Here is a 70,731-nt window from a genome sequence, read left to right on the forward strand (position 1 = left end):
ATCCTCTCAATAGATGCAGAAAAAGCACTTGACAAAGTATAGCATCCTTTCTTGATCAAAACTCTTCAGAGCATAGGCATTGAGGGTACATACCTCAATATAATAAAAGCCATCTATGAAAAACCCACAGTGAATATCATTCTCAATGGGGAAAAACTGAGAGCTTTCCCCCTAAGGTCAGGAACGCGGCAGGGATGTCCACTATCACCACTGCTATTCAACATAGTATTGGAAGTCCTAGCCACAGCAATCAGACAACAAAAAGAAATCAAAGGCATCCAAATTGGCAAAGAAGAAGTCAAACTCTCACTCTTTGCAGATGATATGATACTTTATGTGGAAAACCCAAAAGACTCCACCCCAAAACTGCTAGAACTCATACAGGAATTCAGTAAAATGGCAGGATATAAAATCAATGCACAGAAATCAGTGGCATTCCTATACACCAACAACAAGACATAAGAAAGAGAAATTAAGGAGTCGATCCCATTTACAATTGCACCCAAAACCATAAGATACCTAGGATTAAATCTAACCAAAGAGACAAAGGATCTGTACTCAGAAAACTATAAAATACTCATGAAAGAAATTGAGGAAGACAGAAAGAAATGGAAAAACGTTCCATGCTCATGGATTGGAAGAACAAATATTGTGAAGATGTCAATGCTACCTAGAGCAATCTACACATTCAATGCAATCCCCATCAAAATACCATCCACTTTTTTCAAAGAAATGGAACAAATAATCCTAAAATTTGTATGGAACCAGAAAAGACCCCGCATAGCCAGAGGAATGTTGAAAAAGAAAAGCAAATCCAGCGGCATCACAATTCCGGACTTCCAGCTCTATTACAAAGCTGTTATCATCAAGACAGCATGGTACTGGCACAAAAACAGACACATAGATCAATGGAACAGAATAGAGAGCCCAGAAATGGACCCTCAACTCTATGGTCAACTCATCTTTGACAAAGCAGGAAAGAATATCCATTGGAACAAAGACAGTCTCTTCAACAAATGGTGTTGGGAAAATTGGATAGCCACATGCAGAAGAATGAAACTGGACCATTTCCTTACACCACACACAAAAATAGACTCCAAATGGTTGAAAGACCTCAATGTGAGACAGGAGTCCATCCACATCCTAAAGGAGAAAACAGGCAGCAACCTCTTTGACCTCAGCCGAAGCAACTTCTTCCTAGAAACATCGCCAAAGGCAAGGGAAGCAAGGGCAAAAATGAACTATTGGGACTTCATCAAGATAAAAAGCTTTTGCAAAGCAAAGGAAACAGTCAACAAAACCAAAAGACAACCGACAGAATGGGAGAAGATATTTGCAAATGACATATCAGATAAAGGGCTAGTATCCAAAATCTATAAAGAACTCATCAAACTCAACACCCAAAGAACAAAGAATCCAATCAAAAAATGGGCAGAAGACATGAACAGACATTTTTCCAAAGAAGACATCCAAATGGCCAACAGACACATGAAAAAGTGCTCAATATCGCTCGGCATCAGGGAAATCCAAATCAAAACCTCAATGAGATACCACCTCACACCAGTCAGAATGGCTAAAATTAACAAGTCAGGAATGGACAGATGTTGGTGGGGATGCGGAGAAAGGGAAACCCTCCTACACTGTTGGTGGGAATGCAAGCTGGTGCAGCCACTCTGGAAAACAGTATGGAGGTTCCTCAAAGAGTTGAAAATAGAGCTACCATATGATCCAGCAATTGCACTACTGGGTATTTACCCCAAAGATACAAAAGTAGGGATCCGAAAGGGTACGTGCACCCCGATGTTTATAGCAGCAATGTCCACAATAGCCAAACTGTGGAAAGAGCCAAGATGTCCATCGAGAGATGAATGGCTAAAGAAGAAGTGGTATATATATACAATGGAATAATATGCAGCCATCAAAAGGAATGAGATCTTGCCATTTGCAACGACATGGATGGAACTGGAGGGTATTATGTTGAGTGAAATAAGGCAAACAGAGAAAGACATGTATCATATGATCTCACTGATATGAGGAATTCTTAATCGCAGGAAACAAACTGAGGGTTGCTGGAGTGGGGGGTGGGGTGGGAGGGATGGGGTGACTGTGTGATAGACAGTGGGGAGGGTATGTACTCTGGTAAGCGCTGTGAATTGTGCAAGACTGTTGAATCTCAGATCTGTACCTGTGAAACATATAATGCAATATATGTTAAGAAAAAAAAAAAAGAAGAAGGTCGCAGGAGTGGTAGAATGAAGGTGGGGAAATTGGAGGGGTAGACGAGCCATGAGAGACAATGGACTCTGAAAAACAAACTGAGGTTTCTAGAGGAGAGGGGGTGGGAGGATGGGTTAGCCTGGTGGTGGGTATTGAGGAGGGTACATTCTGCATGGAGCACTGGGTGTTATGCACAAACAATGAATCATGGAACACTACATCTAAAACTAATGATGTAATGTATGGGGATTAACATAAGAATAAAAAAATAAAATAAAATAAATATATATAAAAAAAAAAGAAAAGAATATTTGGAAAGCATCTCAAAAAGGAGAAAACAATTGGCTAGTTACATGTATTTCCAAGCCTTCATTTCTTTGCTAATGCCTGTGGATATTTGTGTTCGGAAACCAAAAAGTTAATATGGGTGATAGGAGCTGGGCCCAGTCTGTGAGCTCAACTTAAGAAAAGCACAGTAAAGAATCATGAAACTAGCTACCAGGGCCCTGATATGGAAATGGGGAAGGCGGCTGGTCGTGTTAATAGAGATCATTTCATAACTTGGATTTTATGACATTGAACTTGCAAGGAGCATGGTTCCCCTCTTTCTCCTTCACCCCCTCCCTTTCCCCTTTGAAGCTTCCCTGAAAACCCCAGTGCTGAGATTTTGGCTAAGCCCCTATTTCAGGAGGGGTCTCACAAATATATTCTGAGGAGCTCTATTCCTTCAGGCTGGGAAGTCACATAAAACATTCTGGGTTTTGTGGAAATCAAGAATTTCTGAAATGTGTGTCAATGTTTCTACGTGTATGCTTGTATTGTAACTTTCAAGTATATTTTTGCTCCCTACTGATCTGGGACAATGAGTGACTGGGCTGGATCTGGAGAGGTCTCTCCAGGACATGATGACACAGGACAGGCTGACCCTGGTGCTGATTCACCTTGGACAGTGTTGTTTCATTCAAAAGCTACTAATGTGGGCTCACCGCTGGCAATGGTTGCAGGCACAACATTTACTCACCCTACCAAAGACTCTTGCACAAACCATGACCATGACCTGTGAACGTCAATCCCATGAATGGAACCATGTTTTTAATCCCCTGTTCTATCAGAGCAGGAACCAGAGCAAAGACATTGGTCACAAACAAAATACCCTAACTACAATTCACACATTTCTAAATATTGCAGTTCCTTAGAAAACTATTTCCCAACTTTATGTATTTCTGATGTCCAGTCACAAAGATTCTTCTATAGTGGTGGGGGGGAGTATGGCCTGGTCTCTACATTTGTAAAATGAAACCAAGGCCATTTTCCTGTGGATCAAGAGAGAACATGACAGACATAGTGAGAAAAAACAGGACACCAGGCCATCCTCGGGTGAAGCCACATGGCCCAAGAACAATGGCTCAACCCTTCAGAACCTGAGTGCTCTAAAGCAAGGGTAGGTAATAGGTCAGCTCTGTTAACCACACAAACTCATTCTTGTTTGTTTGTTTTTTTTAATTTTATTATGTTATGTTAGTCACCATACAATACATCATTGGTTTTTGATGTGGTGATCCATGATCCATTGTTTTCGTATAACCCCCAGTGCTCCATGCAGTACGTGCCCTCCTTAATACCCATCACCAGGCTAACCAATCCCCCCTCCCCCTCCCCTCTAAAACCCTGTTTGTTTCTCAGAGTCCATAGTCTCTCATGGTTCATCTCTCCCTCCAATTCCAGCCCCCCATTTTCCCCTTCCTTCTCCTAATGTTCTCGATGCTATTCTTATGTTCTACAACCATAAACCATATGATAATTGACTTTCTCTGCTTGACTTATTTCACTTAGCATAATCTCCTCCAGTCCCATCCATGTTGATGTAAAAGTTTGGTATTCATCCTTTCTGATAGCTGAGTAATTTTCCATTGTATATATGGACCACATCTTCTTTATCCATTCTTCTGTTGAAGGGCATCTCAGCTCTTTCCACAGTTTGGCTATTGCGGACCTTGCTGCTATGAACATTGGGGTGCATATGGCCCTTCTTTTCACTAAATCTGTGTCTTTGGGGTAAATACCCAGTAGTGCAATTGCTGGGTCATAGAGTAGCTCTATTTTTAACTTTTTGAGGAACCTCCACACTGTTTTCCAAAGTGGCTGTACCAACTTGCATTCCCACCAACAGTGTAAGAGGGTTCCCCTTTCTCCACAACCTCTCCAACATTTGTTGTTTCTTTCCTGTCCATTTTTGCCATTCTAACTGGTGTAAGGTGGTATCTCAATGTGGTTTTGATTTGGATTTCCCTGATGGCTAATGATGATGAACATTTTTTCATGTATCTGTTAGCCATTTGTATGTCTTCTGTAAGATAGTGTATGCCCCTATCAATGTGTGGGAGATGTTACAAAATCTACATTCAGACTGGTCAAAAAATCAAAGCTGAACCAGGCCACTACTTTTGTGCTGTGTCCAATGGAACTATCCCCAGTTGTCTTGGGAAATCCTATCACATCATTGCTTATGATCACTCGATGGAAATGGATTGTTCAGGAAACAGGCAGACTTTCAACTAGAAACCACTCAAATCAGAGTCTTTAGAAACCCAGGAGGAAGAAAGGTGCTTCAGCCCCTCCATTTTGAAAGATTCCTCCAAGTGGCATTGCCATAGCCTCTCTGTCCCAGTCATGCCCCCAGGTGCTCCCACACCCTCCCTCACTCTGCCCCTCCAGGGCTACTCCCCACAAGGATCACAGAAGACAGAGCTGCTCATCAGGCTGGGTGTCTGTCACCATAGTGCTTATCCCAGGGGTAGGGATTGGTGTTGACAGCCGTGGAGGCCAGGTTGAGCTAGGAAAGGGGATACAGACATCATCAGGGAGCAGGTGGAACATGGTGACTGGAGCTACCATTTTCTGAGCTATCCTCAGAGGCCCTGGGATGACCTTCTATGTGTCAAGGGTCTCACGTGCAGATGCCTTGATGGGTGCTCACGGAGGGCAGGGCCTTTTATCAGCTTCACTCACCCACCTCCAATCTCTGTGACTAGATATAGCCCCTCTTCAGAAGGACCACCCCATTGTGAGCCTGGCCCTAGAGCTGGAAGAGAGAAGAAGCAAGAGCTGTTCCCTGGCAAAATAGTCTGCATTCCTTTTGAGTGAGGTGAATGAGGGGCATGGAGAGATTGGAGGATGAATGAATAAATGAATGGATATATGGATGGATACATGGATGGGTGGATACATGTATGGATGAATGGATGGATGGACGAATGGATGAATGACTAAATGAATAAATACACCAACCAACCAGTGGGGACCCCGCAAGAACCACTAGGGCAGCCTCCCATGAGCTGGGGAGTCTGATTGACTCAATGCTTTGCACTACAGTCAAGGTAAGAGCAATAATGATGAATTCATCACCCCTTGTCAGAGGCAGCACCATTTATAAAAGATAAAAGATGTGGGAGAGTGCAAAACAGACAGGGACCCAGAAAGTGCTCTGAGATACCTTTAATTTCCCTGGTACTGAATAGGCCTGGGACTACAGACTAACTGTTGCTCTCTGGAGGGAAAGGAACTTTTTTTTTTTAAAGATTTTATTTATTTGTTTGTCAGAGAGAGAGAGAGAGATAATACAAGCAGGAGGAGCGTCAGTGGGAGAAACCCGCTCTGCACTGAGCAAGAACCTCGATGCGGGACTCAGTCCCAGGACCGTGGGTTCATGACCTGAGCCAAAGGCAGATGCTTAACAGACTGAGCTACCCAGGTGTCCCAGGAACTTCTGCTTGAGGAGCAAGGGACTCCTTCTCTGCCTATTTCGGCACGCAGGTACTGTTCAGGAGGGAGAACTGGGAAAACCATGGTCTGACATCCACAATAAAGGTGCAGTCCACCTGAAAAAAAAAAGTAATTATGAGATTAGAACAGTTTAACACATGGAGAGCACTTAGCATGAAGGACTGAGTAAGAGTTCAAGGTGCATGAAAACTACAAATGACGAAAAACAGAAAGAAACAGTGGCCTAGGGTAGGATCCGAGGAGCTCAAGACTCCACCAAAATGATGGACAGGGGTTGCTGAATCTGCACATGTGGGTCAGGGGCTCCTGAGAGGGTCCTGGTGAGACCATGGCTTGCCACTCAGGGGTCCTGCCAGTACCCATGACACTGCCTGGATGCCCCCTGCCCCCATGAGTTCTGAGGGAGCCAGCAGACTGCCCAGGAGATGGTCCAACGGGACACTGAACACTCAGTAGCAGCTGCAAACCTACCCAGAGGGGAGGCTGCCCCTCAGGCTGGGATAGGGGGTGGGGCTGAAACAAGCCCCACTGAGGGTGTCATCCTGACTCAGGCTCATGCCCAGGGTCTGAGTCCCCTGAACAATATCAGCTCATAGATGATGACACAAGAAGGCCATTACACAGGCCAGCTGTGAGCACAGGGCTCTGCTGGCCTAGAAAATCCATATTCTCCCTCAGTGGGGAGCCCTGGGACCTGAAAGGAGAGGGGCCAGGACTCTCTTTCTGGCCCACGATCATCCCTGACAATGTCCCTAAGCCTTCTCCCATCAGTCCTCCTTTACATGAATGTTCATCATATTCTCAAACCTTTTTCTCTTCTGGGCCTTCTTGCAAGGGGCAATTTTCCAGATCTTCATCCTGTTTTGTACAAATGGTTTGGCCCAATTCCAACTCCATTAAATATATTAAGGTAAACTCCTGTCAAGAACAAATTGTAGAAACTGCAATGAAATACTTTGCATTAGTAAGAAAAACAGAGAACCAAAAAGAAAACAGGCAAAAGCTGTGAATATACATACATAAATGAATAAGGACATACATATGTACAATGTCTCTTATTTTTCTTATTTTTAAATTGATTTATTATTTCATCTTTTCCTCTTAATTCTCCATTTTTCTACAAAAAGATGTCCATATGTACACCTAAGGCATGTATTAGAATCTTCCCTGAGGCACTCCTCCTGGTGGCCTGCACCTGCTAGTCACATCCACAGTGCTATGAATGCACAGGAGGTAACAGGCTCACAGGAGCAGAGGCTGCACAGCAAGGAGCCTGCACGGGCTCCAGCACCACTGATAGCACCACTGATCTCTCAATCGTACGCTTGCGTGGCATCAGCCAGACACAAGGGGAGCACACCAGGGAGTCCTCCTCGGAGAGTAGGATAACAGGTGTGCTAGTCCACTGATTAGCCATCGTAGATGGCAGTCCCTTTCAGGGCAGCATCTAGACAGGGATGTGGGGGGTCCTGGGAGCTGGGAATGCTTGCCTCTTTATGTGGGAGCTGGCTGCACAGAAGGGCTCTTCTTGTTGAGGTTCACTGAGGTGGATATTTGCGAAGCAGATGCTTTCCCATGTGTCAGTTAGGCTTCTATCAGAAGTTATTAAAAGTTACCATTTCATCTTGTTAAATAGAAAGAAGTGCGTGAAAACTCAAGAAGAGCTCAAACTTAGAAATGCAGCCAGAAAACCCTGAGGGGAGGAACCTGCCTCTCACTGGACTGAACTGGAATTATCTAGAAGGCTGACTTCTTTTGGGGGGCTCAGTTCTTACAACTGACACATGATATCCACTCATGCCTCAACAATCACCAACAACAGACACACACACACACACATACACACACACTCATGCACCCCCAGCCTCACTTGCATGGTCCCCAGACCCTGAGCTAGGATGGGGCACGGGGGCTGGAGCAGCAACTGTAGGCTCTATGCCCAAGGGGTTCCCACATCCTCCAGGTGCCCAGGGTTGGCTGCTGTCTAAGGAAGAGGCAGAGGGTCAGGAAATGGGAAAGACTGAGAGAAGCCAGTGGGCACTGTGAGGGAAGGGGGCCACTCTCAGTGTGATGCAGAGGTGAGACTCTCCCCATCAGGGCCCTGCAGACGTGGTGCCTGGCTCAGGACTGTTCATGCAGGGACCAGAATCTGGGCACGCACAGAATGAGTTCAGGACAGTAGTCTGTATTCCATTCAAAGAAAGCACGAAGTGGTAAGAATAAACAGTAGTGGGAAAGGTTTGCCCAACAGAGGCTAAGGACACATTTCTATCAGGCCCAACATTTTCTCTACTCTAAAGGCTCTATAACCCATGACCTTCTTCTGCATGGGCTATTTCAGGAATCCTAAATGTGATGTGTCCTGCCCAGATCTGTTTGTGTCTCCTCCAGCCTTGCTCTGTTGTCTCAGTTGATGGAGTCACTGCACACCCACATGTTCTGGGAAAACACCAGGGGTCCATATTTGACCCCCTCTTTCTCTACACCGTCACACCAGTGCACCCCACATCGACCTCCAACAGATGCAGAAGCCAGCACTTCTTTTACTTCCCAGTGACCAGAGGACCATCCCCTGCATCCTGGTCTCAGCCTGCCATGGCCTGTGGAGCTCTGAGTGACTTTTTTCAACGGATCCCCAGATCTTCAAGGATAACATCTCAAATCTTTGCCTGGGGCCCTGAGGTGCCCCCAGCCCTACCTCCCCCTGCACTCCTGCCTCTCTGCACCTCCTTCCCAGCAACCCCAGTCCACAGAATTTCAGGCTGTCTGCAAGTATATTTGTTGCTTGTCCCCATCCAGGTCCTCCCCCAGGGCTGCCTGCCCTTTTCATCCCCAACTTCCATGTGACTGGATCTTTCCAGGAGCACCCTTCATTGAGATGCCTTCCCTGACTGCCCCCCATGCCCCTAGCCTCTCCTCTGCCCTGGGCTCCCCACACCCACTGCTTTTCCCCAGACTTCCACTATTCCACTCATGAACTTGGAGGCCATTGGCCTGTCCTCACCAGCGCCACAGCCCCATGAGAACATGTCCCAATCTGTCTTCTCTGCTACCTACAGTGTTTCATGCAGGAGCCTCACCGCTCAGCCTCTGTGATGCCTTTCCTTCTTGGGTTGGTTCTCCCCAGCTACCGCGTCTCTTAGTCTTTCTGGTTTCTTGTCTCCCTGCTGCTCTGGCTTCTCCTAGCCACCTCATTGGCAGCTTTTCTTCCCTCTCTCACTCGGCAGCTGGATCTCTGCATTCAGTGCTTGCTTTCTGCTCACCTTTTTTCCTTCCCTCTGTTATGCAGGGAACTTGCTCATGAAGGAAACAAATCAGAAACTCGGAACACTTCTAATGAAACCTTGTAACTTTTTAAACAATATTTACCAAATTAAAACATCCATTGCTCTTTCCTGCAGATCAAGGACTCGCCCCTCCCAGGTGTGGCCTCAGGGCAAACATGGAGCCACATGGAGGGAGGACACTCAACTCACCTTGCGCTGGCTTCGCCGCACCCACAGCAGCTTATACGCATACTCATCTGGGTAAACTTGGTTGAAATGAAACACCGCAAACTCAACACACAAGGTGAAGTAATTTGTTCTCCTATCAATGTCCACGAAGTTGGAACTGCAGACATGAGGCACCAGCACAATGAGCCCCAGAAGCAGAGGTGCCTTCAGGAGCATGCTGTCTGGCGTGAGCCCTGGAGGCCAGCAGCAAACGGGTGGCAGCCAGCGTGGGGCCACCCTCCGAAGCTCTGCATCCCACACAGCCTTACCCCAAGGAGTCCCTGGGCTGCTGGCCAGTGCTCTGTCCAGCTCCTCCCCTTCACCCTGCCTTGTCCCTGCCTTGTCCCTCCCATCATCACTAACAGAAAGCAGAGCAGGGGCTCACCATTTCCACCGCTTTGTTCCATAAGTCTTGGACCCAGGAACATGCATGCAATATGCTCTGTTTCCAGGGCTACCTCCACCTGCCCCAGTCCAGCCCTAATAGGCTCTGAATGGGGGTTTTGAACCCACCTCCCTTGCTCTCACAGCACTGTATTCTACAACTGCCAAGTCACAGGAACTCTTAGGAACACTGGTGGGCTCTAGGAAGTTGAGGTAAAAACCAGGTCTACCTCTGACCATGGCTGCAGCCATCAGGAGGGTACAAGGAAGGGTTACCTTTGGGCCTGGGTTACCATCCCTTCCACCACCTCTGGCACCTGCTGACCTGCTTGCCATGAGGTCTAGCTGTGTTTGGCAGTGGGGAGAGGGATTTCTAATGTCCTGGGCGGGTGGAGAGAAATCCAGGACGAAGCAGGTACTAGCCCAGGGCAGGGCTCTGCTGGAATGGATGTGGATGGCAGCCATGGGCATGAGAGGGATCGGGGACTGGGAAAGACAGGCCTTGCCCAGCCCTAGCCAACGTGCATTTCCACACAGCTCTGCCACTTTGAGGTCCCATGGCCTTTGCCAAGTCATTGTTGTTAGGCTTTCCTTGGGGGAACCACAGTACGTGGGAGTGTCCTACCTGGCCTCATACAAGGCATTGGGAGTGAGTGGACCAGGAAAGTATGACATGCTGTCCATGCATGTGAGGACACTCTGCAAGGGAAGGATTTTCCCACCTTGGGCATGGAGTCAACAGACACCTGCACATTGATGATGATCCCAGAAAGGGTACAGGGCCAGGGCCACAGCTGTTCAGACTGGGGCTATCCCAGAAAGAGATGGGAGTGTGGCCAGAATGGCAGACACCTTTGTGACCACCTTCACTGCTGCACATCAGTAGATAGCTGGCGGCATGGGTGTCTAAGGATAATCATGGTGAGGACTCCACACCCTGCCTAGAAGTGCATCTGATCCTGAGTGTTGTCTCTCCCGAGGAGATCAGGTCCCCGCATGGCTGGCTCTTCCTCCCCATTTCCAGCAGCAGGATGACTACAGTGTCCAGTGTCATCTTTCGAGACCAGGAAGACACTACTGACAGGGGCTGTGACTGCCTCACTTCTAGATTTCTCTCACCAGGAGTCAGAGATTTCATGGGGCCTGCCAATGGACCAGCTGTTGCATTTCTTGGCCCTCTCTATCAGTCTGTTTGTTCTTTCCTTTGTTTATGCTTTTTTGTCATAATTTCCTCCCATTCTTGAGAGAGACTGTGATCACTGGTCAACCTTGTGCCCATCCTCTGCGTGTGCCTGTCCAGACTGTCACTTCCCTTGAGGCTGAACCTCAGCAGCACCACATATACTTGTCACATCATAAATTTTAATCATTTCCTTTGATCATATACCCTAATCAGAATTGAGACTACTTGTGTTATTTTAAGGTGCGTTGCTGACTCGACAACCATTTTTCTTCTTAATTTCAATCTAAACGTCATTGCAGCCAGAGACCTTATTCCTTATGATATCAGTACTTTCAAATGCATTGTCACTTTATGGGTCAGAATATGTTCAGTTTGGATTAATATTCTATCAGCTCAAAAAAATACATGTTCCGGGGCACCTGGGGGGCTCAGTCATTAAGTGTCTGCCTTCAGCTCAGGTCATGATCCCAGGGTCCTGGGATGAAGCCCCACGTCGGGCTCCTTGCTCAGCCAGGAGCCTGCTTCTCCCTCTGCCTGCCGCTCCCCCTGCTTGTGCTCTCTCACTCTCTCTCTCTGTCAAATAAATAAATAAAATCTTAAAAACATAAAATAAATAAATAAAATTATATAAAAAAAGAAGAATACATGTTCCATAGTTGGTGGTGAATATTCTATATAATTGTTATTAATTTGTCAAATTAACAATTAAGTGGAGCACAGGGTGATGCATGGTAAATCTCAGTTCAACAAAGGACCATGGGAGAAACTGAAATAGAGGAGCAATCATTCACAGGTCCTGGGGGAAGTACTCAGCAAGCTGAAGGGGCCGCACGGGGAGGTCAAGGCACAATGCAGATGGAGCCACAGGATCTGCTTACTGGGTGGAGTACTTCAGGGTTCTTGGGATAAAACCAGACTGACCAACTCAACCCCAAAGGGCAGAGTTCTGGTAAACCCCACGAGGGTCTTATCTAAGGGGCCACAAAGGGGAGGTCCTGGGAGGCAGAAGAGACTATTGCTCACAAGGGCTGCAGGGGAAGTCACATCAGGAGCTTCCATTTACTTAAGACTCTGGAGGATGCTATCTAGGGCACATGCTTGTGTTTATATGAGAGGCTAGTGTCAGTTTTAAGACTCTGCAGGCCTCCTGGCCACACAAAGTCGTTGCCAAGGTAGCAGTACCGTGGGGTAGCTTAGCTAAACTCCCAACAATAATCAAAAATCAAATTTGTTCAACGGATTCTTAAGTTTTTGTATATATGTTCTGATTTTTACCTGGTGGGTTCTGTCAGTTACTGGATTGGGATTTGATCATTTTCCCTCTAGTCCTGTTTGGTCTGGCTTTACTAATGTGGAGACCACAAGAAGAGGTAGCCCAAGGATAGAACTGTTGTAACTTCCATATTCAAGCAAAGCTGTGACTTTCAGTTCCCCAAAAGCTATGTTTCTAATCCCATATTTGTTGAGAGCTGCAAGAGGCCACAGTCAGAGTTATGAACCTATATTCACACCTTGGTGCCCAAAGGGAAGCTCATTAGAATCATCAGTGCAGGGCTTAAAATAACCCAGTGGCTGGGTCCACTGAACACATGATATTAACACAGTTACATGTACAATGCCCCAGGTGCATGTAAGGTGTATCTGAGCTCAAAGCACAGCATAATTGAAAACAAGATGCCAGGCCTTCCCAATGTGAAATGGGAGTGAAGATAAAGGTGTTCACCTATGAGGGGCACCAGTGAGCAGTAACAACTGGACTTCAGTGAGGGTCTGGCTGTCCTCAGCCACCATGGGCCTCTGAACAATGAACAGCTAGACCACTCTGAACCTGAGTGATCTCAAGCCAAGAGCAGGTAATAGGCTGGCTTTGCTGACCACACATCTACCTTGTTAGTTTATATTTGCCCCTATCAAACTGTGGGGAGATGTCATAAATTCTATGCTCAGGCTGGTCAAAGGACCAAACCTGGCTCAGGCCACCATCTTTATTCTGTGCCCAATGAAGCTGTCCAGAATATGTGGAAAATCTATCTTATCAGTGTTTATAGCCCCATCATGGAAACACATCAGCAAGAAAAAGACAGACTTTGAACCACACTCAGAATAGACCCCCTAGGAGCCCAAAAGGAAGGAAGGTAACCCCTAACCCCTCCATGCTGAAGGATTCTTCCAAGCATCATTGCCACAGCCTCTCTGTCTCAGTCATGCCCCCAGGTGCTCCCACACCTCACTCTGTCTGTCCTTCACTCTGTCCCTCCAGGGCTACTCCCCACAAGGATCCCAAAAGACAGAGCTGCTCATCAGGCTGGGTGTCTGTCACGACAGTGCCTATCCCAGGGGTAGGGATTGGTGTTGACAGCCATGGAGGCCAGGCAGGGCTAGGAAGGGGGATATAGGCATCATCAGGAAGTAGGTGGAACATGGTGACTGGAGCTACCATTTTCTGAGCTATCTTCAGAGGCCCTGGGATGACCTTCTATGTGTCAAGGGGCTCATGTGCAGATGCCTTGATGGGTGCTCACGGAGGGCAGAGACTTTTATCAGCTTCACTCACCCACCTCCAATCTCTCTGACTAATATGGTCCCTCTTCAGAAGGACCACCCCATTGTGAGCCTGGCCCTAGAGCTGGAAGAGAGAAGAAGCAAGAGCTGTTCCCTGGCAAAATAGTCTGCATTCCTTTTGAGTGAGATGGATGAGGGGCATGGGGAGATTGGAGGATGAATGACTAAATGAATAAATACACCAACCAACCAGTGGGGACCCTGCAAGAACCACTAGGGCAGCCTCCCAGGAGCTGAGGAGTCTGATTGACTCAACGCTCTGCACCTACAGTCAAGGTAAGAGCAATAATGATGATGAATTCACCACCCCTTGTCAGAGGCAGCACCATTTATAAAAGATAAAAGATGTGGGAGAGGGCAAAACAGACATGGACCCAGAAAGTGCTCTGAGATACCTTTAATTCCCCTGGTACTAAATAGACCTGGGACTACAGACTGACTGTTGCTTTCTGGAGGGAAAGGAACTTCTGCTTGAGGAACTATGGGCTCCTTCTCTGCCTATTTCTGCATGCAGGTACTGCTCAGGAGGGAGAACTGGGAAAACCATGGTCTGACATCCACAACAAAGGTGCAGTCCACCTGAAAAAAAAAAGTAATTATGAGATTAGAACAGTTTAACACACGGAGAGCACTTAGCATGAAGGACTGAGTAAGAGTTCAAGGTGCATGAAAACTACAAATGACGAAAAACGGAAAGAAACAGTGGCCTAGGGTAGGATCCGAGGAGCTCAAGACTCCACCAAAATGATGGACAGGGGTTGCTGAATCTGCACATGTGGGTCAGGGGCTCCTGAGAGGGTCCTGGTGAGACCATGGCTTGCCACTCAGGGGTCCTGCCAGTACCCATGACACTGCCTGGATGCCCCCTGCCCCCATGAGTTCTGAGGGAGCCAGCAGACTGCCCAGGAGATGGTCCAATGGGACACTGAACACTCAGTAGCAGCTGCAAACATACCCAGAGGGAAGGTTTTCCCCAAGCCTGAGGTGGAGGGAAGATTGGGACATGTCCTTGAAGCCCAGGGGATTAGAGGGGGTTGTGGGATGACCAGACAAACTTAACAGTCTTCTGAAACCAAAATAGAGGAGCAAAGGAAGAGTTAGGACCACAGAGACAGAACAGTATCTGCCAGAACCCAAGGTCCCAGGAAACATTCAGGCTATGCGCTGCAGGGAGGGCCTCATCATGGGAGGAAGGTCATATGGGTATCTGCAGGGTATTTCTGGTGGGCCGGCCAGGTGAGCACAGGGCTGAGCTTCACTACTCTGCTGGAAGCAGCTCTGTCTACTTAGCGTGACCACCTTCCCCCTCTGGGTGGAGTTCTGGGAGCTGGAGGGAGAGGGACCAGGACCCTCATTGTGACAATTTCCCTAAGCTTCCTTTCATAGACCCTCCTTAATATTATTGTTAATTTTATTATCAAACCTTTTTTCTTTCCTGGGCCTTCTTGTAAGGGGCAGTTGTTGAGGTCTTCATCCTGGTTTTCACAAATTGTGCGGTGCAACTCCAACTCCATTAAAAATATCATTGTCCACCTCTGTCAAGAAGAAATTATAAAACAGCTGCTAAATATTTGCTTTCCATGAGTGAATAAAAGGCAGAGAATCAAATAGAAAAGTGGGCAAATGACTAGAATATGTATATAAATAGAATATTCAAATCATGCACAATTCTCTGTAAGCATATGATCAATAGAAAGGTGTTCCTAAATGCACCTAAGGCATGTATTAGAATCTTCCCTGAGGCACTCCTCCTGGTGGCCTGCACATGCTAGTCACATCCACAGTGCTATGAATGCACAGGAGGTAACAGGCTCACAGGAGCAGAGGCTGCACAGCAAGGAGCCTGCACGGGCTCCAGCACCACTGATAGCACCACTGATCTCTCAATCGTACGCTTGCGTGGCATCAGCCAGACACAAGGGGAGCACACAGGGAGTCCTCCTCGGAGAGTAGGATAACAGGTGTGCTAGTCCACTGATTAGCCATCGTAGATGGCAGTCCCTTTCAGGGCAGCATCTAGACAGGGATGTGGGGGGTCCTGGGGGCTGGGAATGCTTGCCTCTTTATGTGGGAGCTGGCTGCACAGAAGGGCTCTTCTTGTTGAGGTTCACTGAGGTGGATATTTGCGAAGCAGATGCTTTCCCATGTGTCAGTTAGGCTTCTATCAGAAGTTATTAAAAGTTACCATTTCATCTTGTTAAATAGAAAGAAGTGCGTGAAAACTCAAGAAGAGCTCAAACTTAGAAATGCAGCCAGAAATCCCTGAGGGGAGGAACCTGCCTCTCATTGGACTGAACTGGAATTATCTAGAAAGCTGACTTTGGAACTCAGTTTTTGCAACTAACACATGATATCCACTCGTGCCCCAACACACACAAACAACACACTCCCGCACGTGCGAGCACACACACACACACTCATGCACACCCAGCTTCACTTGCATGGTCACCAGACCCTGAGCTAGGACATGGCACAGGGGCTGGGAGACCAGCCCAAGGAGCTCCTTTGGCCTCCAGGTGTCCAGGGCTGGCTGTTGTCCAAGGAAGAGGCTGAGGGTCAGGAAATGGGAAAGACTGAGGGAAGCTGGTGGGTGCTGTGCAGGGAACGGACCACACCCAGTCTGTTCAGGAGTATGGTGCAGAGGTGAGACCCTCCCTGTCAGGGCCCTGCTGGCATGGCGCCCAGCTCAGGGCTGTTCATGCAGGGACCAGAATCTGGGCATGGATAGAATGATTGAACTCACCTTTTGCTGGGCCTGCCCGACCTCCAACAACTTGTATGAGTGTTCTTCCATGTTGTCATCATTGAACCAAGCCAGAGCAAACTCCACAGATGCCACAAAATAATCATGGTTCTTACTAATGTCTACAAATTCTTTTTGAATGGTCCAGACATGAGTGCCCAGCACAATGAGTCCCAGAAGCAGAGGCGTCTTCAGGAACATGCTGTCCTTTGTCAGCACCAAGGACTGGTGACACATGGGAGGAGGGGGTGGCAGCAGCTGCTGGGCTGCCCTCCACATCTCCGGATCCCACACAGCCCTGCCCTCAGAGCTGCTGACCTCCCCCCTTTGACTGGTGCCTCTGGTCATCTCCACCTCTCAGTCTACCTGCCTTGTCCCTCCCACATGTTTGCTCCCATGGCAGTGCATCAACTGCCAGAGTCACACAGATTCCTGGGAACACTGATGAGTCCATTTCTGTGGTTGGAGGCAGTTGCCAAGGCTGCCTACAACCTTGGCTGGAGCCCACCACTAGCCGGACCCAGGGAAGTACAGGGTGTGCGGCCAGCAATGAGGAAGGTTGGGGAGCTGTCTAATCCACTGTCCTGACCCTCCTCTGCCAGAAGGCACATCTGGCTTCATCCTCCCAGTCTGGTATGATTAGTTTTCCCTCCCTCCAAAATATGTTCTCAGTTTCACTGTGATTTCTTTCTTGATCTGTGGGCTATTGTGACTATGTCGTTTAATTACTACATAGCCAGTTTCCAATCATCTTCTCTCCTATTGACTTCCAGCTGAAGTCCACTGTAGTCAGAAAATATCCTATTATTTATCTTCTTTGAAATTTGTTGAGATTTGTTTTATTGCCCAGAATATGGCCAACACTGTATGTTCTTGAACACAATGTGTATTTTGTATTTTTTAGGAGTTAGATACCTCTCAGTACACCATTTTGTTCAAACCTTCCATATACTTACCTTTTTTGCTTTGTTTTGTTATATTGAGTTTTGTTTTGTTTTGTTTGGGTTTGGGTTTCTGTCTCCTTTCCTGTCTGTTGCTCAGAAATGTGTTAAAATCTCTCACTGTGATTGGTTGTGAATTTGTTCTTCTTTTCTCACAATGATTTCTTTATGTATTATGAGACTCTGTCATTAAGTGCTTATACAAATAGAATTCTTACACCTTTTTGGTGGTCAACCATTTTACCATTATGAGTTAGTTGTACCTTTTATCCCAAGGAACTCCTCTTGCTCTGCAATCTGCTTTGTGTGATGTCAGAGCTCCTACATCAGCATTGTTTTCATTATTGTTCTCATGATATGTCTTTATTCATCTTTTCGCTCACAGATGGTGTCCTAATCATTAAGATGTGGCTTTGTGAGCAGCAAACAGTTTTTAAAATCAGTCTAAGTGTCTTTTATTTTGAGGATTTATTCCATTTACAATAACTTGTATTACTGATCCCTGATAACTAGTATTACCATTATTGATATGTTTGGGTTCCAATTGGCCATATAATTATTTGTTTTCTATTCATCTCATTGTCTGTTCCTTATTTTCTCCATTCTTGCATTCTTTTAAATTATTCAAGATCTTATTATTCCATTTCTTCCTCTCAATGGTTTTATTTACCCCTTACTTTATTCTTCTTTTAGTGGTACCATTAGCGATTGTGATAAGCATCACTGGGTTACTTGTATCTACTGTAAATTAGTACTTTTACCATTTCAGGGATGGCGGAAAGACCTTAGAACATTATTACTCCTAACTCCCTGCCCACCTAGTGTGTTATTGTTGTCAGGTGTTTAAATTCTATATATTTGAAAGCCTGTAAGACAATATGATTGTCTTAAATTAATTGGATTTAGCAACATATTTACCCTTCTGCTCTGCATTATTCCTTCAACATTATTTTCACTGGGGTTATTTCTTGTCCCCTGAAGAATTCTCTTAAGTATTTATTTTTGGTTGGATCTTGATAATACATCTTTTAGTTAGTTAATTTGTTCATTTGTGTTTTTATTTTTCAAAAACTATCTTCTCACTAAACAATTGTACTTCCATGGGAGCCCCTATCCTAGGGGTTCAGCAAAGTTCCCCCCCTTCCCCACCATGTCCTTCAAGCATGGCTAATATATGGATTTTAAGACGATAAATTATCCTCTGTGACCTGCTTTGGCTGCATCTCAGAAGGCTTTTTATGCCGTATGTTCATTATCTTTTGATTCAAAGTATTTTCTTATTTCCTATGTGATTTCTTCTTTGACCCTTGGCTTATTTAGAAATATACTACTAAATTTACAGGATCTAGAGTTTTTCAAATTGAGTTTTTATTGCAGTTGTCTGCTGTGAACAGAAAACATACTCTCAACCCTTTTGATCTTCTAAAACTTTTGAGATTCCTCTCCTTTTTGATTGAGAATGTTTTTATTTCACCTTCAATTTTGAAGAAAAATTTTGCTGGCTATAGAATTCTAGGTAGTTAGTTCTTTCATTTCAGTTCTTGGAAGATTCAAAGTGGCACTTCTTAAAGTGGTCTACCTGCCGAGCAGGGAGCCCGATGCGGGACTCGATCCAGGGACTCCAGGATCATGACCTGAGCTGAAGGCAGTCGCTTAACCAACTGAGCCACCCAGGAGCCCTAAAGTGGTCTATCTCGAATTGACTTTTATAGGCAGGATGTGGCCCTTCATGGTCTCTGCTGAAATCCTAGGATATTTGCTACAGCTCTTCTTCTTGGCAGGTGCTGAACTCCAGGTTTTGTCCCCCATTTAAGGAAAGAAACACCTCTTCTCCAGGGCACTGAAAGCCACTGCCTCCCACTCCTCCATTCACACCCTGGTGCCCTCTCACCCCATTCTCTTCTCCAGGTCTTGCTTTGAGTCAAGCAAGATAGAGACGATATAGTTCCACACCAGGGTAGTGTCCATCACCACCTGTCTCTCCCAGGGGCAATAAGTAGTACCCACAGCCTAAGTTCTCACCATGAAGACCAGGCTGAGTCCCCAGGTGGTGGAGTTTAAGCATCAAGGAGCAGGGAGGGATGTGCTGAGTTGAGCTGCTGTCTTCCAAGGTCATTTGCAGTCCTGGTGAAGGCTTTCTTTCAATCCGGTGGCCCCTGTACCTTGGTGGGTAACTATAGGTAGATGGAACCTCCCTTGGCCACCCTCTTGTGCCTCTCAGATTTGGATATGGCCCATCTACAGAATGCCTGGGCCCTGTAAGCCTGGTGGGCAGAGGCTGAAGCAGAAGTGATATGGTCCTTGCTTCCTGGGAAATTCTCCTATAATCTTTGACTTTCAGGAGGTTTGTGTGAAAAGAAGAAAATTTTCATTCCACTTGAAAGAGCATTGAACTTTGCAACCTGGCTCTATCTTAAAGCTCTCTTAATTCTGTCTTTGGCCTCTGGTTCAGGGTCTAGCACTGCCCCTGGAAGGGTCAGCAGGGCCATTTCCCTCCTTCCCTATGAAGGTCAGGCTTCCAGGTGACTGGACTCACTGGAGGCTCATAGACAAAGCAGAGAGCTGCCCAGGTCAGGGCCCCTGGGTGTTCTACTGGAGTTCAACAGTTACTGCTCCAGAATGGGGCTTAGGACTGAACAGGTATGTACACATCCATGTCCAAAGAAGCATTAATCACAATAGCCAAAAGTCTGAAGCAACCTATATCTATCAATAGATGAATGGATAAATAAAATATTGTATATCTATACAACAGAATACTATTCAGTCTTAAAAAGGAAAGAAACTGTTGCAAAGTATAACATGAGTGAACATTGAGGGCATTATGTTAAGTGAAATAAGTCAGTCACAAAAGAACAAATATTGTATGACTTCACTTATATGAAGTACCTAGAATATTCAAATCCATACAAACAGAACATAGAAAGGTTCTTTCTTGCCCCAGGGGCAAGAGGGTAGGAAGAGATGAGGTGTTATTATTTAATGGGTGCAGAGTTTAAGTTTAGGAAGATGAGAAGGTTCTAGAGATGGATGGTGGTGATGGTTGCACAACAATATGAATGTACTTAATAATGGAATGTACAATTGAAAATGATTAAAACAATAAATTTCATGTTATGTATCTTTTGTTAAAGTAAAAAACATTATATATACATATTAGGGGCTCAGGAAAATTCTGAATTACAAAAGAGAGAAACATATGGTTCTGCAGGGAAGGCCATGTTGCTCCCATCACACATGCTGGTGCAACCCTCCAGTGCCCATGTGTCAGCAGGGGGAACAGGAGGGAAGAGAACCCCTTCCCTGAACATAACCAAACTCTAACCTGCTGGCTGTCTTTCTCTGGTCTCCCAGCTGGCCTCAGCATGCCTGCCTCTTTCTAGAGCAGTGTTGTCCACCAGGGGCTAATGTTGGCCCCTCTCAAAGCTCTGCCATGTATCTCAGAACACCTGATGCTTGCCTGGGTGTCCAATTCTTATATCACATTTGAGATCAGTCATTCCCAAGGAATCATTGAAACTCAACAGAACACAGCAGAGTAACCACCTGTTATAAGAATATTTTATCCTCTGTGGAAAAGGGAAACCCTCTTACACTGTTGGTGGGAATGCAAGTTGGTAGAGCCACTCTGGAAAACAGTATGGATGCTCCTCAAGAAGTTAAAAATAGAGCTACCCTATGACCCAGCAATTGCACTACTGGGTATTTACCCCAAAGATACAGATGGAGTGAAAAGAAGGGGCACATGTACCCCAATGTTCATAGCAGCAATGTTCACAATAGCCAAACTGTGGAAGGAGCCAAGATGCCCTTCAACAGATGAATGGATAAAGAAGATGTGGTTCATATATACAATGGAATATTACTCAGCCATCAGAAAAGATGAATACCCACCATTTGCATCGACATGGATGGAACTGGAGGGGATTATGCTAAGTGAAATAAGTCAAGCAGAAAAAGACAATTATCATATGGTTTCACTCATATGTGGAACATAAGGAATAGCACAGAGGACCACAGGGGAAGGGAGGGAAAACTGAATGGGAAGAAATCAGAGAGGAAGACAAACCATGAACTCATGGAAACAAACTGAGGGTTACAGAAGGGAGGTGGGTAGTGGGATGGGGTAACAGGGTGATGGGTATTAAGGAGGGCACATGTGGTGATGAGCACTGGGTGTTATATGCAACTAATGAATCATTGAACACTACACCAAAAGCTAATGATGTGGGGTGCCTGGGTGGCTCAGCCGTTAAGCATCTGCCTTTGGCTCAGGTCATGATCCTGGGGTCCTGGGATTGAGCCCCACATCGGGCTCCCTGCTCAGCGGGAAACCTGCTTCTCTCTTTCACACTCCCCTTGCTTGTGTTCCCTCTCTCACTGCTCTCTCTCTGTCAAATAAATAAATAAAATCTTTTAAAAAAAAAAAGCTAATGTATTATATGTTGGCTAATTGAACATAATAAAAATAAATAAATAAAAGAATATTTTATCCTCTTGAGAGATCTGAAAGTTTAGATAACAATGTTTTTTTTTAATGATGCAAAGAAAGGTCTTTTCCTCGGTCATTCAGCTGTAAGTCAGAACCAGGATCAAGCACCAACATAGTTCAATGCTCAAGGAACCCAGACCAAGGCCACTAAGCCTCTGCTCTCCTGCCTCATCCCATGTTTCTGGCCTTGCCCTTGGGATGATAAACCAGTGAATAAACACAATTTCTACAGGGACATTCCTATTCCTTAGCTCTGCATGGGTCTGATTGTTACTATTTCAAAAGTTGGGAGAGACCAAGATAGCTGGCAAGGCAACCATAGGAAGAATAGAGCTTTCCTTTTTCAAGGAGGTAGGGTGAGAGCTGGGGCCTTGAGAGGAGGTGGGAGATGTGTGTTCATTGAGGCCAATGGGCACAGACCAGGAGAGATCCACAGACAGGTTTCTGTACTGGGAGAGCACTTACCAGGATGCCATGCTAATGCACACATTAGGCAAATACAAATTTAGGGAAATTCTACAGTATAATGGTCCTTCAAAAATATCAAGGGCAGGGTGCCTGAGGGGCTCAGTTGGTTAAGCGTCTGCCTTCAGGTCAGGTCATGATCCCGGAGTCCTGGAATCAAGTCCCGCATCAGGCTCCTTGCTCAGCAGGGAGCGTGCTTCTCCCTCTCCATCTGCCTTCTGCTTCCCCTGCTTGTGTTCTCTCTCTCTGTGTCAAATAAATAAATAAAATATTTTTTAAAGTGTCAAGGTCATAAAAGTCAAGGAAAGATTAAGGGACCTTTCCAGATGGAAGAGCAAGTGTGCCCCATGATTCTACATCCTTTTGTCGTGGGGCACTTAGTATGGTGATTAACATAACATAATGGAAAAAAAAAAGAAGGAGAAGAGGTCCTTCGTTCTGGGAGGTCCAACACACATGTCCTGTTGCTCTGCCACTGGTTGAGGGTGGGGGAAGCATGACCATCCCCTGACACTTGTCAGGGTTTGAGGTTCAGGCAGGAGGTATGTCTCTGTGTTCATCTCTGGACTCCATGGTTACATTGTGGTTAGGGAGGAAATTGTGCCTATTTGTAGGAATCACTCACTAACATATTTAGGGTGATAAAGCATCACATCATCAACTTCCTCTCAAATGTTCTAGGAGTGAAGTTCTTTGCATTGTAATTATAGCATTTCTGTAAGTTTAAGATTCTTTTAAAATAAAACTTCTTTTTAAAAACTCAGCAGGATGGGGACATGGAGCATATGCCTCAGAAGTAGCCCATCTGAGGGGCAAACACGCTAGAATATTGAGTCCCCAGATCCTGTCTTGTCATGTATAGCAGTGCATACATCTGCCACTTTTCGCCTATTCCATGAGGGCGGCAAATGTGCCCTGTGGCCAGAGAAAGCTTCAGGCAAAGCCACGGAGCATGCACCAAGTCTAAATGAGAAGTGTGAATGAGAAAGGATTGAGTCTGGTCTATACCCCTGGAAAACATGCCCAGAATCCTCTTTGCTCTGTTCCCCCAGGGTTCGACCCCGTCCTATAGCTGGCCATGCCCTGGAGCAGGCTGGCTGCATCTGCCCAGCCCCATATCCTTCCCCCATCCAGTGCAGAGGGAGACTGAGGCCTTTCTGGAAGTTCCTGTGAAAGAGGGAAATGGTTCCATGTTCTGGGAGGGCCAGCACACAGCTGATGCTCCACCACTGGCTGGAGTTGGGGAAGGTGCGCCTGTCCCTGCCTGTGTGTAGGTAGGGCTGTGGTCTGCACTGATCAGCCTGGTTCCACAGCAGACCATCTCTGATAGGGGTGGGCCCAGTTCTTCCTACTACCAAGGCTAGAGACAAGGGAAGGGTTGGGTCCCCAAGGGAAGTCAGAATTCTGCTTTTGTTTTGTTTTTTTTTCAAAGGCATTCCCAAAGGGAAGGGAAAAGCAGGGTCCTCTACATTCTCTTCAAGGTAGTCAATCACCAGAAGAAGGAAGGCAAGCCTGAAGCCCCAGGACAGAGGTTCCTTGGATATAAAGTGTTTAGTGGAAGAGTGGCTTTTAAAATATTGAGAGGAGAATGTTCTTGTTCCAGGTAAGACAGAGTCAACACATGACACCCTGACTTTACCAAAGAATCAACTCCAAAACCTGGACAGAATATATGGAACAGCCACCCAGAGGCTCTGAAACATACATAGTAGCAGACAGACAAAATATTAGAATTTGAAATACCAAAGAACCAGGCAGATTTATCATTGCTTTTCCTCTGGTGTCCCCCAGCCTGGATTTCAAGAAGCCAGGAACTCAGAAGAGGGCACCTGGGTGTGGAGAGAGAGCTCTGGGAAAAGCCTTCTAGTTCTGCTCAAGGAGCAGGCAAGGAACTCATGAGACAGACAGTGGGAGTGGTCCCTGTGTTTTCTTTTCTCTGCTCTCTGATGCCCTGACCCCTGGGGCAATCCTGTGGTGGCAGCCGAGAGCACAACAGCAGTGGCAGGGGATCCTAGAGATACAAAAAATGCTGCAGAAGGGGAGCCTCCTCTGATCAAAGCAGCTGTTGGTCCAAGAGAGATGAACAAACCCTTGTTGCTTTTTTCCTTTTTCTGTCCTCCTCTGTGACCTCAGAACTGGCTGTAGTTATGGGCCTGCAAGGCAGAGCAGGGTAGGGGAGGTCCAGGTGACCAGACAGTACTGGAGAGATAGTAAGGAGTGAGGATCTCAGAGCAGGAAACCTGAACTGCACAAGCACAGGTCTAATCCTAAACAGCACACCAAAGACTTGTAGAACTGTATGAAGGGTTAGAGTATCACCCAGCCAGACTGGATGCTGGAAGACCCACACTCAATACAGGTCCAAATAGCACTGCAAAGGCTTGCTTTGACACAGAACTGACATTGAGGTCACAACTCACAGAAGGCTGGTCAGAATTTGCAGCCTGAACCCAACTGGGTTAATTGCCTGCTAAAAAAAGAAAAATCAACATTCCCTATAGGATTTAAACAAGATACAGAGTCTCACAGCATAATTTTCAAAATGTCCAGGATATAATCCAAAACTACTCAGCATATTAAGAACCAAGAAAATTTCAGTTCTCATGGAAAAAAAAAAAAACAACAACAACAACTAACAGACACCGAAGTTAGAATTAAAAAGACAAGAAATAACAAGTGTTGGTAAGGATGTGGAGAAAAAAGAAACCTTGTGCACTGTTGGTGGGAATGTAAATAGATGCAGCCATATTGGATAGAGTATGGACGTTCTTCAAAAAATTAAAAATAGGAATACCATATGATTCAGTAATTCCACTACTGGGTATTTATCCAAAGAAAACAAAATCACCAATTCAAGAAAAATATATGCAACCCTCTGTTTATTGTAGCATTTTTTTCAGTAGCCAACATAAGGAAACAACCCAAATGTCCATTGAAAGATGAATGGATAAAGAAAATGTGATATATATAAAATGGAATTTGCTCAGCCATAAAAAAAGAATGAGATCTTGCCATTTACAACAAGACAGATAGACCTGGGGGGGGGTATTATACTAAATGAAATAAGTCAGAGAAAGATAAATATCATATGATTTCACTTATATGTAGAATCTGAAAAACAAAACAAACAAATAAACAAAAAGCAGAAACAGGCCATAAATACAGAGAACAAACTGGCAGTTGCGGGGTAGGGAGCATAGGGGGATGGGTGAAATGGGTAAAGGGGAGTGGGAGGTACAGGCTTCCAATTATGGAAGTATAAGTCATGGAGATGAAAGGCACAGCATAGGGAATATAACCAATGGTATTGTAATAGCATTGTATGGTGACTGATGGTAGCTACACCTGCGGTGAGCATAGCATAACACATAGACTTGTTGAATCACTCTTTGTACACCTGAAACTAATGTAACATTGTGTGTCAACTATACTTCAATTTAAAAAAAAAAAACCAATGCTGAAATAATTTAATATCTGACAAGGAGTTTAAAGCAACCATTATAGAACATTCCAAGAAGTAAAGGTAAGCCCTTTTGAAATGAATGGAAAGGTAGGAAATATTAGCAAAATCAGAAAATTAAAAAAGAAGTAGCAAACAAAAACAAATACTAAAATAGTAGGCTAAATCCAAATACATCAACAATTACATTAAATATAAGTGATCTTAATTAAGAGATGGTCAAAATGAATAAAAATATGACCAAACTATATGCTCTTCTTATTCACATACAACATGATTATATGTATGCCTAGAAACATTGTATGATTACATGCATCATGTTGTGAAAATCCTACCTACCCCAAAATCCTATATGGCTAGAGTATGGTTCTTGCAAAGTGGTAGATAAATACATGGAACAGAACAGTCAAGAAATATAACCATTGATAGCCTATTCATTTTTTACATTGATGTAAAAGGCAATTCAAGGTAGAAAACCCTCTTTTCAACAAATGGCATTGGAATAATTGAACTCCCTTGGACAATAAATGAACCTCAAACTCAAGGAGTAAATATGGGGGAAGGAAGAAATAAAATCATCCCCCCATCCTGGGGGGAACAGAAGAGCAGAAAAAAAAAAGTCTAAAGAGTTCATCTTTTAGGAGAGAAAGAGTGAACAGATAATAGTCTTGAACAGCAGGTATGATTATCATTTTAAGAATAGGAAAATATAGTTTTATTTGGGATTAATACTCTGTGCTCGATTGACAAAATGGTTACAGTTTTTTAAGCCTCCCTATATCCACGCCCTTTGCAAAGGCAACTTTACAGTTCCTCTCACTGAGAGGTGGGGTCTATTATCTTATTCCATGGAATGTGGCTGAGGTGTCTGTGGGCCAATTCCAAACCTAAACCCCAAGGACATCCTCTCATTCTCTTGAAAGCCTGTCACCATCGTGGGACATGCCTAGGTTACCCTACTGAAGCATGAAAGGCCATGTATAAGAGAACCAAGTGGACCCAGCTGAGGCCCCTGACACATGAAAGAATGCAGCCAAGAGCAGCAGAGCAAATATTATGTTTAAAAGGTTGAAAGGGGGCTCATGGGTGGCTCAGTCAGTTGGGTGTCTGCCTTCAGCTCAGGTCCTGATCCCAGGGTCCTGGGATTGAGCCTTGCATCAGTCTCCCTGCTTGGATTCAAGTCTGCTTCTCCCTCTCCCTCTGTGATTTCCCTCACTCTTGCTCTCTCAAATAAATAAATAATTAAAAAAAAAAAGTTTGGAAGAGCTGAGAACACAAAAAAATCAAGAGAAAATGTCAGAACACTTAAAGTAATATGCATAAATTAACTCTGCACAAACTGCATTGAAGCTGAAAGAATGTGGGCAAAGTAGCAGACACTCCTTTGGAAGGTGAGAAGCCATGGAACTTTCACGATAGCCTTGTACCTATAGAAGGATTTACTGTGATTTCTTGTTTTTCAGACTGTTGCTGAGTTAGGATTAACATTTATTTAAATAGAAAATATGCATATTATTTATATCTACACAGATAAATGTATAATATATCTTCAGTTTTATCTATAATTTATAGATGATATATTATAGACTTATTATTTATATATAAGTTTAAAAATAATTTCATACAGTACAAAATGGAGTGCATGCATGGCATATACTGAAAACAGGAAATACACGTCAGTTCATTAAACTTTTATTTCAGTTACTTACATGGTTTTATATATGTAGGTATGCGCTGGACCATAATATACACTGTATTTCTTCCTGTGGAATGATCCAACATGTTTATACTCCAATACATTGAGCAACAAAAGAGTCTGTGCAGCCAGCTGAAAAGGCCAGTATAAGAATAACCATTCTTTTTCCATTCTGTACACACATCATCTTAACTCCTCCAGGCCAGGCTGCAATCACTCTTTGATAGGCTCATACTTTGTTGCCTTGTCTTTTCAGATTTGCAGTCTGACAGTGATCCTTATTTAAAAGAATTCCTCCAATTGCTATGATTACTTAAAAGGCTGGGAATTCTGGTGGGAACATCCCAGATATTTATAGCTCTGCCAAAGGTTTAGAAGTTGTTTACCGCTTTTTGTGAGATTTTTAGAAAAGACTCCTTTAGAAGGGATGGCTTCTCACAGATATTATCCCAAACTCCCCTGTCAACGTCTAGTGCGTTGGGGTCCCTGGGTAAGGGTCTACGAAATCACCAGGACACAGGGGATGCAGAGCAAAGGCAGCACTTGCAACTGCATACTGCTGTTTATTACTCACATAGCTATATACTCGCAGTGATCAGATAAACATAACAATGTATACTTAAAGTATCAAGCCAACATCCGTGAAGTGAAATATACACGAAATTCAATAAGAACAAAATACATTCTGTTTATGCTTGCAGAATAAAGAATTCTCTTAGCCATCCTTCCTTTGGAGACAACATGTTCTTTGTCTTTAGAAAGAACACTTCTGTTTAGAAAGATACACTTTAAGCTAGGCAAGAGCCACTTCCTGCTGATCCAGGCATTTAGAACTTGCAACATGAGATAAGGGGAAGAGAACATTTTCTCCTTCTGGCCTAGGCCTGCCTGGCCGACCTTAACCTCACTGCAGTCCTCAAATGATCTGGCCTGCAAGGGGCTTACAAGCCTACACCATCTCACTCCCCCAACCCATGCTTGAAAGGGCCAATCAAGAAATTCCAGTTAATCTATCAATAACCAAACTTAAACTGGAGTCTTTTGTGCCTCAACCAGTTTCGTTTTTGTTTGCAGTAGACAGCATTTCCCATGGGCATATGAATGTTTAGATAGCTGGTGAACCAGGGGTCCATGCTTATAGGGACATTTAACTGTCCGTGTCAGCATCCATAACAAATCAGAAGTTACCCAATTGCCCTGCCATTGAGCCGCCATTGCCACCTTCAACAAAAACTTCCAGGAGGCGTACATGACTCCAGATTTGCCTCCATAGGAAGACCCTTTCTCGCATGCCAACCAACACATGACCAGAAATCTCTCCCTAATATTAGGAAAATTAGCCAACCCCACAGCCAAAGCAGTAGCAGCCCAGTGATGATCACTTGACTCCTTGGCTAAAGCAAGCACATGGCCCTTGATTATCTACGTACTGGACAAGGAGGCATTTGTGCCGTAGTGAATTCCATCCTTTGTACAGGGATAAATGCCTCTAGAGAAGTAGAAATTCAATTATACAAGATCAGAGAACAAGCACACCAGTTACGACAAATTTCTCCTCACACTCCACTGTCTTTTGATCTATTTAGCTGGCTACCTTCAGGTTTGAGCTCCTGGCTTAGAATCATCCTACAAACCGGATTTATCATATTACCTCTAATTCTCCTTCACATAATTATTCTTGAACTTCGTACCTGTTGCCTGTCAAATGTCTGCAGACGCAATGCACCAAAGAGGGTGATGCTGTTTCAATGCTTGGATATGATCTCCAATGTTTACCACCTTGATAAGATATAGACTATAGGTGGAAAAGGCCTGAGAGTTCTCCCTCCTACCCTTCCTTTTGCTCACATGTGGCCTAGGTAGTTTGAATTAGTGCAGCTTCCCTTCCAACATGGGACATGACAGCCAGGACAGGGCCTTCCTGGCAACAAGGGACAAAAGCACTAAATGGGGAAAACCTTGACTTGTGATCAGTGATGCTCTCTAGGGAAGATCTTGATCAAAAGGGGGAAATGTGAAAATGCATGAAGGACACCTCATTTATTTTTTTTTTATTTTATCTTATTTTATTATGTTATGTTAGTCACCATACAGTACATCATTAACTTTTTTTAATTATTTATGTTAATCACCATACATTACATCATTAGTTTTTGATGTAATGTTCCATCATTCATTGTTTGTGTATAACACCCAGTGCTCCATTCAGTACGTGCCCTCTTTAATACCCATCACCAGGCTAACCCATCCCCCCACCCCCATCCCCTCTAACACCCTCAGTTTGTTTCTCAGAGTCCATAGTCTCTCATGGTTCATCTCTCCCTCCAATCCCCCCCCATTTTTCCCTTCCTTCTCCTAATGTCCTCCATGTTATTCCTTATGTTCCACAAATAAGTGAAACCATATGATAATTGACTTTCTCTGCTTGACTTATTTAACTTAGCATAATCTTCTCCAGTCCCATCCATGTTGATGTAAAAGTTGGGTATTCATCCTTTCTGATGGCTGAGTAATATTCCATTGTATATATAGACCATACCTTCTTTATCCATTCCTCTGTTGAAGGGCATCTCAGCTCTTTCCACATTTAAAATGGAGTCAGGAAGCCCTGAAGGGGGCACTCTCTTGCACATACCGCTCCTGGCAGCAGGCAGCACCAGCAGGAAGAGAAAAGATAAAAATTATCTTGACAAGGAGGACATTTTTCACATAGGAATTTGATCTCCTGCTTTTAAGAAAAAGAAGGAAACCCCTCCCTGTCCTGACAACTGCACACTAAGCCCTCCTTGCAGCCAATGAGAAACCACCACAGTCTGAAACACTCGTTCTTCTCCAGTGAACTTTTGCTCAAAATAACCCTCCCTGATTTCCTCCTAAAACTTAATAAAAGCTCACCTTCCTTTGGTCTCTTCGGACTTTCCTATGGTTCACCATATTGTGTATGTCCTGAATTGTGATTTCTCTGCTATCTCCAAATAAACTCACTTTGCCAGTAAAATAACTGGCAATTTTATTTTTTAAGGTTGACATAACCAGAGAACTTACAAAATCACTAGAGTTGGAGAGTGTATGAGTTTTAGAAACAAACCAGGCAGACTTCTTCAGCATGTCCATCAATCTGAGGTGAAAATTTGGTGGTCAGATAACATCTTCCAACGGAGCACATCCAAGCCTGTGGCAGGAGGTACATTAAGCAAATCTGTGTAAACCTGAAACTAAGTGTCCTGTTCAAGGTTGAGCAGGAAGACTTTCTGACAGCGGGCAATTATCCTCCCTCCGCTTTTAATTTCAGCCTCCAAACCAACTGTCAGTGGAATGTGGAAAGCCTACTGCCAGGAAGAATGGTTTGTTGTTGTTGTTGTTGTTGTTGTTGTTGTTGTTGTTGTTGTTGTTGTTTAATAAGATAAATGTGCTAGAAAAGTATACCCATTGATGCATTGTCTTGTGGCAATAAACCCACTGGTCCATGTTACCCATAAATGATCCATGGCAGGAGGTGGGCTGGAAATGAATGAAGACTGAGTGGGCCTTGGTGGCTGCCTTTGGGACTTCCAAGGGACAGTATGTGGTATTCCCACAAGGGAGTGTGAGGGGAGTAAAGAGAATGATCTGGTCCTGGGTTTGAGGAGTTTCAGTACACAGTGGGACTTTCAAAGACATTTGCGGCAACCCGGTAGAAATATAGGATCAGATCTCAAAATAAGGACCTGGCATGAAGGCAGATGTATAGGGGTCCCCTCTATGGATGCATTGAATGTGGCCAAATTCTTAGTAGCTTTGAGTGTAGAAAAGAGGTTCTTCATTCAGAGCCCATGACGGTGGGTGTAATTTGGGGATCTATAACCCCTCTAAAGTTATATGCAACATTTTATGTAGATATTACTGAATGCTCAAATGGACTTTTTAATTGAGGCAGATGTCAAAGTGAGGTGCCAGGGAAGAATATGAAATTTCTCACAGAAGGAGAAGACCCATAGATATTGAGGAAGTAAAAGTCAGGAGTTGGAGAGCAGAGGGAAAGTTTTAAGCAAGGTGAGCTCCTGTCCAAACCTCACCAAAGCGACAAGCTGAGATTGACTCAATGCTTTCTAGCTGGGCACCCAAGAAGGGGCTGGGCTGGAACTGGCCTGAGCAGAGAGAGCTGGGGTGGGAAGACCCACACACCCTAGCCAAGAGAAACCAAGGGATTCCCATGGGGCAAGCAACCAGCTGGAAGACAGAGCATTATACACTGCTATGACAGGCAGAATAGTGTCCCTCCAAAATATCCCTGTCCAACCCTTGGAATCTGTGAATAGGCTGCCTCCAAAAGCAAAGGGGATTTGCAGGTGTGATTAAGTTAAGGTTCTTGAGGTGGAGAGGTCATCCTCAGTTATCTGGGTGGGCTGAACACAATCACAGGCGTGCTTGTGAGAGGGAGGTAGAGAGTCAGAGAAGGACAGGTGGCAGAAGAATCAGAGGTCAGATGAGACATTTGAAGATGCTACACTGCTGGCTTTGAAGATGGGAAACGGGCTACAGGCTAAGGCATGCAGGTAGCCTCTACAAGCTGGAAAAGGATAAAAATGGGTTCTTCTCCAGAGCCTCCAGAAGGAATGCAACCCTGCCAACACCTTAATTTTAGGATTTGTAATCTCCAGAACTGTGAGATAATAAATGTGTGTTGTTTTAAGCCAGTGTTGATGGTAACTCATTACAACAGCCCTAGGAAACTAACACAACTTCCAAGAGAGCTATGGAGGAGAGGTTACTAGCGGTGGAGGCTGGGGGAAAGCCAGGAAGTGACCCAAAGAACAGTACACTGCACAGTTCCCAACAAGTCCAAGAGCACTGCAGCTGGAGCCAAGCAGGGACTTCTCAGTACCCCCACCCCTTCTTCTTCCCCTGGTCCTCACACCAGAAGGGTCCTGAGGTAAGATGGTAAGATGGGGCAGATGGAACAGATGGAACAGATGGGGAAAACAAAAAAGGAGCTATCACTCCTCCCCACAGTCAGGCCTTCAAGAGGGAGAAGTGCAGCTTCACAACACATTCCAAGCTCTGACCATCTGGAGAGACTGGTTCTTGATTACTGGATTGAGGCTGTATGTATTGTCTGAGAGTGCCTGAAAGATTACAGGGGACAAATAGCACAGCCGAGTCCATTCAAAGGGACAGTGGAAAGTGAAGTAGTGTCATGACTTCACCCATACATGGAGTCTGCTCCCCATACGGGGCACAACCTCTGTTTTCTGGGGAGCATTGTCTTCTCTGAGGGGGGCATGCACCTCCCAAATTTAAGAATTATTAACACAGGGGGTTGTCTGGGTGGCTAGTAGGTTAAGGTCTGACTTTGGCTCAGGTCATGATCTCAGATTCTGGGATTGAGTCATGTTCCCTATTCAGTGGGAGTCTGCTTGTCCCTCTGCCCCTCCCCTTGCTCATGTTCTCTCTCTCTCTCAAAAATAAATAAACAAAATATTTTTTTTAAAGATTTATTTATTTATTTGAGAGAGCGAGAATGAGAGAATGAGAGAGAGAGAGAGTACATGAGAGGCCGGAGGGTCAGAGGGAGAAGCAGGCTCCTCGCCGAGCAGGGAGCCCGATGCGGGACTTGATCCAGAGACTCCAGGATCATGACCTGAGCCGAAGGCAGTCGCTCAACCAACTGAGCCACCCAGGCACCCCAACAAAATATTTTTTTAAAAAGGTAAGAATTATTAACACAGGCGGTCACACCACTGCTGCCATTGTGCCAACCCTTTGGGTCTCAACAAGGCTGGATGATGCTTCAGAATGACACACAAGCCAACCTGAGAGCAGATTGGATCCAGTTTCATTCAACATGACAGAAACCAACTAGGCACAATTTATATTGATGCGTCATGCCTTATGTGGGAAGGACAGCAGTTCCAGAGGAAAGCTTCTATTGTGGAGAGGTTGTCTAGTCTTCCGTCCCAGAAAATCCAGCACAGCATCACAGTGCAGAACCATCAGCCCACGCCAGATAGCTGCATCATCAGCATGGTTGTGGGCCAGCTCAAGGCTGATCAAGACCCCATCATGAATGGGGTTCCACCAGATATTCTTATTAAAGAACATTAACGATGCTTGGGTTTGCACCAATCACATGTTCAGGCTTTCCCTGCACAGCTTCGGCTGGCCTCCTCCCAGCCAGGCACTCTTGCTGTTTCCTCCTTTCTCCTCTTCTTTATACTATTCACATTCCTCCAGATGCTCCAAATATTATACACAAATGAGCAGGGCCATGGTGGGAGCAGGCTCAGTGCGCTGCAGCTATGGAGGTATTGTGCATGATGTTTGGACACTAGTTGCATCTGACAAAGTTTGTGTTGTACCAGCACATGCCTTGGAAAGTCTTAAGTAATGCAAAAGGTTGTCTTTTTATTTACTTGTTTTTAATCTACTGACAAGTTGCTCTAGTAACACAACGAAGTGAAGGAGAAAGTTCCTCACTGCCCAGATACTGATTTGTTCAGATGTTTCAATGCCTCATGATACAATAAAACCACAAAAATTTTCTTAAAAAAAAAAAAAGAATTATTAGCACAGAGGAAGAGACCAAGGTTTGCGCCTGAGGGAAAGGTGAAATCCTGGCCAGGCAGGGAAGAGGGAGAGGGTGATAAGAAGAGTCCAAGGGAAATCAAAGGACAGGGAGGATGTGGTGTTCACTTGGCTGACCTGTTTGTGCTCCACTGCTCTGTGATTCAGCATCCCCCATGTCTCCTTTGCTTCCTGTCACTCCAGACTGCCCACAGTGCTGGCTGAGGTGGGTTCAGTAGATAGAGGCCCCTGGCCTGACTTCCACCCAGATAATGCTGGGACAGCAGGAAAGTGTGTGTTGCTAAGACAGAAGCCCCCAAAAGAGAAGAGACTAGTATTTGCATGAGTGTTTGTGTGTGAGAGATGAACATATGCAAAAAGAAGAAGAGGAGGTAGGACTGAAATTGCCAACCATGGCAGAGTGTTCCTGCTCATTTACCAGGTCCAGTTACAGATGGAGAAGGAGGAGGAGGAGGGCTGTGGGTGTCCACCACTGACCATTTAAATCCAACCAGGCAAGGAAGGTCAGTGGGTTCCTGCTGGGCCCTGGAGGGTAAGGAGGGGGGTCTTCCTATTCTTTCCCAGCTTAGGGACAATGGCCAGACTCTGGCAGGCCCCACAACTTCTGCTGGTCATCCTGGTGGCCCTGATGGCCCTCACCTACCAAGAAAAAAAGAAAACCTTTCTGAGTGTCAGAGAAGTTCCTGCATCAGAGCCCTATGTGACAGCCACCATGCAATATGTGATCAATGACTTCAACAAGAAGAGTAACGACAAGTACAATTTCCGGATTGTGCGTGTTCTGAAGGCTGAGAAACGGGTCAGTTCAGCCCCCTCTCCTAGCCATGCCTCTCCAATGGGGACAGTCCAAAGGGAATGCCCATACAAGTGAAATTCAGCCTCATTTAGTTTCAAGTGGGAATTTTAAGAGAAACAAATTCACTGGCATAGATGAAGTTACTTAAATAATACCTAAGAACCAGGGGTCAACAGATTATACCCCAGGAGCCAAATAGGCCTGCTGCCTATTTTTGTAAATAGTTTTATTGCTGCCCAGCCATGCCATGCATGCACACATCATCCAAGGCTGCTTTTGAGCTACAACAGCAGTGTTGAGTACTTGCAACTGAGATTGCATGGACTGCAAAGCCTAAAAGATTGACTATCAGGACCTTTACAGTTTATAGACCCTTGCCCAAAACAATTAGTATCATTTGAGTTGTCCAAGGGATGTCTTTGCCCAGAGACTTGAATGGTAAAAAGATAGGAGTCAGATAGGAAGGGGAGAGAGAAGCCCACCAATTTGTCCAGGAAGGAGTGCTTGACCTTGGGCACCATGCAAAGGAGTTCTTGCCACCAGAACCTACAGAGAAAGGAGAAGTCCTTTTATCTCTTTGCCACTTGCTCCTCACAGATTACTGACCATATGGAGTATCGTGTGAACATGGAAATGCGGCGGACCACCTGTCAAAAGCTCGAGACTTCTAACTGCTCCTTTCAGGAAGGGGAACTTTACAAGGTACTGGATGAATACACATTAATTCAGAAAGATCCCACTGGGGTTTTCTGTGGTTTTAGGATGAGGTAGAGTAGAATTACTGAGGGTATATTCAAGCCTGCTTGAAAAGAAAGCATAGATAACACCAGCTTGCTCAAAGAGGAAAAGTGAAGGTAAGAGTGACCAAGATCCTGCCTGGCAGGTGCGTTTCCTTTGTTGTTGAAAGAATTATGGGAGGTAAAGGGGAGAGCTAAGTTGGCTGAATAACTGAATATAACAATAGAGTAAAATTAGAAGATCTTCTTGGATGTTAGTGATTGAACTGATAGAACTGGTATTCTGATTTCTGTTTTAGGAGAAATGTAAGTGTTTAAGCCTCCCACCCCACCCCACCCTGGGCTTTCAAAGGAAGAGCAAGAAAACAAAATCAAACTAAGAAATCATGTTTATTAATTTTTCATTATGGGACAAGAGGGAAGTGAAAAAGAAAAGCAAAGTCTTGAGAGAGAATGGGGACAAGGGAAGGAGGGAGTGGGTGTGATGGATCAGTGGATGAACAGACAAAAGTGCAAGGAAGGAAGGATGGATGGTGATGGGTGAGTCCAAGTGGATGGATCCAAGTGGATGGATGATGGATGGATGGATGGATGGATGGATGGATGGATGGATGGATGGATGAAGTCAGCCGAGGCCATGTAAGGGAAAGTGTGAAGTAAATGACACAGGAGTAAAAATAAAGAGGAAAAAAGAATCACTAGTTCCTATTGTGAGTATGGCAGGATGGATCCTATTTCTAGTCTACAATTATCACCATAAACAGAAGGGCATTTGATGATCTCAGCAATACTACCATCAAGTGACTGAAATCAAAATAAAAGTCAAGTCATATTTGGATTGGAGGCATGGTGAGGTGGTGTCATTTTCCCCAACTGCATATGTTATATCCTCTTCTTGCTCCTTTAAAATTTTCACTTTGCTTGTTGACCTTTTTAAAATATTGTTTTTGTTTTTTAGCAAATTGAGTGCTTCTACGCAGTGTTTGTTGTTCCTTGGTTTGAAAAGTACAAAATTCTGAACAAAAACTGCACCGACGGCTAGGTGTCCCAGAGCACACACCTGCAATCATTATGCATGAAAATATCCTGCAATAAACAGTAATTCTCAATATAGAAAATAAATGTTTGTCAAACTATTATCGTAATGCTCTTAACACTCTTAATGTTTATGATTCCACTCTTTTTTGCCAAATTCTTCAGTTCATTATAATAAAATCTGAAGGTACTTTGGGCTAGGGCAGTTTGGGGATTCTAATCAGGTGATGTGGATAATTCCTGACCTTATAGCCTATACCTGCATGACAGCAGAACTTCAATCCCAGCCTCATTTCAAGTAGGAGTCTTCAGACTGTAGAGTAAGTAGAAGAGAGGAGGAGGGAAGAAACTGTAGGTCACTTACCTGATTAGACAAAAGCTGTGTGCAAGTATGGTCTACAATGCCTTCTCTGAGGGCCCAATGAGGAATATCCCTTTCCTTGCTTAAAGTGTCGAGCAAGGACAAATAATACAAGTAATTTTAAAAGATGAGGGTCTTTGTTACTGATAAGGACTAGTTGGGAGATGTGTGTTATTTTTGCAGGAAAATGAACTGTCTAATACCAAACTCTAGATTTACACCCCTAGCATCAGCAAAATTGGAGCAGGTCTCTTCACAGAGGACTTCCTCACTTGGAGTTACCAAGGAAAATATGTGCCCATGTGGAAAAGAGGAGGACTGGGGTACCATGACTACTTTATTCATCCCAGATAGACAAATCAGAATAATTCCTCCAGGAGAGAAATAATTGAGGGTGAAGAGAAACTGGGAATACTATGTCAAAGGGACTCCCTTTCTATGGGTGCCATATTAGCAGTGGGGAATGATCCCACACACCCCCAGCCAATAGCTTGATTCGGGATTTCAAAAATTGTCACCAATTTCATCTCTCCACTCCACTTCCTCCATGTGGTCTCAGAGGGCTGCCAGCTGGGTCACATCTGTCCTCATTCACATCCAGTAGGGGAGAAAAAGATATCATCCCCAGGAACTGAGGAAAAAGCCTTGTGGTTTAATACCACTGGGGAACTCTAAGGACATTATAAAATACATACACACACACACACTCACACTCATAACTGTTTCTTACACACACACAGACACACACATACACACACACACATCTACCTGAAGGGAGAGGGAGTGGGGTATTTATGCAACAGCCCCAGTCAGTTATTGGCTGCAGAAGAGCTCCTAGGAGGCATTAATTCCCTAGTACCACTGGCCTGGGGTGGCTTGAGGGCAGAGCAGGCTGATGTGCACAGAAAGATAAGATGTGGGAAGATAAAGGCAGAATGCCAATAGGGTACTCTTTCTACATGTGGACTGTGTAAGGATGCAAAATAGATACATCAATTCTCTACCAGATAGAGATAGCTGGGAGCTTTGAAAGAACAATATTTTTGCCTTCTACACTTCCTACCAAAGTTCTGGAATGCTCAGGACCCTGTTTCAGGTGGCGCCCAGGTGGGACTCCCCTCCACCAACTATTCAGGAAAATGTTAACCTACAGTTTCTTCATCTTTAACTTAAAATAACAGTACCTATTTCTTGGGGTAGTTATAATATTAATGATGATAGTGCATGTAAATTACTTAACAAAGCAAATATTCAAATAAATGTTAATGATTAGTAAGAATATTGGCAGTAGCAGTAGTAATTTAATATTAATCCATCATTCAACTCTCTGCTGGCATTTTGGCTGCTTTGTTTGAAGGCAAAGGTTATTACCTGGGGTAGAATAAAGGAAAGGTAGAACATTTGTGCCCATTGATATTTTGGATTTCTCAGCCCATTTTTTTTAAATTTTTTATTTTTAAACAATAAAAAGAAGAAAGTTATAAGTTAGTACAGAGAGGTCTCTTGTACGCTTCATTTAGTTTCCTTGCATGGTTACAACTTTTGTAGTTATAGAAAAATATCACAAGCAGGAAATTGATACTGGTATAGTTTGCATGTGTGTCATTTTGTCATATGTGTAGATTTGTGTGACTGTAACCACAATCAAGATATAGAACTATTCCATCACCACAAAGATACTCTGAACTAACCCCTATAGAGTCACACCTCCCTTTCCCCACCATCTGAAACTCCTTGCAACCACTAATTTATTCTCTATCTCTTTAGTTGTGCCAATTTGAGAATGTTATATAAATGGAATCAAGTATGTGACCTTTTGAGTTTTGTGATGATGCCCTTGGGATCCATCCAGTGTGTTTCATGTTACCAGTAGCTTGTTTCTTTTAATTGTTGAGTGGTACTCCATGGTATACTATAGCACCACAGTTTGTTTAACTATTTACCTATTTTAAGATGTGTTTGTTCTTTTCAACTTTTACTAATAAAATTTCTGTGAACAATCATGTATGAGTTTTTGTGTGGAGGTAAGTTTTCATTTCTGTGAGTTAAATGCTGAGGAGTGCAGTTGCTGCATCATACAGTAAAGTATATTTTAGGATTTTCTCTTTTTGAAAAAGAAACTGCCAAACTATTTTCCAAAGGATGTAACAGTATGTAATGTCCCTTTGTATCCCTGGTGATTTTCTTTGCTCTGAGGTCTGCTTTATCTGATATTAATATAGCTTCTCTCGCTTTCTTTTAATGTGTACATAATATAACTTTTTCATCTTTTCACTTTCAACTTACACATATTATTATATTTGAAGTAAGTTTCTTGTAGACAGCATATAGTTGGGTCAATGTTTATTTAATCCACTCTACTAATCTCTGTCTTTTAATTGGCTTATTTAGACCATTTACATGTAGTTTACACATTCCATTAAATGTAATTGCTGAAAGGACTTAGGTCTGTTATTTTATTTTTTCTTCTCTCTGTATTTTGTTTCTGTTTTCTTTATTCTTCCTTCCTGTGAGTTACTTGAACATTTTTTAAAGAATTCTATTTTTATGTATCTATACTGTTTGTGAGTATATCTCTTTGCACAGCCTTCTAGGTGATTGCTCTAGATATGACATTATAAATACATAACTTGTCAGTCTGCTGGTGTTGATATTTTACCAGTTTGAATGAAATGTAGAAAGTTTACCTCCCTTTACACCCCTTTATTATTCCTCATTTACAAATGTCCTAAATATTTCTTATACATAATTGGGAACTACATCAGAAAATGATATAATTTTTGCTTTAATGATCAGACATAATTTAGAAAACTCAAAAGAAAGAAATCCTATTGTATTTACCCATATTTTTACTTTTTATGTTCTTCTTTTCTGATGCCTTTTTTAAGATCCTTCTTTTAAATTTCCTTTATATTTAGAGAGCTTCTTTTAGCTGTTATTTTAATGTAGGTCTTCTGGTGCAAATTCTCTAGTTTCCTTCCATGTGAGAATGGCTTATTTCCCCTTTATTCCTGAGGGATATTTTTAGTGGATATAGGATTCTGGATTGACAGTTTTCTTTTTGTTTAGACCCTGAAAAACATTGCAGCTCTTCTGGCCTCCATGGTTTATTATGAGAAATCTGTTGTCATTCAAATTGGAGTTTTCCCCCTAAAGGTAAGGTGCCTTTTCTCTTTCACTGCTTTCAAGATTTTTTTCTTTGTCTTTAAATTTCAGAAGTTTAACTCTGATGCGTTTTGCTGTAAATTGCTTTGGGTTTATCCTGTTTAGGATTTACTCACTTTCTTGAATCTATAGGTTTATGTCTTTTGCCAAATTTGAGAGGTGATCAGCCATGATTTCTTCAAATAGTTTTTTAGCCCCCCTCTCTCCTCTCTTTCTGCAATTCCAATGTGTTAGATATTTTGTAACAGTTACACCAATTTCTGAGGCTCTGTTCATTTCTATTTGGTCGACTTTGTCACTGTTATTCAGATTGGATAGTTTCCATTCTTCTCGCTTCTGGTTCATTTACTTTTCTTCTATTCCTTCCATTCCACTGGTGAGCCCACACATTTAATTTTTTATTTAAAGATTATTTATTTATTTATTTGACAGAGAGAGACACAGTGAGAGAGGGAACACGAGCAGGGAGAGTGGGAGAGGGAGAAACAGGCTCCCTGCTGAGCAGGGAGCCCAATGTGGGGCTCAATCCCAGGACCCTGGGATCATGACCTGAGCTGAAGGCAGACGCTTAACCGACTGAGCCACCCAGGTGCCCCTAATTTTGTATTTGTTATTGTACTTTTCAATTCTAATATTTCCACTTGTTTTTCTTTACATCTTCTATTTCTTTGCCGAAATTGTATCTTTTCTGAGACTTCCCATTTTTTCATTTGTTTGAAGCATGTTGACAATTAATCATTGCAGCACTTTATGATGACTGCTTTAAAATCCTTATGAAATGGTGGGTATTCATCCTTTCTGATGGCTGAGTAATATTCCATTTTATATATGAACCACATCTTCTTTATCCATTCATCTGTTGAAGGACATCTCAGCTCCTTCCACAATCCTTATGAGATGATTTTAAGATCTGTGTCATCTCTATGTTAGCATCTGTTCATTGTCTCTTCTCATTTAAGTTGACATTTTCCTTATTCTTAGTAGGACAAGTGATTGTCTATTAAAACCTGGGTGTTTTCATATTGTGCTTCTGGATCTCACTTATATGTCTCTTAGCAGGCCTCCTCTGACAGTGCTCTGCAGGGAAGAGGGACACCACCTCATCACTGCCAAGTGGGGACTGAAGGCTACGTTCCTCATTCAGGCTCTGTTGACACAGGTGGGGGGGATTCCTCATCACAGTCGGATGGGATGGGAATTCAGCCTCCCCACCCAGGCCTCTGCTGATACTATTCTCACTGGAAAGGGCAGGAGTGTCTCTGATGACTCCCCACATGCCTCTTCTCACACTAGCTCAGTGGGGAGAAACAGAAGTCCCGGCTTTCCATGTGGCCTCCACTATCACCACAGGGAGTGGGGGGGCATGTTGACACTCAGTGAGGTAAAAGCTCTGGCACCCTATTTGGCTTTCTCTGACACCATTTCAACTTGAGTGCTAGGTTCCTCATTACAGTCTCAAGAGGGTGAAAATCTACATTCCCCACTCAGCCTTTGCCGGGGGGTCAAGGGATTGTGGAGCCTCATTTTTCCTGCAGTATTTTCCTGGAGTAAAGCACTTATCTAAATGCTCTCTGTCATAATGGGCTGCCCCATCCTGGCCTTTTGGCCAGAGAGAGCAACCTTTCGCTGAGACTTTTTTTTTTATCTGCCCCTGTTGTCATTTCCAGGTTTCCACCTTCTTCATCTCCAAGTCTGAGATACAAAGCAAAAAGGAAACCCAGGGTATAAGCTTCCTATAGCTGCTGTCAAGTTTTCACAAACTTGGTGACTTCAAACCATAGAAACTTGTTCTCACACAGTTCTGGAGCCATGAAGTCTAAAATTAAAGGTGTTGGCAGGACTGTGCTCCCCCCAGAGGCTCTAGGGGAAAATCTGTTCTTTGCTTCCTCCAGCCTCTGGTGGCTGCTGGCTTTGCTGGGCTGTGGCACATCACTACCCTCTCTGCCTCTGTCTTCACACACCTTCTCCTCCACGTTTCTTTGCTAAATCCTTCTCTGCCTCTCTCTCATAAGGAAAACTGTCTTGGGTCTCTTAGACATCAGGGCCTGGACTCCCCACTCCTTTCACAGAGACCTACCTTGTGTCTGTCCTTCCTAGCTGCCATTCATAAAAGCAAGTCAGGTGGGTGGAGCAGGAAGAGGTCACTTTAAAAATTCAAAGCAGGGCGCCTGGGTGGCTCAGTCGGTTAAGCGACTGCCTTTGGCTCAGGTCATGATGCCAGGGTCCTGGGATCGAGTCCCACATCGGGCTCCCTGCTCTGCGGGGAGCCTGCTTCTCCCTCTCCCACTGCCCTTGCTTGTGTTCCCTCTCTCGCTGTGTCTCTCTGTCAAATAAATAAATAAAAAAAAATCTTAAAAATTCAAAGCAAAGCCATAAAGTTTGGTAAAATATTATTAAAAGAATAAAGTATCATTTGAAATTACATAAAATAAAGCTACAAACAAAACAATTAGGTCATATAACTAAAAGATATTTTTAAAAGTAAGAACTTAGAAGTTGAACAAGGTTTAAATCAATAATTAAATAGCATTAGAGAGGCAAATTAAGTAAAAAATTTTAAAATGTTAAAAAAATCTTGAGTAAATTAGCTAAAAGCTGAATGTACACATATCCTATTATCCAGGATTCCACTCTTAGTTGTGTACTTGACAGAAACTCATGCATATGTCTACCATTAGACACACACATGCATATTTATTCTTAATAGCTTTTATTCTTAGAAACTAGAAACTACCATAAAGTTCATTATCAGTAGAATAGATAAGTATAGTGTGGTATAATCACAAAATAGAACTCTACACAATCTTAAAGTGAGCTACAATTACACAGAAATATGTTGAATGAAAGAAGCCAGAAACAAAAGAATATATATTGTATGATTCCATTTGTAAAAGCTCAACCAACAGGCCAAACTCAGCTAGAATGGTAGGATCTGGAGAGGCTCCTCACCTGTACCATGGAGGTGAGAGTTGCTATTTCATAGGCTGTTGTGATAACCAAATGAGAAAGTGAGGACAGCAGGCCCATGCAAATCACCCACTCAGCCTTCAATGACATTAGATTTGAAGAACTGGATGCTTCTGGCTTCTCTCTTGCATGAGAATTTCACCACCTTTAACACTGCACCTCCACTCTCCCTTCTCTCTCAAGACACTCAGGTGAATTTGAGGTTCTTATTTGTGTGTTTACTCTTCCCCTTTGGAAATCCTCTCTCAAGTCGCCATTATAAGTGTGCTGGTGGGTCTGGTCACTGAGGAGTTTCTCAGCCTTCATCTGATCCCCATTTCTGGTCCAGTGAACACCTACTCTGCTCAACTATGAGTCACATGAGGGAAGACGCTGTAGGTCTCATTCCTCCAACAATGAGCACATGGGAGGCTCAGGAGCTCTCTCTGAAGAAAAGAGTTCACACGGCCATCCCAGACTGCTGTCCTTGGAAAGGCCCACTTGTGAAGTTGGCCTTGGTTGGAGTGTGGGAACTTGGATGGCAAACAGTTCCCTACACTGATATAAAACTCTCCCTAAGTGTTGGGAGGACCTCATTGTGTCTATACTGTTTATACAATGTAACTTATGCTGAATACCTTTTTTCCTTCTGGGAGTCTGAAGTTTGGACACGCCTTAGGCAGAAACTGCCTATGTGCAGGGAAAAACCCATGGCACTGAGTCGCTAATGAGCTTCCCTGGGAAATACATTTCACACATGTTATCACAACTCACTGCTGGGGAATTAAGCGCATACCGTCTGACTGCACCAGGAAAGGAGTCTGGAAACCTGCACCTAGTTCCCTGAACTTTTCCACATTAACTTTTTCCCCGTTGCTGATTTTGTCTTATACCCTTTCACTGTAATAAGTCATAGCTGTGAGTACAACTGTGTGCTGAGTCCTGAGGGTCTTTCTATTGAGTTACTGAACCAGTGAACTTGGGGACCTCAGCCACATTCACAAAGATATGTAAGTTACAGAGAGTATGGAGAGGAAACAGAGCTCCTGCAAGCTCAGGCTGGTGGTCAGAAATTGCCTGAATCACAACAAACCTCAGAGACATGCACTGAAGTAGAAAAACTATGAGTTTCCTCCAAAGAGTTAACATCCTTCTGTTCAAATTGCACCCACCCCCTAAGGGCCACTGAACATGTGCATGAGCGTGTGTCTGCATATGTGTGAGTGTGTCTGTGTATGAGTGCGTTGTGAGTGTGCACATGCACATATGTGAGTGTGCATGTGTGCATGAGTACAAGCAGGTGTGTGGAGATCCTGTTGAGGAGGATGAGGCCCTTCAGAAGTCTAATAGAAAGTGCACAGTGTGACCATCTAAGTTTTTATCGTACATCTTTGCACCAATGCATTCAAGCCTCCAGACAAGAGTTGTTCCAGAGTTGGTAATAGTTCATCCAGGGCACAGTGTACACCAAAAAATCACAAATGAAACTCTGTGGAAGGAGAAAGAAAACAGCCTTCAGGGAAATATTTTTTGAAGGTGAACAAAAAGCTCCTGCCCCCCAACAAGCCCTTATCTGGGGAATCTGGACCAGTCTCTGTGTCTGCTCAATGACCACATGGGTGAGGGGGATCTGTTCAGAGTCACATGGTGGGGGCAGAGTGGGGCTGGCCTGAACAGGGATGTCACCCTGGGTGCCCCCTGCCCAGTCACTGGGACCTGAAACAGGTCTGGAGCCTGGAGCCTGCAGCCCAGCCAGATGCTGGGATGAAGTCTGGGCAGGACAGCCTGGGACAGCTGCACTGCCCACAGCCCCAGTCCTCCTGCTCCTGCACTCAGGCACAGAGTGTCCCTCGTGTCTGCCAGCTTGCAGGTGGTTGCACCAGGTGGTACTGGGAAAAGCCAGAAAAGATGGGCAGAGGTTGGAAGACAAGAAGGAAACTAGACAATTCCCAGGAATATAGAGTATGAGCCGAGAGCAGAGCGAAGCCCCAGGGAAAGGAAACCACTTCCACCTGAGGGGCAGGGGTGAGACTGCCAGCGGCCGGGGCTATGACAGCTCAGGGTGGGGAGACTGCCCAATTAGAGAGCCTTCCTCCCACCTCTGGGCACCTCCAATGGCATCAAGCAGCCCTAAGGCCCATATCTACACAGCTAGAAAAGCTGTCAATGTCCACTTGTGGTCTACTTTTTAAAATTTTACTTTTCCCCCTTTGATCACAAGTCCCTGCTCCACTTGATCTTAGCCAAAAGGCCGAGAAGCGATACAATCCCTGCTCAGATGACTGCCACCACACACCTTTTTCAGCTTCTTTTTGCTTTGAATGGGGCATGAATTACTTGTGCTATTCCTCTTGCATTTGGTCCGGCTAATTTTCACAGTTACCATATACTCCACTCCAGTCGTGAGCTACCGAGAAACAGCAACACTGTTAGTGTTGACTCCAAGCATCCAGTTGCTGACCCTCCCCAGGAAAACCTAGGAGATGAAGCCCCAGGAGCCACAATCCCTGTTTCCAGAGCTCATCCAGTAAAAGCATGGCTCCCTCTTCTCCTCCCAGCTGGAGGATGCACAATGACAGCTGAGGCCCTTGGTCGGCCCCCAGCATGTGCAGAGCCCTTCCCCTTGCTTTGGACTGGCCTCACTTTTGCAGTCACAGATGGCTTCTCACTTGTCTCCCTTGCAACCTCAGGATGAGGGATTGGCAAGACATTGAGCTTGGCTGCCCGGCAGCCCCAGAATACCCCCCATATCTATACACATGATCCTCAGAATGCATAGGGGTGCATCTTGTCCCTCCGTTTCATCCTTTTCCTCCCTCCCTACTCTCCTTCCCAACCAACCTGATGGAAAGCAGTTTAAAAACACAGCTAAAAAACACAGGCTTAGAAACTGAATTGATTTGGGGCATTCATTTCCCTCCTACTAACACTGCACCCTTGAGCAAATGCCCAGCAGCCTCCCTTTCTTCAACTACAGAGTCCAGATAATAATTATGCCTGCTCAAGGAGTTGTTGCATGGGCTAAAGAGAAGCATGCATCTCACTGAATGCACAAAGCAAATTTTAAAATAAGTTATTACGAATTATTAAATGTTTTAGCAAAGTGTGGGGAACATTACTCTGAAGCAGCTATGGAGTTAGGAAAGCAACAGAACTGAAGACAGAAGAACTGTGCTCAAGTTCTGGCTTTATCCCCTGCTAACTCTATCTCCTTGTCCAAGCCCTGCCACCTCTCTGACTCAGTTTCCTCATCTAGAGAATGGGAAGAAGAATGCCAATTTCCTCCTAGGGTGTATGCAAACAGTGAATGTGTAAACCATGCAGAACACACACCAGGGCTATTCCCAGCTGTTGGGATCTGTCTTCTTGTGCTCATGATCAAGTGCCAGGCTGTAAGGACTGTGAGGGCAGGGATGCTGGGAAAGCCTTTTGTGGCAGGACCTGCACCCTGAAGTGAAACTCCAACAAATGCTTTGGTGATTCATGTCCTCTGTTGGAAATGGCTGGGTCCCTCAAGTCAACACACGGAATAGAGAGCTCTGCCCTGGGGAGGGGAGAAGCTCCTGGAAGTTCCCTGCTTCCTTGTCCCTATGTTAGGGTCAAACCAACAGAGAGGGCTTGGTGCTCTCCCTGGTGGTGGTAGAGGGAGAGAGCAGCCACACTGCCCCCTAGAGGAAAGTGCCCCCAGAAAAGCCCAGGGTGGTTGCGGGGGGGCGGGGGGGGGGGGGAGGAGGCCTGAGGGCGTTATGGCCATCTTGGTCCCAGCATCTGCCACCTGAAGAACTTCGGGATGCAGGGCTCCAAGCTCTTCATCAAGGGACGATGGTTCCATCCAGGTGTTGGCATCTTGCAGGGCTTTCACACTGACCTTCAGCATACTCCATAGGTATGAAAAATCTAAAACACTGGCCATAAATTTTACTGACATTCCAGTGTGCAAAGTGTTTTAGCATTCATTATTAGACTGGATTGCTAGGTAATAAGAGGAATCATCATAGTCATACAAATATTTTCACAAGTGCGGCTTCACACTTATTCTGCCCACTTGCAGGTGAGGAAACAGGCCTGGAGAGTATGAATGGCGCTTGACATAGATCTCACAATTAGAGGGACCTGGAACCTGGGTGCAGGCAGCTCATCAGGCCCACCTCCTACACCCCTCTGTGGGGTATTAGGACGCACACAATCATGTGGCAAAAGGACCCAGGTCACCTAGCTACGTCGGGGCACACACACTCTGTTCTTTTATCCATCTGAATGACATTAAAAGGTTGTTCATAAACTATTCTTCGGGAGTTAACTGTTAATGATAATGGACTGATTCCACAAGACAGACCTCCTGGGAGTCTCAGATTTATCCTTGGGAACCATGACCTGGGAGAACAATCCAACTTGGCAAGAATTTTGGTCAACAGCCGCCACCTTGTGTCCAAGTCACCTCAGTGTTTGTGGGCCTGATGAGCCACCATCTTGGGGCAAGAGTATGTGACTGAAACAGGGACAGGCTGATGTCCACATTGTGATGTCAGGCCTGCTTCGTGTCACACTAACACTGCCTGCCCCTCTCTGCGCCCCACCCTTGCTGGTTTCTCCTGTTCCCATTGCCCCTCTCTCTCCCGGCCAGAGACATTTTCTTCTGTCAATTTTTTTTTTCCAAATCGGGTTAATTGAACTAAAAAATGTGCTATTGCTTCTGCCCTAACTAACGTATAGTTTACTATGTAAACTTGAAGGGAAGTTGGACCCATGAAAGTGGTTTTCAAACAACTTTTCTTTCCTCGATCACCCTCAATTGATGTATTTCAAAAAAACTTTGTATGCAAAACACATAAAAAGAGAGATGATCTGATTGAAGTCTGTTTCTCACTCCCTCTTCTCCTTTCCACCCCCCAAAAATTTCCTGTGCAATCCCAGATTTCTATAGAGTACAACTAGAAAGTTCAGACTTGACAGCCCTGGACACTGAAAAACTATGTTGAGGGGGAACCTACAAAGAACATTTATATTTCACCAAAGCAGAAACAAAGTCATCTTCATCAGCTGTCACTCTGGTAGGACGAATTTCAGAACAAAAGGCAATTCTTCCCAAGAAAGAACAGTTGAGAACCTCAGAAGCTGTTTTTACTTCAGACCAAGAGTAACAGAGTAAGGTTTCATTCCAGTCATTCGGCTAGCATTTCAAAGCATGGTGAAGGCAAGTCTGGGGTCCAAACAACTCCAAAGCATGCTCATCCCAAATGAAGCCTCCCCCCACCTTGGTGAAACCATCACTTGATTCTCTCTGGGAGCCATACCATGTCCCCGGATGTCCAAGTGGGCACTGCCCACATCCACAGGAACTGAGGCACAAACCTGCATCTGACTTCGAAGTAGCTTGTCGACTTGAAATAAGTAGGTGTCATTGCTAGCATTATTGTAGGTTTCCATGAAGAATTGGAGTGTTGAATTCATGTTTGTCTTGCTCATGGACTTCTCCTGGAAGCCTTCCCACCTTTGAAAATGACCTAGTCTGGCTTCCAGGACCAGGGCAGCCAACAGCAACAGAGGGTTCCTCCAGCATCCAACTCCCATCTTGCAGCCTCAGAAACCTCCTATCCACTGCACCTGCCAGGGCGGGATTGGAGCCAGAATGCAACTCACTCACCATCCCGCAGTGGCCTTTGCCCAGTGGGCTTGCCCAGGTTGAGACCCCAGAGACCTCAGCCTTATCCTTTCAGGGCTCTGCCTCCAATTGAGATTGAGACCCCAGCCTTATCCTTTCAGGGCTCTGCCCCCAATCTGACCAAAGGACCAACCCAGGAAATCTCCCTGCATGGTTGCTCAACTCTCTTTCAGGTTTGTACATTTTCCACATATTTATGATACCCACTTGGTTCTTCCATTATTCAGGCAAGTGTAATTTCTAAACACCAGCCAAGATGGGCAAGACCCTCTCCTTGCCTTCATATTTATCGAGGAAGAAAGCCCCCAGAACAGAGCTTTATAGTGCTATGCCATAAGAAGTATATGGGACAGAGAAGCGCCATTGGTGGGAATTGGGGAAGACTTATGGAGAAGGTAATATTTGAACTGGGATATGAGGAATCAAGATATGGGACAGGGTGTGATACATTCTACTTACCTTTTGTGGATTCTACCTGTTTAACCCAGCCATCAACTATTCCCTATGCCTCCTTTACAGCTAGGTTCTCTTTACTCTCCTGCCTCCTTTCTTACCACAGATTTCTGCCTGCTGGATCCCACTGTACCTGCAGACCCTGGCACTAGCTCTTGCTATCTTGGTGTGACCCCAGCAGATCTTTGTGAGGTAATATTAGCCTCCCTGTGAGGAGGGAATAAACTCTGATCCTTGTTCATAAATTAATCCTGAAGACCCCTGAAGGTTAGGTGTTGCTTATTTGGGGCAGGAAAAATTTTCCTCAACCCTCTTTGGGTCTCTGGCTGGACCTAAGAATTAAACTAACAGGAGAAAAGCATACATGTTTTGTTGACATTTTGTATAGGCATGGAGCCTTCACAAGAAAATGAAGACGTGAAGAAGTGGCCAGAACAAAAAGCTTATATACCCTGTAGACAAAGAAACAATAAATGTGTGAAGAATAGACAAGACAAGGGGGTTTGGACTAGGAATAATAAATGGTGAAGAGATAACAAGGTTTGTTTATACAGCCTTATCCTCCATCTCTGGGTATAAGGATGTCCTCCATCTTCCTGGTACATGGAAGGTACCTTTCACATGGGAGATTTATCTTCTGTTTTTAGGGAAGAAGGTCTCTGGGTGGGGGGTGGGGATGATCAGATTGTCCATCCTGCTTCGCCATTTTCTCAAACTCCTTAGGCTTAAGATCTTCAATGCACCAAAGTGCCAAATTTGGGGGTAACATGCCCTGAACCCATCACCTGCATCCAGAAGCCTGTAATAACTCCACATTTTTTAAACTTTTGTTAAGGTGGGATCCTGAATGGGGTCCTGCAGCAGAAAAAAAGAATTAGTGGGACAAATGATGAAATGTGAATCAAGTCTGTAGATCAGTTCATAGCACTGCACTGATGTTAACTTCCTAGTTTTTACCTTTGCACTGTACTTACATGAGATGCTAACATTTGGGGTGAATATTTTATGTTATTTTTGTAGCCTTTTTGTAAGTATGAAATTATTTCAAAATAAAGGTTAATTTCTTTAAATTTTTTGGTTTAAATTCAATTTAGTTAACATATACTATATTATTAGTTTCAGGGATAGAATTCTCTTCAGCAACCCTCAGTTTGTTTCCTAGAGTTAAGAGTCTCTTATGACTTTCCTCCCTCTTTGTTTTCATCTTAGTTTTTTAATTAGATATTTGCAAATGATACTACAGATAAAGGGATGACATCCAAGATCTATAAATAACTTCTCAAACTCAACACCCAAAAAACAAATAATCAAGTCAAAAAATGGGCAGAAGACATGGACACTTCTCCAAAGAAGACATACAAATGGCTAACAGAAGCATGAAAAAATGTTCATCATCATTAGCCATCAGGGAAATTCAAATCAAAACCACATTGAGATCCTTACACCAGTTAGAATGGCAAAAATGAACCAGACAGGAAACAACAAATGTTGGCGAGGATGTAGAGAAAGGGGAACCCTCTTACACTGTTGGTGGGAATGCAAGTTGGTACAGCCACTTTGGAAAACAGTGTGGAGGTTCCTCAAAAATTTAAAAATAGAGCCACCCTGGGGCGCCTGGGTGGCTCAGATGGTTAAGCATCTGCCTTCGGCTCAGGTCATGATCCCAGGGTCCTGGGATCGAGCCCCATATCGGGCTCCTGGCTCAGTGAGGAGCCTGCTTCTCCCTCTCTCTCTGCCTCTCTCCCTGCTCATGCTTTCTCTCTCTCTCTCTGTCTCTGTGTCTCAAATGAATAAATAAAATCTTAAAAAAAAAAATCCATCACAAAGTTAAAAAAAAAAAAAAATAGAGCCACCCTATGATCCAGCAATTGCACTACTGGGTATTTACCCCAAAGACACAGATGTAGTGAAAAGAAGGGCCACATGCAGTGCAATGTTCATAGCAGCAATGTCCACAATAGCCAAACTGTGGAAAGAGACGAGATGCCCTTCAACAGATGAATGGATAAAGAAGATGTGGTCCATATATACAATGGAATATTACTCAGCCATCAGAAAGGATGAATACCCAACTTTTGCATCAACATGAATGGAACAGGAGGAGATTATGCTAAGTGAAATAAGTCAAGCAGAGAAAGTCAATTATCATATGGTTTCACTTATTTGTGGAACATAAGGAATAGCATGGAGGACCTTAGGAGAAGGAAGGGAAAAATGAAGGGGGGGAAATCAGAGGGACAGACGAACCATGAGAGATTATGGACTCTGGGAAACAAACTGAGGGTTTTAGAGGGGAGGTGGGAGGGGAGATGGGTTAGCCCAGTGATGGGTATTAAGGGGGGCATGGATTGCATAGAGCACTGGGTGTTATACGCAAACAATGAATCATGGAACACTACATCAAAAACTAATGATGTAACGTATGGTGATTAACATAACAATAAAATTTTTTTTAAAAAAGACAACAGAAAAAAAAACTAATGATGTACCATATGGTGACTAACATAACATAATAAAAAAATAAAAATAAATAAATTCAATTAGCTAACACGTTTCTTTTTTTTTTTTAAAGATTTTATTTATTTATTTGAGACAGAGAGAATGAGATACAGAGAGCATGAGAGGGAGGAGGGTCAGAGGGAGAAGCAGACTCCCTGCCAAGCAGGGAGCCCATTGCGGGACCCGATCCCGGGACTCCAGGATCATGACCTGAGCCGAAGGCAGTCGCTTAACCAACTGAGCCACCCAGGCGCCCAGCTAACACGTTTCATCCTTAGTTTCAGATGTAATGTTCAACAATTCATTAGTTGCATATAACCAGTGCTCATCACATCACATGCCCTTCCCAATGCCCATCACCCAGTTACCCCATCCCCCCACCCACCACCCCTCCAGCAACCTTCAGTTTGTTTCCTAGAGTGAAGTCTCTCATGGTTTGTCTACCTCTCTGATTTCTTCCCATTCAGTTTTCCTCCCTTCCCCTATGATCCTCTGCGCTATTTCTTATATCCCACACATGAGTGAAACTATATATTTGTCTTTCTCCAATTGACTTATTTCACATAGCATAATACCCTCCAGTTCCATCCATGTCGATGTAAATGGTAAATATTCATCCTTTCTGATGGCTGAGTAATATTCCATTGTATATATAAACCACATCTTCTTTACCCGTTCATCTGCTGAAGGACATCTCAGCTCCTCCCACAATTTGACTATTGTAGACATTGCTGCTATGAACATTGGGGTGCAGGTGCCCCTACTACATCTGTATCTTTGGGGTAAATACCTAATAGTGCAATAACTGGATTTTCATCTTATTTTATTTTTCCTTCCTTTCCCCATGTTCATCTGTTTTGTTTCTTAAATTCCACAAAATAAAGGTTAAAATGTTCAAAAATAAATAGGACCTTAGTCTTTGGGAAGGAGCACACATGCAGTACTACCTTGCAATCCAACTCTCCTGGGTTCAGATCCCTTGCTGGGTGACTCGGAGAGACAGTTAATCTCTGAACCTCAGTTTCTTCATCTATAATATGAGAATGGGAAAAACTACTAATCTTGGTTTGTGGTGGAAACTAAATCCATGTACCAAACAACCTGTTCCCAGGTCAGGCATCGGTCAGTGCTTGGAAACATCTTCTGGGTGATTCTTTCAAGACTCTGAACCCACACACTGAAGCCCATGGTCTGTCAGACCCCAAATGCCCTGGGACCCAGACCACCCTCCAGTGTGAAAATCCTACTAGGACCTGTTACAACATCACCCCTGACCCTCAAAGCCTGCCTTGTAAGACTTGTCCAGCTGATGGAAGTGGCCACTTTGGAACACCCTGAGCCAAAGCTGCAGGAGCACCATTGTCAAATAGATGCATAAGGGTTCTGAGTAATGTGTGTGCAGACTGCCTTGGAAACCTGAGCTATACCCATTGGACTGTGGACCTGAGGAAGGAAAAGTAATAGTCAATGGACCATATCAGAAAATCTATGAACATGGGGCCAAATACATAAAAAAAATTGATCTACTTAAAGAAATATGCACCTTGGTTATATCCATAAAGTTAGGGGAAAATGAATCCCCAGTAATTTGCATGGAATAAGAAAAAATATATAGACCCTGGCTATGCCCATAGAATAAAACAGAAAAGGGGGACCATATCTGCCACACCTGGAGTTCTTTGGCTTATGGTGGCATAACTCCAATCTCACCTCTCTCCACATGGCCTTCTCATCTGTCTCTTTATCTCAAATTTCTCCCACCTTTCTCTTAAGAATGCCAGTCATTGGATTTGGGACCTACCCTAAATCCAATGTGATCTCATCTCAAGAGCCTTAACTTAATTATATCTGCAAAGACTCTATATCCAAATAAGTTCACATTCATGGGTACTAGGGGCAATGACTTGTGCATATATTTTTAGGGAACACAATTCAACACACTAAATTGTCCACAGAATAAGAAGAAAATTGAGAGTACAAGTGTATCCATATATACTAGTTTCCCACGGTTTTGTAACAAATTAACATGAGTTTGGTGGCTTAAAACCACAGAAATATATTGTATTTTAATTCTGGAGGCCAGAAATATGAAGTCATTTTCACTAGACCAAAATCAAGGTGTTGGCAGGGCCATACTCCCTCCAGAGGCTTTGGGGGGAAATCCACTGGTTGTCGTCATTCCTTGGCTTGTGGCCACAACACTCCAATCTCTGCTTCTGCGGGCATATGCCCTCCTCTTCTGTCTGCCTCCCTCGTATAAGGATATATGGATGGTATTTAAGGCCCATCTGAGAAATCCAGAATGATCTGCGCATCTCAAGATCTTGAATTTAATCACATCTGTAAACTTCTTCTTTACCACATAAGACAATGCTCACAAGTTCCAGGGGGTCATTATTCAGCCTACCACACCATGGATTCAGGAAAAATAGGAAGAGTGATTATTTCCATGGAAGGAGGCGGACAGGGGCCCTGGTCATGTCCCTAGAGAAGGAAAAAAAGAGAAACACATCCATGGAAATGAGAGGAAATAAGAAGCCTCATCAATTCCATGCTTAAAGGGAAAACAGGTATCCTGGTTACATCTGTGGAATAAGTGAAAAAGAGGAGACCTGATAAGATTCATGGGATAGATTGAAGATAGGGATCAGCATTATATCCATGAATCAGTGGAAAAATACAGGAGGATGGATGATTTCCATAGCTTGATGGGGAAATGGTGGTTTTGGTTATGTCCATGGAATGAGGAGAAAATAGGATTCCAATAATGTTTGGTATAAGGGATAAGCAGGGGCTTGGTTAAGATTATGGAATAAAGAGAAAATGAAGGGCCTGGTTATATCCAGAATAGATTGTGAGAAAAGGCAGTGATATAACGCCCATAAAATGAAGGGGAAATGAGGGACCCTTGTCATGACCATGGAATATGGTGAAAATAAGGGGTCTGGCAATGTCCATGAATTAAGAGAAAAATACTGAGCCTGATAAAATTCATAGAAAGGGAAAATATTAGACCTGATTATTTCCATGCAATGAGGAGAAAATACAGGGCTGGGTGTGTCTGTGTAATGCAGGGAAAGTAGGGGGCCTGGTTATGTCAGTGGAATAAGGGACAAGCAGAATGTCTCGGTCATATCCATGGAATGAAAAGAAAATAGGCGGCCCCGTTGTGTCCATAAAAAAAGAAATAGAGACAATGACTATGTCTACGTGGTAAGGGGAACATAGGGACCCTGGTTATATCCATGGAATGTGAGAAAAAGCCCTAGTTGTATACACGAAAGAAGAGAAAACAGGGGACCTGGCATGTCCATGAATGAAGAGGAAAATAAGAAGCCTAATAGTGTCCATGAAATAAGGAAAAGCATGAGGTCTGATTGATTCCCAAGAAATAAAGGGAAAATAGAGGCCCTAGACGTTCAGGAATAAGAAGAAAATTGGAAACATGGCCATGTCCATGGAATAAGGGGAAAACATGTGGCCTGGTTAAGTCTATGAAAGTCTATAAGGAAGATATGGGAGGGGGCTGATAATATCCATTTAATAGGGGACACAGGGAGCCTGGTCATGTCCAGGGAATTAGTGGAAAAGAAAGTAGGGTCTCTGGATGTTTCTATGGAAAAGGGGAAAGTAGGTAAAAAGGAAAAACTCATCTTCCCATCTGGGTAGGGAAAACCTCAGCTCTTCCCTATGTTATTTCTCTCCTGCAAGTCTCCTTTTCTATCTTGCAAAACACTTTCTGACACTTCTGGCTGCCAAATATGTGGGGTTTTCCCCACAAGCAATTCTCTCCAACACCAGTTGGGTGTCCTATAAGTCCACTCTACCTGGAGACAGCATCAGACCCCACAGATGAAGGGCTTAGTCCAACAAAACTGCCCCACTATCACCACCTTCAGATGCCAGGTGCAAGTCCAGGTTGTCAACTGTGCTTCATGACCAACTGGCTATAAATCCAAGGTTCCCATGACTCCCTTTCTGGGTTCAATTAATTTGCTAGAGTGGCTCGTAGAACTCAGGGAAACACTTTTCCCCAGCTTATTGTAAAAGGATATGACAAAGGATACAGATGAACATCCAGATGGAAGGGATATGTAGGACAAGGTATGTGGGAATGGGTGCAAGGCTTCCATGCCCTGTCATGGAGGGCAACTTTCCCAGCACCTTTATGTGGTGACCAAACTGGAAGCTCTCCAAACCCTGTACTTTTAAGATTTTATGGAGACTTCATCATATAGGCATGATCTATCATTGACTCCATTTTTAGCCCTTCTCCCTTCTTACAAGCATAGGGGGCAGGGCTGAAAATTCCAAGTGTCTAATCATGGGTTATTCAGTCTGGTGACCAGCCCCCATTCAGGAGCCCACCCAAAGTCACCTCATTAGAACAAAAGGCACTCCTGTCACCCAGGAAATACAAGGATTTTAGGAGCTCTCTGCTGGGAACCAGGATCAAAGGTCAAATATTAGAGCAAAAGACACTCTTCGTATTCTCACCACTTAGGAAATTACAAGGGTTTCATGGGTTCTGTGCCAGGAACTGGAGGCAGAGGCCAATACATATATTTTCTATTATCTCATAAATAAAACTTGGTTACATCCATAAAATAACAGGGAAGTAGAGGCCCTGGCTCTATGTATGGCCCAGTAATGTCCACAGAACAAGAGGAAAATAGAGAACCTAATTATTTCCCTAGAATAATAGGAAATTACATTGTCTGGTTACAGTCGTGGGATAAGAGGAAAATGGGGACCCTGATTATCCATGGAATAAAGGTACATAAGGTGGGCTGGTTATGTTCATCTAGGAAAAGTGAAAAATAGGAGCCCCATTTTAGTCAATAAAAGAAGGGAAAATGGGGGCCACAGTTATAGCCTGAAATTATAAGAAATATGGAGTCTGTGTATGTCCATGGAATAAGGAAGGGTGGGTGGGAGGGAATGCAAAGGGGCATGAGGAAACTTTGGATGACAGATGTGTTCATTGTATGGAGTATAGTGATGATCTCACAGGTGATGCACATCAAAACTCATCAAGTTGTGCAGTTTATTGTATGTCAATTATACCTCAATAAAGCCATTTGGGTAGGTAGATGGACAGATGGATGGATGGATGGACAGATAGATGAGTGGGTGGACAGGTGGACAGAGGAACAGATAGATGGATGGATAAGTGGGGAGTGGGGGGATGAACAAGTAGATGTATGGACAGGTAGATGGATGGATGGATGGGTGGATGGATGGATGAAGGGTGTGCAAGAATAAGCACAGAGCTTCCTATGGAACAGACGGGGCTGCCACTGTGCCCCTTCCATAACTGCACCCAGAGCACTGAGAAAGAAAAACCTGTCCTTGTCCAGAGCCACACGGGGGCAAGTATGAGAACAGTGAGGACTGCACCTCAGCATCTCCCACCTGCCTGGGCCAGGCCACCTTCTCACTTGTTGCTACACCGTTCAGAGGAAGACAGTCAGCCTCATTAGTAGTTGGTGCTTAAGAAAGAATAAGCATCTTTCCCAAAAGCCCAGCACACCTGGCCTTCTGACTCATAGGCTGAACCTGGTAGCAGGGCCACTGCTGGAGCAGTCACAGTGGCAAGGGCATGCGATTTGTCTTAGATCAACCCACAGCTATGTGGTGTGTGGGTGACATGGTGGTAGGCCACAGGGGTTGTCTGTGAGCTGCACAACTTCCTGGTTTTGCCTGTTGCCAGCCAGGCTTGGAAATTCTTTGTCAGGCTGCTCCCAGGGAAAAAATTAGCAGAAAACAGAGGGAGAATGTATCTTATCACTGCAGGCAGTATGGCTCTGCTTGTCTGGGCTGAGGAGTCTGGAGACTGGGAGTTTCCTGGCTGTGGCTTTTAATCTACCCCTTTATCTTACCTTGTCATTACTGCCCCTCCACCCCAGATGAACTTCACAGGTTCTTCCTTGACCCCAGTTCTCTTGGGCCTGCACAGACCACTCATCAGTCTGGTCAAAACCATTGCTCATCATGATATGCTTCTTTTTGGAAATCCAAAGCGGAGTGCCATTACTCCCCGAAGTGGGAAGGGACCTGGAGGTCATCTAGCAGGTGAGAATCCATGCCCCAGGCTGCTGGGCATGTTCCAGGACAAGTAGCTAGGTAGACCATCCCCTGCCCAGGCAGACTGAGTCCAGACATCCAGGCTGGTCAGTTTTGGTCTCACTGTGGGGCCAGGGGCTGCTGTGAAGAGTAGGAGAGCTGTAGAGCAGAGTCAGACGTGGGGCTGCCCTTCCACAGTTTCTTGGCAGCTCCTTCAGAGTCTTAGTTACCTCATCTGTAAAATCACATGATAGTAAAAACATCAGATTATTATAAAAGGTACCTAGCAGTGCCTGACACACAGGACTCAATCATTTGGGTTCTTCTCCCCATATTTTTTTTATCTATCAATCTATCTATCTATCATCTAAACTCTTCCTTGTTCTGCTCTAAACTGGCTGCTGACCTAGAAATTACCTTGATAAGAAGCAAATCTATTTGAGAGCCAACCTGCCCCCAGAAACCCTTCAAAGCCAGCCCAGCAAGGAACAATCTGCAGTCTGGGTACCTGCATGACTACTCTCCCAAGCACGGCTGCAGGGGAGCATTGCCTAGGCCACCAGTGGCAGCCACAACTGCAGCCCCGAGACCCTGAGCCCTCATCCCTGGAGCTGCAGCAGAAGGACATGGCTGACATTGGCTGGAGATGCCCGCTGGTCCTGGGGAGCAGGCCAGCAGCAGGCACAGAATGTCAACAATGACAAGGTGGTACTACAGATGGCTCAGAGCTGGCATTGCCCCAAAAGGCTCAGTGTACATTTTCCCTTTCCAGACAAGGAAACCTGACAAATCACGAGGCTGAGAAAGTCAGAGATGTCATAAGACATGGAACATTCTCGCTGTCTCTGTAGGATTTCCACCTGGGGACTGAGAGTGACAGGGTTTGTCGGCAGGCCACCGTCCTCATGCAGCCTTTGGTCTCCTTTCTGCGGCTGTTCTCCCTGGTGCAGCCCTGGTTTACCAGCTCCTAAACAGGCTACTCCATTTAAGTAACCATCACGACTCATTTTGAAAGCGAAAACAGAGTACGCAGGCTCTGCAGACTGTTGTTCTCCTGTTTCTGTGCTCTGGCTGTACTTCTGTTTTTCCGTGAGCAGGCAACCATCCTCCTGAAGCAACAAGCAGCAAAAGCTGAAAAGGGCCAAAACTTTGTTGTAACCTTCAAGTGTTCAAGTTCAAGTCCTTTGTCCATCTTTTCTATTTGGTGGTTTGCCTCCCATTGATTTGTAGGATTTCTTTACCCTTAGTAATAATTATTTTGGGGTATATTTCCTGCAAATATCTTTTCTGGGTTGTGGTTTTGTCTTTTCATTGAGTTATACGCTAAAAAGAAATACTTCATCTTAATGGAGTGAACGTATTGATTTTTTTCTCTTATGGTTGGCAGTTTTGATATCTCACTTAAGAAATCAAGGTCATGAAGCTACTTTCCTGTATTTTCATTTAAAACTTCTAGAAGTTTTCACCCAAAACTCATGTGACATTGTGTGTCAACTATACTTCAATTAAAAAAAAAAAAAAAAAAAAACCTCGAACAGTTTCAAAGTTAAGCATTTCACACTTATGTCCATTACCATCAATATTTTTGTGCCAGGTGTATTTGCTAATATCTCATTCAGAATTCTTGTATCCATGTTCCTGAGTGAGACTGGCCCAAGATTTTCCTTTCTCATACAGGCCTTTTCTAGTTTGGGTCTCAAGGTTGCACCTCATACAACAAGCTGGAGAACATGTCAGTCAGGGTCCCTGCAGTAAATAGAGGCACACTCGCAATAGGAAGGTTTATTTACAAGGGATACTTACAATGCTGCAGGTGCAAGTGAATCCCAAGGCACAGGGCTGTCATTTGCTGGAAGATGAGGGGAGCAATCTAGATGTCGGGGAGCATCAGCTGGCCACCCTGCAGAGGGACCAGTGAACAGATGCCATGATCTCACTCACCTTCTGCCCTCCACCTCAGGCTGAGCACCTCACTGGCCTCATGCACCAGAAGTCAGAAGACATGGGACCCTATTGGTGGAGTCCCTACAGATCAGCCTTTTGGGGCAGAGAGCAGCATAAAGCAAGGTAATGAGTGGGACGTAGAGGAGGGGGATCGACGTGATCAAACACGGGGACATTTCCCTCTGTGTTAATTCCCTGGAGGAGTTGCTAGTTTGTTACGTTTTTGTCCATGTCTTTTAGGGACTGAGAAAGGGAGAGTCTGTATGTGGCTTCATTTCATTTTCTTTATCCAGACACTCTCCCAATATACAGCCAATTCTCATCAATCAAAGTAGCTATGATCTATAAAGTCACTACAAACACTGAGTTAACAAGTACTGAACCATTGCTCCCCAGGAAATCACAGATTTGGTTCCCTTGAGTCTCTGGTCACATTTTTCTCAGCCCATTAACTGTTTTATATGTGTTTCTGTTTAAAGACACTTTATTTGACGTATATCTTGACTTGTTAACATTGAACTCATAGCCAACAGCACTATAACTTGTGCCTGAACAAAGCTTATCTAACACGTACTTCTCCCTAAGGCACAGCACCACTTTCTTGTGCTGAGGAACACCAGGAGACTTATTTACAGTATGAGCTAAAAAAAAAGTGTCAGTGAGCTGAAAACATGTTTATCATGCCACTCAAATTTTTCACTGCTCTGCACATGTCCATAAATGACTGCAGAAATTCATAGTATTGGTTTGGGGGTTACAAATGGATTTTAGCAAATAGGCAAATTTGCAAATATAGAATCCGCGGATGCTGAGCATTCACTGTATTTTCAAATGCAGTCACTACAGCAGTGCTTATGAAGACTCAGTTCTTTCAGACTATGAAATGTTAGCACCACACCCTAAGTAAGCCTGTTATAGTGTGACCACTGATAGGAAACCCTTCCTTTATTTTGGGACAGACCTGACTATTTTGGTAATAGGCAAATAGGATGAAACTCAAACATGCCACATTTGGAAAGGGTTATATAAGATTTGGTGCAATGAACTATTATCCATTAACACTTAATTGCAAAGACTAGTAGCATCTAGAAAATGCTTATGTATCCTTAGAAACATACAGATAAAAAATGAGTAGAAATGGGTGAATTTTTCCTAAAATTTCTGTTAATTAAAGAAATTTAGATCAATTACATTAAAATAATAATGTGAAAGGAAATCGAAACAGTCCAGGAAATAAACCCATTTTTCTCTGTAAGCCATTGTGCCTGCAGCTTAGAACCATAATTCTGGCTAGAACTATATTAACTATTGAGAAGAAAAGTCTTAGAATATATCATTATATAAATAAATGTTGGGTCATCTTGGTTTTTATGTCTATTTGCCATTTTTAAAGGCATCCAGTTAATTTCAAACTGTGTGGTGGAATTTCTTATCAGTTAATGAAAAGAATAACATTAATTAATGACATAATATTACTTTTTCACAAGTATTTTCTTGAACTTAATTTACCATTTTCTATGTCTCTTCTAACAGATATTTTGTACATTTAATTTTGCTTTTTCTAATGTTTTGGTCTAAATTTCACAGAACAATTTCTTAAGAAAATGGTAAATAATATTAACAAAGCTGTCTTCAGGAACAGCTGTAGCAATTTCGACACAGCATGAAATGTCTCAAACACACACACACATACACAAACTACTATTGATTTGAAAGTTAAAAAAATATATAATAAAAGCCACTTATTTAATTATCCCTCTGAAGTTCCCCATTCAATTGCTCTCGGGTTTTGCAAGTCCATGAGGAAAATGAAAAAAATCACCATAAATAGAGTAATTAAATTCTAGCCTCAAAGCTACACAAAGTGCAGAAGCCCAACCTCATCAACATGGATAGAGAACGTTTATTTTCATTAATTCATTATTTTGATGCTTTTGGATGAAGAGCCTTCTGGAATGAATTCTTTTCTTCCCTGCCTTCAAAAGGGGACCACACTGGAGCAGCGCTGGCCTTGTCCCTCCCAACACCTCTGAGCCACTCTTAGGTTACTGAGTCTGAGATATCAGTGGAGAAGGCAGCCGAAGATGGGGCAGACCCTCCCGGGGTTCCAAGGCCCTTGGAGGTGAGGGGCTGCTCCCCAGGCTGGGGGCTCCAGCTTCACAGTTTTGTCAGTGCAACCAGGCTCCCTTGAATATAACTCTGGTGGACTTAACACCTCTGCAAATCCTTTAAGACCCTCCCCTTGAATACAGGTGAGCCTGAGCAATTTGCTTCAGGGATACAGAAATGATGCCTCAGAACTTGAGACCTTAAGTTGTAAAGGTGATTCAGCAGCTGCCTGGCTCCCATCCCCCTAGCACCTTTGGAGCCCTGGCCACCATGTAAACATTCAGAGAGAGATACCAGGGCCTCGGCTCTTCTGGCCTTTCGAGTTTTCCCATCTCAGGCAGCAGGCATGAGTAGAAAGCCCTGAAGACGACCCCAGCTCCAGCTACCACCTGACTGAGAGACCCCCAAGTGAGAACCACCCATCTGAGCCCAGTAGGGCCCCAGAACCACAAATGATACCGATAATAAACAACTACTATAGCTTTACACCCCTAAGTTTGAAGTGACAACCGGAACCCCAAGTATACAGTTATCCACAGATGACAATACCGATTTATGAATTTGTAATGAACACCATGACTGTGTCTGGGTACCAGAACACACCTATAGGTCCTCAGTGCATATGCTCCCCGTCTTAGTTTGTGTTCTCCCAGAAGCAGACCTTGAGACAAGGATTCTAGTGAAAGCAATTTCCTGGGCGGTAACCCCAGAAGGCAGCACCAGTAGGAGTGTGGGGAAAGGCAAGGGAAGAAAGTCAGTGAAGAGTACAGAACAGGAACGTTCTACTGTGAGCAGCTTGGAGCTCACTGCCACTGGGGACCCCTAGGAGAGAGTGTAAAACATTGCTCAGTGTTGTCCCACCAGAAGGGTACTTATCTTCCAATTTTCCAACATTCATTGATTGAGGGCTGCTCCTAGGAGGCCAAGAGGCATTGATTTCCTTGTCAATGTAGTTAATTAGCCCTCCCCACTTCTTTAGCATTCCAGCAGAGCAGGCTGGAAGGCCAAAGAGAACCCTCAAGAGAATTGCAGGTGCTGGCAGTTGGGACCCCCAGGCACGGGAACACCCAGTGCTAGTCATGGCCACAAGTTTCCTACAGAGTTTGGAATCAGAGGGAGGGGGGTGGGTGACACTAAGTGAACGCAGGACCTGGTAGTTGCTGCTCAGCTTCATGGCAGGCAGGGGTAGTGGGAGCCAACTGCACTCAGTGGCATGGGAGATACTCACCCAGTGCACTGGGCCCCTGCACTGCCACTCCAGATCCCAGTCCGGACAATCCTGGAGGTGCAATGCATTTGTGCCCACTGCACCTTCCCTTGGTGCTGGTCTCCACACAGGATTCTTCCCATGCTGCACCCCCTTCTGTGAACACATGCAAAGGGCCACACCTTGTTTTTCACACAGATCATTTTCTGATCCTGCCTCTCTTACAGCAGGCTATTCTCAAATGGCTTCAGCCTTGCCTTTGCAGAACACCTCTCAGGGTGAACAGTTGGACACTCGACATTCCAATTTAACTTCCTGTGTGTTCATTCAGTCTGAATGCCTGTGAGTCTGCCCTGATCATAGGGAAAGGCCTGCAGGTTCTGCTTGGTTCTGCCTGGTAAAGGGTGCAGGTTCCTCCTTTCTTGCTCCATCTTCTCAGAAACTGTCTGAAGTCTTTTCTTCCAAGTGTCCAGAGCGGCTGAAAGGCAAGATATGTCTAGGCCAGCATTGTCAATTTCGTGCCATAAATAGAAATGTTCTGTATTTGTGCATTCTAATATGACAGCCACTAGGTACATGCGGCAATTGAGCAGTTAAAATGTGGCTAGTGTGACTGAGGAACAAAATTTTGCATTTGATTTCCTATTATTTGATTTAAATTTAAATGGCCTCTTTCAGTGAGTGGCCACCATCCTGGTCAGCTCAGGTGTATGTCATGGGTCCTTTGGACCTACTCTAGGACAGCTTCTACTTGAGGGCTTCACTCTCTCCCTGGCCCACAGCAGAGCAGGTCTCCTTTTCCCTCCTGCTTGGAGTCCTCATCTGTCTCTCAGTCTTCCTCATTCTTTGAGGTTTTTCTCTCTGCCCTGCCACCTCCCCTTATCTAGCCTCTGGAATAAGAAAACAAGTGCTCTACACAACAATTACGGTTTGAAGTTTTTTCCCTACTTGGGTGTGGACTGGGGAAGGATGGGAGTGCCTGTCAGAAAGAGGAGAATGAAGGAAATACCCAGAAATATTAAAAATGTCAAGATGTACCCTGCCACCCCTAGCTGCATGTTCTGGCTTAGAGAAGTCTATTCTACCTCCTTTTGAGCTGACCACAGATTTGAGAATCTAGAATCGTATGCTTTACAATAGTGCAGAGAGTTCTTATTAAAATATACACTTCCTAGACTCCAACCTCAGGAGATCCTGATATAAACAGCTAGCGGCTTAGGGATCAGTATTTCTTGAACATCCATTACTTTGGGCCAGCTTTGGGAGCTGCTTTAATCCATATAATGATGCTGCACTTAGGAGCTTTTGAGTTGGCTCCACTCCATGAAATCCCCATGGACTGCTCTGCTTTTCAAATGCTTATGTCCAATTTTGCAGTTTTTCCTCTTTAATCCTACATTTACTGACACCTCTAATTCCCTGCCTCCTTATTCTCCAATACTGCTTCAAAAGAACACAAATTAGGTTTTCAAAGTTAGAGTATTGCATGTAGTAATAGTAAATAAATTCTGCCTGAAGATCTGATACTTCCATCTCTAGAGTTCCTTCAGTGTATGAACTCTGCGACATATGCTTTAGTTACCTTTCTAGGAGTTTGGCCTTCATTGCCTTGCTCTCTAAAAACAGGCTTCATTTTCTTAGACATATTTCATGTGCCAGTGCCCACAGTGTATTTATTAATAGTTTGACGTTGTCACACATTTTCATTTGGCAGTGATTTTCATATGTGCTTCACCACCTCTGCTTAAGCATTGCCAAATGTAAATGGTCTAGATTTTGTATAAAACAAAAACAAAACAAACAAAACCAACAAAAAAGCCACCCCCTCCAGGACAGGCCTGGAAATTGTTGGCACATGATAGCATATATCTATGGATTCTTCTGCTAGGGAATTAATTAGAAGTCCTCCAGGTAGGCCTGTGCCCCAGAAGACTCACCCCCTACGGTCAGCACCATGTAAAGGATAAGACAGCTCAAAGCTTCCCATCCATGGAAAATAATTCAGTCAATTAGAAGAGTGGATTATGCATGTATAGCATAAATGCAACTTATTTATAACCAAGAAAGAGAGGGCCGACATTAAGTTGTAATACGGAGAGACTGAAAAATAACTGAATTTATATTGGGGAAAATGATGCATTCTTAAACGCCTTGCTCTGGAGATAAAAATGGCTCTTTCTTCCAGCTGTGGCTGGTGGGTGGGTGGGTGGATGGGCATCACATGGTTAATGAAATTGCTTTCGGTGGGGTGGCTGCGTTAGATTCCCTTTTGCAGAACTTGCGCGTAGGTTGAACGTTCCAATCTGTTATCCCCCGTTTCCTCATCCATCCCATTGCCAGGTGTCTGTCGTGGTGAGCAAGAGATTCCTGAACCAACGTGACGCGGCGTGCTTGAGGTTACCCTTACTACAAAGCCACGCGTCATCTCCCATTTCCCCGCATACTAAACGATTAAAGTTCACCTTGGTCTAAGACCCCTACGGAGAGCCACGCCCCTCGCCCCGAAATCCCGGGCGCCGGCAGTCTGCAAGCTCCGATCCCCACCCCGCCTGGCTCTGCGGCCTTCTGGGAATTGTAGTTGACGCCTCGCCCATCTCCGCCTCCAGGGCCCGACCCGGCACTACAAGTCCCGACAGGCCTTGCGCACCACGCCTGCGCTCCCCATCTCTGGGAGAGAAGGGAGAAGGCGCGGAAGGCGCGTCGGAGCCGGGTGAGGAGGTTGTGGCAGCGGCAGCGGGCGACATGGACAACGCGGGGAAGGAGCGTGAGGCGGTGCAGCTGATGGCGGAGGCTGAGAAGCGAGTCAAGGCCTCCCACTCCTTCCTCCGAGGGCTCTTTGGGTGAGCTCCAGACCGCGAGTGCCCTGAGTGCGGTCTCCGTCGCGGGCCCCCTCCCCAGCCAGCCGCCCCCACGCGCGTCCAGTTGAATCCCCTCTCTCCCCTGAGACGCCCGTGGGCCCTCATTTCCCCTGCATCTTCCAGAGAGCTCCTAAGCCTTAGAGCCTCCCAGAGACCCTACCATGAACGCCCCAGGGGCTCTCAGCAACCCCGCGCGCCCCCCAGAGATCCCCTCGGACCCCCAGACCTCACCCCCGTACGTCCCCTGGAACCTCTAGGATCCCTCGGGGTTCCTCAGCCCCCACACACCCTCCAGACATCCCCTGAAGTCCCCCGAGCCCCCACGCCCCCTCCGCCCCGGCGTTATCCCCGCGTTGGTTCGGGGGGGGGGGCGTCCCACGGCCTCGCCTGGAGGGGTGCAGTCGCCGTCACGGCGGGATAGATTTGTTCATTTCGCCACGGTTGAAGCCGCGTCCCTCGGAGACCCGTGTTGGTGGGAGGCGAGCCCAGGAGGAGCCGGAGGGGCGGGTCCGGGGACCCCCCCCGCCCCGGCGCCTGGCCGATGCGTCTGGGCGCATCTGGCTGGGCAGGTGGGTCCCCCGGAGGAGCAGACTGGCGCGGCGCCCCCATTCCAGAGATCGTGTGCCCGTTTGCCTTGCGCCAAGTAGACGTTTAATAAATGTTCGTTGGAGAACGAATGCGTTTTCTCAGCATAGTCTTTTTTACTTCACCAGTGATTGATGGGTTTGCCAGTGCCTCCTGTTTGATTAAGGATAACGCAGTTCCTGTCTAAGTCGGCGTCTTTGGGAAATCCCGTTAATTTTCTGTAATTCTTCCATGTTCTCCTAGGGAAGGTCTTAAGTTCGGACCTCCCAAAAAGCAGAGCTTGAACATGTGAATGATTCAGCTGTTTAGGATTAGAGAGGCTGAAATTTCCTGGTGGTTTGTTGTTGTTGCTTTTCTTTTTGAAAGTGAAAGATCTGCTGACAGCAAGAGCATATTTTTATTTTTGAGAAGGACCAGTACTTAATTGTTACATTATTAGAGTTTTATTTCTGTACTAAATTCAGTTTGGAATGTGCTTGTTTTGCCACCTTCATTCTTTTGATTATAATACAACACTTTACCATTGTGAAAACATTTCCAGGAAATGCTTAGATACAGGTTTCATGCAGTGCACAGTAGTACAGGATGCAAAGATGCATAAAGGTAAGGGTTCCTTTCCTCAGGAACCTCTCAAAGGGCATTTATCCTAGCTGGTTTCTAAATTTCTCGTAAGCTGTGTAGTTCAAACACAGCAAATTAATCATAAGTTGTTCCTCTTTTACACATTACCCTGATATACCCTGGTACTTAAGGAGTACTGCCTCATACTTGATGTTGACACCAAACAATAGCTCCTTTCTGTGATTCACAAAACATTTAAAATATATTCAAATAAAATTTAATGTCCTAGCACCTCCTGCCTAGAGGTGATCTTAATGTCACAGCAGATTTTAAGTCAGGATGTACTTCCCTGGAAGAGAATCTATAATTGGAAAAGGAAAACATTACAGCACTTGATACTGGTCTCAGGGGAACCCTCCTTTTTGTGAAGAGGTGTTGCGTTATTGTTTTTGTGAAACTAGGCCAAGTCTTGAGCCAGTAATCCTAAAAGGATTTTGAAAAGGGTTTTGTTTATAAACAAACATCTGTTTTCTCCTTGATTGTTGATCACCTGTTTCATTGACAGGAGGTTTAGGAAGACTTTCACCTTCACTCTTCACACTTAGTTTGCACAAGTCATTGCATCCTAGGCCTGGCCTGGATATGGCAGGCCAGTTGATGTCTTAGCTTTTGGATGGGGGGCAAGGTGCTTAGCCTCTCCATGCGTTAGTTAGTTTCATCTGCTATAAAAGGGGGTAATAATAGTATATCTCATAGTGAGGGTTCAGTGATGTTCAGTGTTTTATGCTTATAAAACATTTAGGACCATTGGAGATGGTGATTATGAAATATTAATTAGCATATTCATCAAAATTGTCAGCCATTATTTACCAAGGAAGCAGAGAGCCAGACAGATTAAATGACTCTGCCAGAATTTCAGAGCCAAAGACCTTTAGGACTAGATCTTTGGTCTTTTTTTTTTTTTTTTTTAAAGGTTTTATTTATTTATCTGACAGAGAGAGAGACAGGAGAGAGAGAACACAAGTAGGGGGAGTGGGAGAGGGAGAAGCAGGCTTCCCGCTGAGCGGGGAGCCCAATGCGGGGCTCGATCCCAGGACCTTGGGATCATGACCTGAGCCGAAGTCAGCCGCTTAACCGACTGAGCCACCCAGGCACCCCTGGTCTTTTAATTAAAGATTTGAAAGAGTTTTGTACCATGTTAAGTGTTATTTATCCTATGGGGAACTGTTATTTTCAGTGATAGTTGGCTCCAGGAAAGCTTAGGGAAGACGAGTACTCAGGGTTCTGTGAGTTTTAATAGTATATAATCCTTGAAGCCAAAAACTAGGCCTAGTTTCTCTGTCAGTTACAGTAGGAAGGCCGATTCTGTATCAATTTTAGATGTTCAGAATCTTCCATTCTATCTGGCATCATTTATACCTGTCCTCATCCTTCTAGGCTGGAGCACATGTTAGTCCACCCTCCACCCTACCTTTAGTGTAGAATTTTCCCATCTACTTGTTATCCTTTCTTGACACCACGGTGTAGTCCATCTTCCCATGTCAGACTCCTGAATCAACAGAACACACATACCGACCTATCATCAGTATCGTCCAAGCCCCATGTATTTAAGAGCTGACCAGTTAGTGCTTTAAAGGGGACAGGTGATGCTGTTTTGAGGACGTTGCAGCCATTAGAAGATGCTCAGGATTTGCAGCATACTTCCCATGGACTCATTCTCATTATCCTAACTGCAGATTAAAATGTATTAGGAGCTTATCTTCTTCACCCCCTGTTTATCCACCACCCACACAGGTTTTGTGGCAATACTGTATTCTCACTACTATTCTATTGATCTTTTTTGTTGCTTTCAGTAAGATTAAATGAAAATATACATTGTATATTCCTGAGGAAAGGTCAATTGTGTATTCTGTGTACAAGACACAAGTCCCATGCTTGTCTGCAAGATGTTAGTGAGCCACTGAGGGATGCAACCATCACAAAATACCTATTATGGGTGTTCTGCTTTTCTGCTTGACTGCCAGTTAAACAGTGGTGTGTTTTCATAGCTGTGGTATTGAATTAAAATTTACTCTTTCTGAAGGGCTTAGCATAGTATAGCAAAACTACCACCAAAAGAGTTCTGTTTTCATTTCATTTGTTCCCAGGGATGAGCTATGGAATTTTTCAAATTCAATTGTAGAATCTTAATGAACTGCCATTAAGATCTTAAACTGGCCTGAGTATGACAGTAAAGTAGTTTTGAATTGCTAAAGTCTCTCTTACTATCTTCTCCTTGTTAATAGGAGGCCAGATTGGGGATAGCCTGCACAGTGCACATCAAAGAGAATGGTTGCTTAAGAATGGCAGTTGGAAGATGTTCTGCATGGCTAATGCGGTCTTCTCCTGCTTTTGGATGTTGCCTAGTTGTAAAGCTTGTAAAGAGCCATGAATTTGGCAGTGTCAAATTTAATGAGAGACCTTATTGGATTATCTTGATGCAATTATGAGTCTATAATTTCTTAGCTATTTTTGAAAATTGGGAATATTTCTTAAATATTGTAGGCCATCAGTTATCAGTGTTTTTCACTTGGCTTTATTTCTACAAAGGTTGTTTTTTAAATTTTGCCAAAATGTGGTGAGGACATATATGATAGCATTTGTAAAGCATTAGGGGCCCCTGGGTGGCTCAGTCGGTTAAGCATCCAACTCTTGGTTTCCACTCAGGTCATGATCTCAGGGTGATGGGATTGAGCCCTGAGTCCGACTCCTTGCTGAGTGTGGAACCTGCTTGAGATTTTCTTTTTCCTTCTCCCACTGTTCCCTCCCCACTCCCCACTTAAAAAAATTTTTTTGTTTTTGTTTTTTTGTTTTCTAGTTTTACTGCCAAGTTATAGCTTATCAAATGGTAAAATCTTTCTAGATTGGCCTTTTTCTGTTTACATTTGCAGTGTTCACCATCTGTTCTCATTCTTGTGAGCCCCATGAGGTGCACTTGTTTAGAAGAGGTAGGGAGGACCCATGGTGGTATGTGGCTCCAGAATGTAAGCTCCTGGTGAATGTCTGTCTTAATATCACTGCTGTTGCCCCACACCTCACTCGGTGTGTACCACCCAGTAGGCACTTGGTGAATATTGGTGGAGAGAGTGTGTGAATGCTCCTACCATGTTGATTTTTTTCTTTTACTCTTTAGGTTTCAAGAGCAAAGGCAACAGAGTGAAAGGGAGTTTATGTCACGTTCTTCTATGTTTTACCTAAATATGTGTTTATTATAAATGTCGTAGCTACTACATATGTGAGAAAAATGCAAGGACTATGGAAAAGTTCCAGTTAAAAAGTAAAGTATTCTCTGAATCTCCCCTCTCCTAAATCGTACTCCCCAGAAGTAATGGTTTTTAACTTCCTGTTTAATTCCTCTGATGGTTACCACTGTAATTCTAAATAATTTGGGAATACTTCTACTTCCTGACTTACTAATTTTAGACAGTATCTAATGATTCTGCTAAAAATGAATAGTTACATGGCCTTGCATTTTCTCTCACCTCCTGATTTTACTTAGTTAATTGTCAGTCTGTAAGTATTAACTTTTATATATGAATAACATATTTAAACTGTAATTCTACTTTTTTTTTTTTTTTTTTTTTTCCCAATAGTTTCCTATTTCTGTGAGTTACAGAATGGCCATGAGTAGGTTGTTCAAGTTGGGATATTTTTGAGATGCCAGGAAGATGGGTATAAGCCAAGGTTGTCTGTCCATCCAGTCAGGACAGAGGATCATCCAAGT

The 70,731-nt window shown here is 44.2% G+C and overlaps 5 protein-coding genes and 1 pseudogene across 7 annotated transcripts in view; 3 read left to right on the forward strand and 3 right to left on the reverse strand.

Moving 5' to 3' along the window:
* Window positions 1–6,014: 6,014 nt before the first annotated feature.
* Window positions 6,015–11,000, reverse strand: LOC118011584 (probable cystatin-15). The gene is made up of 3 exons (XM_035006513.1): window positions 9,477–11,000; window positions 6,808–6,918; window positions 6,015–6,095 (listed from the first exon to the last, which is right to left on the reverse strand). The coding sequence occupies exons 1-3, from the start codon at window positions 9,669–9,671 to the stop codon at window positions 6,015–6,017; spliced, it is 387 nt and encodes a 128-aa protein (XP_034862404.1). The 5' UTR covers window positions 9,672–11,000.
* Window positions 11,001–14,121: 3,121 nt separating this feature from the next.
* Window positions 14,122–17,185, reverse strand: LOC118011585 (probable cystatin-16). The gene is made up of 3 exons (XM_035006514.1): window positions 16,367–17,185; window positions 15,050–15,158; window positions 14,122–14,204 (listed from the first exon to the last, which is right to left on the reverse strand). Exons 1-3 carry the CDS (start codon window positions 16,712–16,714, stop codon window positions 14,122–14,124), a joined length of 540 nt encoding a protein of 179 aa, XP_034862405.1. The 5' UTR covers window positions 16,715–17,185.
* Window positions 17,186–33,195: 16,010 nt separating this feature from the next.
* LOC118011586 lies at window positions 33,196–33,787 on the forward strand (annotated as a pseudogene).
* Window positions 33,788–34,558: 771 nt separating this feature from the next.
* Window positions 34,559–36,559, forward strand: CST11 (cystatin 11). Its single transcript, XM_035006515.1, has 3 exons — window positions 34,559–34,783; window positions 35,378–35,482; window positions 36,476–36,559. The coding sequence occupies exons 1-3, from the start codon at window positions 34,559–34,561 to the stop codon at window positions 36,557–36,559; spliced, it is 414 nt and encodes a 137-aa protein (XP_034862406.1).
* Window positions 36,560–44,429: 7,870 nt separating this feature from the next.
* Window positions 44,430–48,595, reverse strand: CSTL1 (cystatin like 1). The gene is made up of 3 exons (XM_035006516.1): window positions 48,377–48,595; window positions 45,321–45,431; window positions 44,430–44,513 (listed from the first exon to the last, which is right to left on the reverse strand). Exons 1-3 carry the CDS (start codon window positions 48,593–48,595, stop codon window positions 44,430–44,432), a joined length of 414 nt encoding a protein of 137 aa, XP_034862407.1.
* Window positions 48,596–65,181: 16,586 nt separating this feature from the next.
* NAPB (NSF attachment protein beta) overlaps window positions 65,182–70,731 on the forward strand; it is a 42,437-nt gene continuing 36,887 nt past the window's right edge. For 2 of the 3 annotated variants that reach the window (XM_035005740.1, XM_035005738.1), the window contains exon 1: window positions 65,182–65,804. In XM_035005740.1, coding sequence (XP_034861631.1) covers window positions 65,707–65,804 — 98 coding nt within the window. In that variant the 5' untranslated portion in view covers window positions 65,182–65,706. Of the gene's footprint in view, window positions 65,805–69,898; window positions 70,003–70,731 lie in introns of all 3 variants that reach the window. The other variant, XM_035005739.1, reaches the window with a different exon arrangement.

This window comes from Mirounga leonina, unplaced genomic scaffold (genome assembly GCF_011800145.1).
Source record: "Mirounga leonina isolate KUSES-001 unplaced genomic scaffold, KU_Mleo_1.0 Mir_150, whole genome shotgun sequence".
Classification (NCBI taxonomy): Eukaryota; Metazoa; Chordata; class Mammalia; order Carnivora; family Phocidae; genus Mirounga; species Mirounga leonina.

Excerpts from the sequence above, each read along its gene's own strand:
- LOC118011584 (XM_035006513.1), bottom strand. The coding sequence starts at position 9,671 with ATGCTCCTGAAGGCACCTCTGCTTCTGGGGCTCATTGTGCTGGTGCCT. Across the intron at positions 6,919-9,476 it reads TGCGGCGAAGCCAGCGCAAG|GAGTTTACCTTAATATATTT; the intron begins GTGAGTTGAGTG and ends TGTTCTTGACAG. Across the intron at positions 6,096-6,807 it reads AAGGCCCAGAAGAGAAAAAG|GTGGACTGCACCTTTATTGT; the intron begins GTTTGAGAATAT and ends TTTTTTTTTCAG.
- LOC118011585 (XM_035006514.1), bottom strand. The coding sequence starts at position 16,714 with ATGACCAGAGGCACCAGTCAAAGGGGGGAGGTCAGCAGCTCTGAGGGC. Across the intron at positions 15,159-16,366 it reads TCGGGCAGGCCCAGCAAAAG|AGGTGGACAATGATATTTTT; the intron begins GTGAGTTCAATC and ends TCTTCTTGACAG. Across the intron at positions 14,205-15,049 it reads AGAAGGCCCAGGAAAGAAAA|AGGTGGACTGCACCTTTGTT; the intron begins AAGGTTTGATAA and ends CTTTTTTTTTTC.
- CST11 (XM_035006515.1), top strand. The coding sequence starts at position 34,559 with ATGGCCAGACTCTGGCAGGCCCCACAACTTCTGCTGGTCATCCTGGTG. Across the intron at positions 34,784-35,377 it reads TTCTGAAGGCTGAGAAACGG|ATTACTGACCATATGGAGTA; the intron begins GTCAGTTCAGCC and ends TGCTCCTCACAG. Across the intron at positions 35,483-36,475 it reads AGGAAGGGGAACTTTACAAG|CAAATTGAGTGCTTCTACGC; the intron begins GTACTGGATGAA and ends TTTGTTTTTTAG.
- CSTL1 (XM_035006516.1), bottom strand. The coding sequence starts at position 48,595 with ATGGGAGTTGGATGCTGGAGGAACCCTCTGTTGCTGTTGGCTGCCCTG. Across the intron at positions 45,432-48,376 it reads TACTTCGAAGTCAGATGCAG|CTCACGACTGGAGTGGAGTA; the intron begins GTTTGTGCCTCA and ends GTTTCTCGGTAG. Across the intron at positions 44,514-45,320 it reads GCAAAAAGAAGCTGAAAAAG|AGTTTCATTTGTGATTTTTT; the intron begins GTGTGTGGTGGC and ends CTCCTTCCACAG.